At 51.9% G+C, this 68,678-nt stretch overlaps 4 protein-coding genes and 1 long non-coding RNA gene across 11 annotated transcripts; 4 read left to right on the top strand and 1 right to left on the bottom strand.

Annotated features, from left to right (window-relative positions):
- Window positions 1–10,165: 10,165 nt before the first annotated feature.
- ASIC1 (acid sensing ion channel subunit 1) lies at window positions 10,166–31,667 on the top strand (the record flags this gene model as incomplete). 4 transcript variants are annotated; one of them, XM_081248805.1, is made up of 11 exons in its annotated part: window positions 10,166–10,527; window positions 11,107–11,302; window positions 28,030–28,180; window positions 28,816–28,943; window positions 29,239–29,389; window positions 29,767–29,823; window positions 30,290–30,443; window positions 30,845–30,936; window positions 31,134–31,213; window positions 31,302–31,406; window positions 31,563–31,667. In XM_081248805.1, the coding sequence occupies 11 exons, from the start codon at window positions 10,166–10,168 to the stop codon at window positions 31,665–31,667; spliced, it is 1,581 nt and encodes a 526-aa protein (XP_081104931.1). The 4 variants fall into 4 exon arrangements, with proteins under 4 accessions (XP_081104931.1, XP_081104930.1, XP_081104929.1 ...); XM_081248804.1 differs by having other exon boundaries at window positions 29,236–29,389; XM_081248803.1 differs by lacking the exons at window positions 10,166–10,527; window positions 11,107–11,302 and adding an exon at window positions 24,885–25,541.
- Window positions 31,668–34,763: 3,096 nt separating this feature from the next.
- SMARCD1 (SWI/SNF related BAF chromatin remodeling complex subunit D1) lies at window positions 34,764–48,659 on the top strand (the record flags this gene model as incomplete). 2 transcript variants are annotated; one of them, XM_081248341.1, is made up of 14 exons in its annotated part: window positions 34,788–35,013; window positions 35,670–35,857; window positions 36,122–36,164; window positions 36,261–36,383; window positions 36,867–36,989; window positions 38,052–38,168; window positions 39,672–39,773; window positions 40,066–40,227; window positions 40,308–40,405; window positions 41,640–41,775; window positions 43,403–43,525; window positions 44,650–44,751; window positions 45,425–45,478; window positions 48,543–48,659. In XM_081248341.1, exons 1-14 carry the CDS (start codon window positions 34,837–34,839, stop codon window positions 48,657–48,659), a joined length of 1,665 nt encoding a protein of 554 aa, XP_081104467.1. In that variant the 5' UTR covers window positions 34,788–34,836. The 2 variants fall into 2 exon arrangements, with proteins under 2 accessions (XP_081104466.1, XP_081104467.1); XM_081248340.1 differs by lacking the exon at window positions 48,543–48,659 and having other exon boundaries at window positions 34,764–35,013; window positions 44,883–46,599.
- A 700-nt stretch (window positions 48,660–49,359) lies between these two features.
- GPD1 (glycerol-3-phosphate dehydrogenase 1) lies at window positions 49,360–56,489 on the top strand. Its single transcript, XM_081248350.1, has 8 exons — window positions 49,360–49,579; window positions 50,052–50,229; window positions 51,056–51,196; window positions 51,792–51,930; window positions 52,170–52,282; window positions 52,969–53,202; window positions 53,427–53,533; window positions 54,707–56,489. The coding sequence occupies exons 1-8, from the start codon at window positions 49,539–49,541 to the stop codon at window positions 54,801–54,803; spliced, it is 1,050 nt and encodes a 349-aa protein (XP_081104476.1). The 5' UTR covers window positions 49,360–49,538; the 3' UTR covers window positions 54,804–56,489.
- LOC308624743 lies at window positions 51,075–52,979 on the bottom strand. Of its 3 annotated transcripts, XR_014016998.1 has the most exons (4): window positions 52,846–52,979; window positions 52,461–52,646; window positions 51,575–51,681; window positions 51,075–51,160 (listed from the first exon to the last, which is right to left on the bottom strand). It is a non-coding gene; the product is annotated as an uncharacterized lncRNA (long non-coding RNA). The 3 variants fall into 3 exon arrangements; XR_014016996.1 differs by having other exon boundaries at window positions 52,461–52,979; XR_014016997.1 differs by having other exon boundaries at window positions 51,575–51,657; window positions 52,461–52,979.
- A 742-nt stretch (window positions 56,490–57,231) lies between the features above and the next one.
- On the top strand, window positions 57,232–62,543 carry COX14 (cytochrome c oxidase assembly factor COX14). The gene is made up of 2 exons (XM_081248937.1): window positions 57,232–57,502; window positions 62,134–62,543. Exon 2 carries the CDS (start codon window positions 62,142–62,144, stop codon window positions 62,313–62,315), a length of 174 nt encoding a protein of 57 aa, XP_081105063.1. The 5' UTR covers window positions 57,232–57,502; window positions 62,134–62,141; the 3' UTR covers window positions 62,316–62,543.
- Window positions 62,544–68,678: the final 6,135 nt, after the last annotated feature.

Raw genomic sequence — 68,678 nt, 5'->3', positions numbered from 1 at the left:
GGGATCTTAGTTCCCCGACCAGGGATCAAACCCGGGGCCCTGGCAGTGAGAGCACAGAGTGCTAACCATTGGACCGCCAGGTAATTCCCAAAGCTCACCTTTTCTGATGCTTCATACCTTCAACGACCATCACCAAGCTCCCTAATGCAATGCCAATGCCAGGGTTTTTAGGTCTGGCAAGGCAAAATAAAGTTTACTTCTCTGGAAAAGTCTCTTTAGGCAGCCAGGTGATATTGGGTGTCATGGGGCCAAGTTCTCCTCCAGTAGGATCACCAGGTTGAGTGACAGGAATAAAATGTATTAGCTTGGGAGTCAGGAGACCAGGACTCTAATCCCAGCTTTGTCACTCACTAATCATGCCACTTGGCCTTTCTTGGCCTCAGTGTCCCCGTCTGTTTCATGGTGGTAGTTGAAGGTGAGGGGTTGATTAGGTGACCTCCAAAGACCTTGTCGGTTCTAAACTTTGACTCTGATTCCCATGAGAAGGGCGGAGGGTGAATGGAGGGTGACAGCTATGCTGGAAAGCCTAGGGCCACATGGCTGAAAAATAGTTTCAGTTTGCAGAGGCTCATCAAACCTGGTCCCAGTGGAGAACCTTCATCCTGTGCATTGAAGGAACCCAAGGCAACCCCAACCTTCCTTTTCTGCATCTTCCCAGACTCCCCACCCTGAAGTGCACACCCTCTGCATCGCCAGCTTCCCCTCTGGTCCCTCTTCAGTACATCCAGGTAGTAGCCATCTGTCAATCCTTTCTATAACTCACCTCTTTTGTTTCCTTTCCCCCTCCAGACACACCTGTACTCTCCCCACCTTTATTCAGTCCTTTGCCTCTTCTCTCCTGGACCTCCGTAAAACACCTCCCACCCCCTTGGTCTATGTGACATCTCTCTCTCCTGGTTCTTCCCTTTGACCAATCTTTCTCAGTTCCCTTTGTCTTTCAGCCTCCCTTCCTGCCTCCCCTCCTCCTGTTCACCCCTTAAACTTGTGTGAATTCCCTAAGGCTTTGTCCTTAGCCATCTCATAAGGGTACCACAATAACAAATGCAAAAACAACTAGGATTTAATGGTGCTTATACTGTTCAAAAGGGCCTTCACATGTATTTTCATTTGATTCTCTGAGGTAAGCCATTCTCTCCCATTTAATAGAAGTCAGTTTTGCCTTCACGGAGTGTCTGAAAACTGTCCTTTCTTTTTTATCCTCTTTGCCACTGCCCTAATTCAAGCTCTTAATGCCTCTTCTTAGACCCTCGCTTCAGCACCTAGCTGACAATAGTGTAGGTCTTAGCAGCCGTTGAGAAGGAAATGATGTAGTTCCAGTTAACCAACTGACCAAGGGCTTTAGACTTAACTGAACCAGATCAGGCCCCACTCAGAACACAGTGGGCTGTACTGTAAAGATAAGGCAGTCAGAACCAGAATCATTTTGGGGAAGAGATTAGGGTCACACACGAAAATTCAAAATCTATGTTTGGCCCAAGCATAAAGAGGAAAGTTGCTGATGAAACAAGCAAAGGGCTGCATAATGAAGTCTGGGAGAATCTCCCTGGAAGCCCCACTTCGCCAGGACCTTTGTGCCCGGTCCCAAATCATCTCTAATCAACCCAATCTGTGGCCTCAGCCTGCTGGAGCAGGTAAACCTTGACTCTCTAGTTTAAATCAGGAAAATCCTACCCCAGGAAGGAAAAAGAATAAGAATAAAGAAAATAATCTCAGAAATATCGAACAAAGAAATTTAAATGCATGATATTGTTTTTGTAATGGCTTTTTGGGGCAATTGTTGTAATCTCTTTTTTTTGTCTGCTTTTAAAGATGTTTAAAGCTTTTAGGAAAACCTGATTTATGAAGAGTTTGATTTCATTTGCAATCAAGGTTTAAATATTTGGGGAAAGATAATTTGCCAAATTTATAAGTTTTTGATATATTGGTTGTATAAGTAGTAGGAGAATATTTAGGGGAATGTTAATAATTGAATAAAGATGAACAAATTGGACATCAAGGTAGAAAAAATAATGAGTATTCCTCTCCACGTCCCAAAGTGCCTAAGATATTAAAGAATTTATCGGGCTTCCCTGGTGGCGCAGTGGTTGAGAGTTCACCTGCCGATGCAGGGGACACAGGTTCATGCCCCGGTCCAGGAGGATCCCACATGCCACGGAGCAGCTGGGCCCGTGAACCATGGCCGCTGAGCCTGCGTGTCCGGAGCCTGTGCTCCGCAACGGGAAAGGCCACAACAGTGAGAGGCCCGCGTACCGCAAAAAAAAAAAAAGAGATTTATCATCTTAAACTTCCCATCTGTGATTTCTGCTGTCTTCAATTAATTCCCATTCTATAGCAAACACCTCTGTGACCACATTTCCTCATCTATAAAACGGGATGGTATTATTACCTACTAAGAGAGTGGTTGTGAGGATTTAATGAGAGAATTCCTTCCATAGCACTTAGAACAGCACCCAGTACACAAACTCAATAATGTTGGCTGTCTTTATCTTTCCCGAATACCACTTTGATCATGCCACCTCCTGCTCAAAACACTTTAGTTGCTCCCCAGTCACCCCGGACAAATGCAGGCTCCTCCACATGATGTCAGGAACCTCTATGTCCTTGCCTCTCCCTGCTTTGCTATCCCCCCTCACCTAACAGACAGACAAAGCTATCATCTCTTTGCTTCACCCTGGTCCCTGTCATCATTTCTTCCATACTGTTCCTATTCCTGAAATGCCATGCCTCCCTCCCATGCCATTACAGCCAATTCAGACTCCTACCTATCCTTCAAAACCCATCTCAAATGCTACATCTCTCAAGACACTTTCCTGGTCATCATCAACTCTCTCCCTGCTTGGAGCACTTTATTTATTGTTTCCTGGCAAACATCACATTCAGTGTCATGCATCAGAGTCTATTACCTATGTGTCGGGTCATCCCAGTTGGGCCAGAAGCTCCTTGAAGGCAAGATCCACTTCTAGTTGATCTTGGGGAACACATGGCTGCCCTGCCCAGGTCCTGGTGTGTCATAGGTGCTCAACTAACAGGTGGTGGATTCCTCTAGTTCTGGGTAGTTGTGTCAGTTAAGCAGAAGCGGCAGGGACTGGCAGGCTCCCTAGGCCAGTGTCCCCGCCCTCACTGGCCTACGTGGACCTCGGGGGACAGGAAACGGAGGCAGCCAGCAGTCTTCGTGGGCCAGGGCCCACGGGGCAGATGGAAAGATGGCAGAGTCAGATTCCAGGAGCATGTGGAGCTGTGTCTGCTTAGTTCATCAGCACTTCCCCAGACATTCGGCCCCTCAGTCAACATTTTTTTTAGACTCCTCTGTGCCAGGCCCTGTGTGAGGTTTGGCAGAGCCAAGATTGTTGCCACTTCCTGAAGCGGTACGCCCATGTGCCCGAGCTCCTGTGTGTACACACACATGTGCCCACTTGTGCACCGCACACGGCCTGAGTCCTTCCTTGCTCCTGACCAACCCAGCGTCTGTGAGCCCAGGCTGAGGGCCGCTTTCCCCCTGTTTCCAAACAACCTCCCTTTCAGTGCCAGCGCCTACCTCCTCCCGCTGTTGGGGCTGCCGCTGATGATGAAATCTGGCTTGCAGCACCCTCTTCCCCCCCTTCCTGCAGGCCTGGGAGAGGATTAAGCCGCTGGAGTCTGAAATCGTAAAGATCCCAGCTTCTGCTCCCCAGCACCTCACACACCCGCTCCCCTCCCCGCCCATGCAAAACCAGAAAATTAATCTCCCCCTCTGCCTGTGATATGGCGGGCTGCATTACAAGCTGGGCGTCGAGATAAAGCGAGGAGCTGCGGGACGGCAGACCAGTGCTGGGGCCCCGGGTGGGGCCGGCCTGGGAGATAAGGGCCTCCCAGCTCCATGAATTATTCACTGGCACTGCCTCCTCCGGCTCGCAGGCTGCCCTGGGCGCTGAGATTGTGCCTTCCAGAGATGCCTGGTTAAGGTGGGAGGAGGGTGGGGGGCAAGAGGGGAGAGAGGAAGACTGTTGTCATCTGGGGACAGCTCAGAGACACAAGTGCCCTGCAGGACCAACTGATGCAGAGAGAGGAAGGTGTCTCCAGCCTAGGGAACCCCCAGACCCAGCCATGACCCCCAGGAGGGCTCCTCATTTAGGCAACTCACTAAACACTATTGAGCAGCTGCAACGGCCAGGCTCGGGCCAGGTCCTGGCATCCCAGAGCTGGAGATGCAGTGCCTGCCCTCAAGCTGCCCAGGATCCAAAGCACCTACTGAGTGTGGGCAGAGCACAGTCCATGGCCGATTGCCTGGTCCACAATCCTTCCCCTTCCCCTCTTCTGGAGGTCAAAATAGCCGCTGCCCACTATGGGGGAGCACCCTGCCTTGGGAAGATGGTGTCAGGGGAAGACAGAGGACAGACCTGCTCCCAGAGCAGCCAGAGCCCACAAAACAGAGAGTAGGCAGCTGGTGCAGGAGGGGACTGGAGCTCAGGGTTGGGTAAAGGACTAACCGGGGAAGTTTCCTGGAAGAAGAAAACCCCAGGTCCTCTGTGGTTCTTTTGTTTCTCCTTTGTTCACTCTTCTCAAAGGCCCAGAATTTTAAAGCAGTGAGGGATCTTAGCAGTCTCCTCCTTATCTCCAATTCTCTATTTCTCCGTCTCGTCACCTTTACTCTCTGTCTTAATCTCTCTCATCCTCCCTCCCCACATCTGCCCTTTTCATCTCTGCCTTGGCCCCAGTTTCTCTCCCTCTTTCTTGCTCTCTGCCTTTCTCTGTCTCCTAATCTATGTTTTCTCTTTAATCATCCCTTCCTGCTGAAGCCATGACTCCCCACATGACATGATGACACACAATATGGGACGTGTGATGGGAGAAATGTGGCCATCTGCCGGACCCCCAGGGAGGAAGGGAGGAAAAAGAAGTGTCCATCGTGGTCCCGGATGTGCAGATGAACTGCCAAGACCCTGAGAGAGAGGCAACAGTAGCAGTATGGGGAGAGAGCCCCCAAAGGTGTACTTGTACAGGAAAGAGACTAGGCTACCCAGAGAACTGGGAGTGAGAGGTGCTGGGAGTGGGTGAGGATCAGAGGAGACCCCTTCCGGAATGCAGTGGTGGGACCCAGCGTAGCAGGCAACCTTGAACACACTGATTCCTGTAGCAGATATGGTGCCCAGTGAACAAAGCACTACGTTCTGAGACCCATATTCTGTTGGAGAGAGAGGGGTGATGTGGGGAGAGGGGGAAGGCGTGGAGAGTGACGAGGGGCCAGAATGAGAGGAGAACATGGAGAGGAGAAAAGGGTGAGCCCCCAAAAGATGGAGAAAGCAATGATTTGGGGGGACGGGAAGGGAGGAAAAGATAAGTGGGTCAGGGGAGAGATTAGCGAGAGGAATGGGGAAGAAGAGAGGACAGGATAGGATAGGTCGGCGGTGGGGGGTAGGGTAAAGGCAAGGGTAGCAGAGAAATGAGGGAGGAGGTGAGATGACCATCTGGACCAGGGTGAGAAGATGAGGGTCAAGGGGCAAAGTGGAGTCCGGAGGGGTGGGGGAGAGGTGTGTTGATGGATCTTACCAGCCTCAGGTCCACAGCCCCTTCCCACTGTCTGCTAATTAACTCCTTAACTGTCTCTGCGTTTGCTGAGCTCACAGATGAAGTGGTTGCAGACAGATGGGGGTACGTGTGATTTCAAGCACGGGAGCAGACAAGAGCTGCCTAGGAGTCCCAGGGGGCCTTGCCCCCCCCTTTGCCCTCCCCCTTCTCCCCCTGTCTCTGAGAGGCTGGAGGGTGCTTCTGCACCTAGAGCAGATGGGGCCATCTGCAAGGGAAGTGCCCATGGGGAATTTACCCCATCAGCCTCTCAGGGATGAAAATAATACTTGCCACTATTGATGAAACACCTACTGTTTACCAGGCAGACATTTTTCATCACTGTGGGCATTAACCAGATTTTATGGTTTGTGGAGAAAGGGAGGCTCAGACAGGTTAAGGAACTTGCCCAGGATCACACAGTGCTGGTGTGACAGAGGTGGGATTTGAATCCAGGTCAGCATGATGCCAAAGCCCTGGGTGGGTCCTAGCCAGATGCCTCATGCAGTGGAGGGTGGGATATCTCCAGGCCTATTTCTCTCTCATTCCCAGGAGAGAAAGGGTACTGAGGTCTAGGGACTGCAGTGACCAGAGAAGAGGGAAGTGTGGACAAGAAGCTGGGAGGAGGCTGAAGGAGCTAGGATCTGTCAAGGCCTGAATAAGAGGTAGGTGGGCCCAGAGAAGCAGAAAGGAGCAGTGTGACACTAATCACAGCCCTTGGATCCCTCAAGTGTCATCTTACCAAAGCCAACTTCCCCTTTTCCTCACCCCTGTGCCGCAAACCCCTGTCAGTACGACTTGCCCCTCTGCCGCTCCACGCTGTCCCATCCCTCAATTTCACTCGGTTTTTGCTAGACTAGATTCAGGTGGGTGTCAGCATGTTCATCTCTCCTCTGACACTGAGAGACTTTGGCCCATGTCTCCAGGGCCAATCCTGGGGCTGGACACAGGAAAAGCCTCAGTGGAGGTTTGCCGAAATGTACAGGGCAGGGGTGGGGGGATGTGCACAGGGATCCATCTCACCTCAAAGGAAGAGGAAACAATAGCAAAAGGGACTCAGGTTGTACATAAGAAAGAACTTCTAAAGCTGGGGCCTGACACACAAGGATCATAACTGAAGCCTTGATTGAGACCCGTGGATTCTGAAGATCAAGGTTTCTCAAGGCTGACTGCTCTATATTACAGGTCTTGAAAAGTTGGGAAATCTGGGCTCCACCTCCGGAGATTCTGATTTAATTGGTCTAAAGCAGGGCCACAGCAGCAGCAGTAGTTGAAAAAGCTCCACAGGTGATTCAAGTGTGCAGCCTGGGCTGAGAACCACTGTCAGATTCTGCCCTGATTTGGCTCCACTGGTGGTTTTACCACAGGATTCAAACACTAATGCTAATAATGATAGTTATTACTTATTGAGGATTCACTAAGTACAAGCTAATGTACGAAGCAGTTTCTATGCATTAGCTCATGTAATTCTCAGAAACTCCTGTGAAATAAATATTATCCCCATCTTACAGATGAGGAAACTGAGCTCAGAGAGGTCAAGGGACCTGCCCATGCTAATGAATGGCAGGACCAGGTCTGGAATCTGAGATTGCCTGATTCACTCTTATCTTCCCCCAGACTCCTCCTGAGGCTGCTCCTTGGCCTCAATCAGTCCTTGCCTGCCTCCACCTCATCTCATCGCCTTCCTTCCTCCCCCGCTGCTCCCTCAGTAACATCCCAGGTGACTGAAGCAATTTGCAGCCATTTGAAGAAACTCCATGTGTCATTCAGCCTGCAAGGGTGGGGAGTTAGGGGAATTACAGATGCTCCAAAATGGTCCACCCCTCCTCCCGAGGACACTTGGAATTCAGGAATCAGACTCTGCCCAGTGCTTCCTCAGGTCCCTGCTTGGGGCCCCCCCAGGCTGAAATCCCACTCCCAAATGCCCCTTTTGGTTGATTCTATGTACCTGGGAGGGTGCTGCCACCCAGTGGCTACCCAGGGACATAGCAGCCCTCCGGAAAGGCCTGGTGCTGCTGGACAGCTCCCCAATTCAAGAGGAGAACCTAAGATCCTCCCTTCCTTTTTTGGCAGCGCCTTGCCCAGGTACCTAGTTAATGGATCCTACTCTCCCTCCTCTGCAGCCCTAAGCCAACCCTCCCTCAAGGGGTCTCCAGCTCCCTTCCCTGGCTTCCCATGTGCCCCGTGGCCCCAACCCCTCACAACTTCTCTTCCAACTTCCTTCTAGTGTGCCAGCCCCTTCTCATTACAGGTTCTCATTCTAACTTAAAACCCTGGGAACACACCTCTCACCTTCCTCTCCCTGATCTGCACCAGCCTGCAAGTGGAGTGAAGGAGTGGTTAGAGATAGAATTCTCGTCCCCCCCCCCTTCGTCATCTGACACCATCAGACCTCAACAGTCTTCGTGCCAAGAGCCCCTAATGAGCATCAGCAAATTAACAACTTCCCTTTGATTGCTCCTTCTCTGTTAATTGGATAGGGAGGGCCCCCCAAGACCTCTTAGAGAGGAGGAGGAGGAGGAGAGAGGTGCGAGCTAGAGGAGAAACACCCCTACCCCCCCAGGCCTGGTCTCGGTGCCTCAGAATTCAGCTCCATCCCTGAGTACAGCTCCCCCTTCCATCCCTTCCTCATCCTGTCCACCTCCCCGCAACCCTACACCCTCCCACCACCCCGCATTCCCTTCCCTTTCCCTGTTTCTTGACTTCAGTCCAATTTCCCTTGACCTCTGGCTGTTTCTCCCTCCTTCTCTCTGCTCCTTCTTTAGAGCTTTGGCAGTGAGGAGCTGCCAACCTGCCCTCCCTAAGGCAAGGCCACAAGGATGGGGTTTGGGTGGCCAAGGCTGCGTGTTTGTTTATATATGTACATGTGTGTACAGTGTCACATGTAGGTGGGGAGCAGGGATAAGAGCAGGTGAATACTTGTAAGCTCTTGAGCTCCTGCCCTGTGGGCCAGGCTTCTGGGGTGTGTGGGTGTCTGTGGGGGGTGCGTGTGGCTGTGAGTGGCGTGGTGTGACTCTGGTCTGTATATGTGTGTGTGTCTCCACACGGGCAAGTGCTTGAATCAGTCAAGTGTGACTCGGAGCTTGCCTCTGTGTGTGTGTGTGTGTGTGTGTGCGCGCGCGTGCGCGCGCGCGTGCCACCAGAGGAAGCAGCAGCAAGAGGCAGGAGCATCGATCCGAAGGAGACAGCGCAGGGAGGGGGACGCTGGGGGCAGACACCTTCCCCCCCGCGCGCGCGCGCACACACACACACACACACACACACCACACAGTCACACACAAGCCATTGGGCCTCGCAGGCAGGGGGACGGCTCCGGGACCGAGGGAGGCAGCGCCGCCGAGAGCGGCCGGGAGGAGGGGGCGAGGCAGCGGGGGGAGCCCTCGATCCCGTTCCCCGGTCCGGGGGCCCCGCGCGCACACCGACCCAGACACAGCCTCGCAGACACTCGTAGGCGCGCACGCGCACCCTCTCCCCTCCCCCTCTGCCTCCCCTCCCGCCGCCTCCCGGCCGGACGATGGATCCCTGCAGATCCCGGGGCTGAGAGCACCGCACACCGCGCACCACCGCGGACCAAGCCGAGGCGAGCGAGGGAGCGCGCGCGGCGGGCGTACGGAGCCAAGCCGAGCCGGGCCGGGCGGGCCGCTCCCTGCAGGGCTCTGCGCGGCGTGCCGCGGCGGCCGCCGGCTCCCGCTCCGGGCCATGAGCCCCTCCGAGGCTAGCCGCTGAGCCCGCGTCCGGCCCCGCGCCCCAGGACCCGCCGCCGGTTGCCGGGTTCCCGAATCCCCCTCAGGTGGGTCTCCGATCCCCTCTCCTTTGGCTGCGGGACTCCCCAGCGCCCCGAAGCCGGGACTTTCCTCCCCTCTAGCTTTCCCCAGCTTCTGGGGCGGCTCAGTGGCTGGGGAGGGGGGCGGGGGCCGAATAGGGGATCTGGCTGCGTCGAGAAGCTAGAACGGGGTGGGGGGGGGCGTCCGGGGCGGGGACAGCTCGCTGTCAGAGGGAACCGCGCCCCCATCTCTGTGCAGCCACCTCGGGTTGCCCTCTGCCCCCACCCCACCCCCACCCCAAACATGCACACATACAGCCTGCGCTGTTCAGAGAACCGGAGACGCCCGCAGGTGAGGATTCAGGTGGGCCCCTCCCCACCCCCCTCTGGGGTTTCTGGCCCAGGTCTAGCTCATGGGGGCGAAAGTCCAGGCCTGGGGACACCCTTGACCGGGAACTCTTGACCCCGGGTTCGCCCATTTGGGGGAGTTTTCGTCTCCAGGATGGGTGGACATTCCCGTCCCAGAGTGACCCCACATCTGGAGGAAACTCCTGTGCCTGCCTGTGGGAGCACTGGGACTTCCCTCTCACCCTCGGGTGACTGCATCTGGGGTCTCCCCTGGCCTGGGAGTCTTCCCTGGGAGAGCATTCTCTTGGCCTACGCTGACGCCCAAAGCCCTGCATTTGGAGGGACCCTCTTCTGAGAGTGTGTCCCCCAGCCAGCCACCTCTGGTCTTGCACACCAGAGACAGTGACCTCTGGAGATGGGGATGGACACATCTGGAGGGATGCTGTGTGTACTCTCATCCCAGGACCATGACAGACTCCCCCACCCCCTTCCCCCAGGATCCCCTCGGCCAGGATGGAACTGAAGGCTGAAGAGGAGGAGGTGGGTGGCGTCCAGCCGGTGAGCATCCAGGCCTTCGCCAGCAGCTCCACGTTGCACGGCCTGGCCCACATCTTCTCCTACGAGCGGCTGTCTCTGAAGCGGGCGCTCTGGGCCCTCTGCTTCCTGGGCTCACTGGCTGTGCTGCTGTGTGTGTGCACCGAGCGCGTGCAGTACTACTTCCACTATCACCACGTCACCAAGCTCGACGAGGTGGCTGCCTCCCAGCTCACCTTCCCTGCTGTCACGCTGTGCAACCTCAACGAGTTCCGCTTTAGCCAAGTCTCCAAGAACGACCTGTACCACGCTGGGGAGCTGCTGGCTCTGCTCAACAACAGGTGGGAGGTTCCCACCCATCCCGGCCGCCAGACCCCCTGTCAGGGTACTTCCTCTCTAAGCCACCATACAGCCCATACCACCCTGCCCTCCAGACCCCCAAACCTGCCACTCACAGCAAAGAGATCGGGGTACTGCCAAGCACTCAATTAGGGGCACCCAATCTCTGATCCCAGCTGTGAGACATGGCCACATTCCCTGGAGTGATCTTTGCCCACCCTCCCGCCACTATGTCTCGATATTCTCCTCCCTTGTGGGATCTGGGCATACCATCTTTAAAGGGTAGAAACTATGGTATAAAAGCCATAGTTCCTGCCCTGATCTCTCTGCCCATCCATGCTTACCCATGTGCTCAGATGCCCAGCCCCTGGGCAGCCACTGCCATCCTCTGCCTTCTCAGACCCCACGGGGCAGATCCTCTAGACACGCCCAGCTCTCCTTTCATGCCTCTGTCCAGGGCTGGATGCTGCCCTCCCCCCAAGGTTGGACATGGGACACCGGAGGCCAGATGGAGGCAGGAACCGAAGGTCCTGCCGATCCATGCACTGCTCACACCCCACCCCCACCCCACCCTGCTCCAGGTATGAGATACCAGACACACAGATGGCAGATGAAAAGCAGCTGGAGATACTGCAGGACAAGGCCAACTTCCGCAGCTTCAAGCCCAAGCCCTTCAACATGCGCGAGTTCTACGACCGTGCGGGGCACGACATTCGAGACATGCTGCTCTCCTGCCACTTCCGGGGGGAGGTCTGCAGCGCTGAGGACTTCAAGGTGGTGAGTGAGCCCCCTGGCTGGTGTGGGGCATGAGTCAGCCAGCCCCTAGAGGAGGAGGAGACTAGGAGCGGGCGGGCCTCTGGGGAGGAAGTTGTGTGTCCCTAGGGTTTGCTTCTGGCAGGGGGGGTACTTTGTTCAGCTCAGGGACGAATTTGCTCTTTGTGAGGGCCTCGGCTTCAGCCTTGTGTCCATGATGGCAGGAAAGAGAGCCTATAGTGTGCTCGCACGCACACACACACACACACACACAGCCTGGCAGGTCCCCTGACCCCATCAAGCTTACCTTCTGGGCCACAGGTGTCAGAGCTGGGGGTGGTGATGGGTAAGCTGCAGCCTTGTTACTCAAAATGAGGTCCGAGGACCATCATCTGGGACCATGAAAGAAATGTAGGACTTTGCCACCCCACTTCCCAGACCTACTGAATCAGAACCTGCAGTTTAACAAAATCCTCAAGTAGTTTGAATTAAAGTCTGAGAAGCACCATGAAACATGGGAAGTAAGGGAAGTTTTTTCTTAAAAAACTGGACAGGTAATTCTCTCTGTGCCACCCGTCCCCTACCCCAGCCATTTTACACACACACACACACACACACACACACACACTCTGTCTGATTGGGTTCCCCCCTTGCCAACCCACAGAGTCAGGGTCTGAGGATGAAGAGATGACTTGGGGTACACAGTCATGGCTGAATTGGAGACTGCTTCTTAAAATGGAGGTGCCCCACAGATACTCATACCCTCCACACACAGATGGGGCTGCCTCAAAGCCAGCACCCCAGGGAGGGTTAAGGGAACTGACTGGCATCTCATGTGCCAGGTGATCATGGGCAAGTCATACAGGTTCCTGGGGAGTTAGAAACAGGCAGGGACTGTGGAAAGGGGCCAGAGGACCTGGAGCCATGTATGCAAAAGTATACCAAATGTGAGGGTGATGCTTGGAACTCTTCCAAATGCTTTCTAGACTGTCCTTCAATCCCCTGGATGAAGAGTCATATTATCTCTATTTAACAAGCTGAGACACAGAGGTAGAATGAGTTGCCCGAGCTCACAGAGCTGGTTAGTGACAGACTCAGCATTAGAACTCATGTCTCATTCAGTCCCAACGCAGTGTGCTCTTTGTGTTAATATTGCTGACCCTGGAGTCGTCGTGTCCACTTCCAGTTCTGGCAATTGCTCTTGAAAACCCCGGCTCCCCTAGGACCCTTTTTCTGTCCATGCCTGCCCCCAGTTCTCCACTCTCAGATCCTCCCCTTTTCTCCCACACTTGCTTACTGCCTCCCTAGCATTATGGGAGCATGAACTGCATTTGTTTGTGTAGAAAGGTTGGAACCACAGTTATGCTTGTTTCCTCCTGCTGAAGTTACACACGACTTCCCAATCTCTTTAAGCCTTTATCTGAGACGAGTGTCATGGGCCTCTGTCAATACTGCTGGACAAAGTTTACATGACCACAGTCCTTGCTGAGCCAAGCTCATAGGGAGCTTAGCATGATGCAAGAACCATTTCCTTCCCACTTTTCCTTCCTCAAAACAGGAGAGTGCTGGATTCCCCAGGGCCCAAGACCAAAGGGCTCCCAGGCTCACCAACTATATTCCCAAGGGTAGTAGAACTGTAATTGACGGTGGAAGTGAAAGCCAGAGCCCTCCTCCTCTGCAACATACCCCACACACAAGCAGAAGGAACCATCAAGAAAGACAGAGAAAACGCATTAGATTGAATGGTTTGTAGTGTTTGGATGAGGAAGGGAATTGCTTGGCTCGACCTGGGAAGGTGCTAAGGAACAAAGTGGAGTTCGTAGAAAGTATACAGTATACAGTATACAGTATACAGTATAAAGTATACATCTGTCCCTCACGTCCAGAAAGATTCCAAGTGGTGATGCTAAGATATGTTTAGTTCATGGAAATGGAGACCCTGAAATGTGATTGGTCCGTGTTGTCTGAGGGGACAACCCTCCACAGTCAGATGGAGATATGATTGGTTCACAAAGTTCTGGAGCAGTGTGAGTTCTTTCTCTTGCTGGGGGAGAAATACATGGCTAGGATCCCACAGGCCCAACACTGGCACTTCTTGGTTCTGGGTTGTCAGGGACCAGGTTTTTGCTGTCTCTGAGCCCATGTCAAAGGCCTGACCCTGAATGTAGCTGGACCCAAACCTCTCAGACCTTCCTTCTGCCCTCTCAGGTTGACCTCAACAGCCCCTTTCTACTCTGCCCATAAGAGATGTCCCTACACAGATGGGAGTCTCACTGTGAGTCCATGTCTGACATCTCCCTGGTGGAGAAGAAGAACGCTGGCACTCTCCTCCAGCTCCCTGGTCCTAAGGGGCACAGATACCCCTTGCCTGGTGCTCCACCTTCTCCCTCCTCTCCCTGGTCCCATAGCTAACATCTGCCTCTCCATCCTTGCTGGTCTCTGCTAGGACACGAGGCGTGTGTCTAGCCCCTGGACAGATGAGGCACTGACAGAAAACATCTCTCTCTCAGGTCAGAGCTTAGGGGAGACCATCTTGGCATCTTCTGCTGCCTTGAGAGCAGAGGTTCTCAACTGGGGGTCCGAGTCCAGCTCAAAGTGTTTGCAAAATAGAGCGTGCACAGGCACATGTGGACTCTTTTGTGGGTGATGCGATGATGGTCGCATCATCCAACGATAGGAACCTTGCTCCTGGAGGACAGTGCAGGTAGCATAGGAAGGGCATCCTCTGGTCCCTTAGACACCTCAGCTCCCATGGTGGGGGTCAGCAGCGACACGCATTTCCCCCAGATGTGCTTCTGAATCCAGCTGAACCTCAGGGGATGAACGTGGTCCAAGAGGTGTTTGGCCAGGTCCATCCGCCAGCTGTGGCTGAGTCAGCTTGGGAGAGTGGGGGGAACCTGGGCTAAATCTGGGAGAAACTGGTTTGAAAACCCTTTGGGACTGAAGAGGCAGAGGGCAATGGGTAGGGTGTCCCCCTAGTAGCCCAACTGGGTAGGCCTCAGTAGCTCTCTCCTGAGCTACCAAAAGAGCTACCAAAGACCCACCCACAGGCCCCCTCTTTCCTCCTCTTTTCCTTCTCGGTGGGGTGCTTGGTTGCCAGGGCAACAGGGTCTGAGGCTCCACTCTCCCACCCCGCTTTGAGGCCAGCCAGGCCAAGGCAGGAGAGGGGTTCCATGGAGGGGGCCCGGGGGTGCAGCTGTCTGCCGAAGCCTGGGTAGGGGTGGGGTGCTGGGGGGGTGAGCACAGTCGCAGCTGGTGCCAGCCTCCAGCTGCACCTTATGTGTCCCTGGCAGTGGGAGCTCCGATGTGGCTAGAATGCTGAACAGCACCAAGGGGAGGGGGCTGGCAGATGGTGGCCTAGTCTGCCCTATGCCACCCCCCCTCTTCCAGCTGAGTCCCAGAGCCTTTGCCTGGGGGAGAGAAGTGGGAATTCATTTCTGAACCCTGGAAGGGATGGAAGGGGAGGGCAGAGAATGGAAATCCTGGGGGTGGGTATGCAGTGGGGATAGAATTCTCTTGGGAGAGGGTGGAATTGGGGGACGAGGGATAGGAGGACAAGAGTCCAGGGGACCCTGGAGTGGGGGCAATCTCCCAGAGGAGAGGTGGGCAAAGAAATCCCCCCAAGGTTCTGGAGGTAGACAGGAATCTTCTGGAGCACCTAAGGAGGTGAGATGCTGATATAAAAGAAGGGTGATCCTGAGACCCAGAAGTTGGAGGGAGAGGTCATCTTAAACAAGAAGAGCCAGGGATGGCAGGTCCCAGGGAGAGCCAGGACTAGCCGTGGGAGCTTCCTTATCCCCAGGGCCGGCTCTGCCGCTTCACGGACACCCCTCATCACACCACCCCACAGCAGCTCAGACCTGGAGTCCCTGGGGAGGGCCCGACCTCACTACCTGGGTCTGTTCCCTCCAGCTAGGCAGGGAGTGGAGGGGCTGCTGAAGGGAAGGGCTGCCCACACTGCTACACACAGAGAAGAAAGGAGGGTTGGGGGCTACCCCACCCAGAAGCCCGGTGGTCTTTGTGTGGGGTTGTGGTGGGGTGTGGACGGGGGAGCATGCAGGGAGTGCAGAGGGACAGCAGAGGCTGGAGTGGAGAGGTTAGCTTGGGAGGAGGGGTACCCTGCCCTAGCCGCTCTTGGGTACCTCCTCGAGCCTTACCCTTCCCTTCTCTCCCTCCCTCCCTCCCTCCGAAGTGCCTGAGGTTGGAAGGAGGAGACTGGAGTAGAGCCAGTTGCCAGAATCCAGGGGACCCTGCGTTGGGGTCTCTCTCTCACACACACACACACACACCCCTCCCTCAGGTGACTCAGTTTCCTCTCTCACCTCCTCCCGCTCCTCCCCAATCCCTTGCCATTTCTGACTCTGCCCCTCTCCCAGACTGCTGTCAGCTAAGAGGCTACTCTCAGTTAACTGACCTCCGGCTGTTGGCTAAAGTAATAGGGAGTTGCTGTAAGTAAGCGGCTCTGGGGGCGGAGCCGGAAGTGGAGGGTGGGGAGGAGCAGTTCTTCGAAGCCTCGGGCTTTCTCCTGTCGCAGCCTGCGGAGAACTCCGTGGTAGGGCCGCCACTGCACCTGGTGTGCATCCAGGAAGCAGACGGGGTTCCTGCACAGAGGTCTGAACGTTTCTGCTGTGGGTGGAGCTGGATTGGGAGCATGCTTCAACTTTGTGGAAGGCAGTTTCAATTCCTGGGGGATGGTGAGGGAGACTGGAATAGTAGGCACGAGGGGCTGGGGGTGGGAGTGTCGAGCTCCGCTTGATTCCTTCCCGTCACCGACGGAGCCCCTTGGAAGTGCCAAGCCTCGCGCTGGGCACCAGGGGGCGGCGGTGAACAGGCGGAGCCTGTCCCTGCCCTCAGGGAGCTTCGAGCCACGTGCAGTTCTCCCGGGAGGCTCAGAGTGCAGGGTGGTACTAAGGGAAGCCGAAGGGCTTCGGAGCAGAGAATCACGTGCCAGGGATGAGAGGACCCTCCACATCTAGGTGGGGTCCTTCTAATCTCCCCAGCCCAGCTCAGCTATTCAGAAACGCCAGTTCTGGGAATTCCCTGGCCGTCCAGTGGTTAGGACGCCACGCTCTCACTGCCGAGGACCCGGGTTCAATCCCTGGATGGGGAACTAAGATCCCACAAGCCTTGCGGCGCAGCCTAAAAGAAAGAAAGAGAGAAACTTCAGTTCTACAGAATGTGTGGTGTCTCCCCCAGCCCAGCCTCTCCCAGCTGATGACCAGTCTAGTTCTCTCCAGCAAGGGTCATGGTCTTTGGTCAGGTTCCCGAGGCACAAGCCTTCCCTTACTGTATGTCTGTACCCTCTGGCTGAGAACCTTCTGGTCAAAACTCTGGCGTGGGGATTCTGGGAGGCAAAGCAGGGAAGGAGACAGCTCGAAAGAGAATGGAGCCTGGTTTGGGTGGAGGATGCGTCTGGGACTCCTGGGTTCTATTTTGGGCAGAGTTTCATCTGGCTCCATTTCTCAGCTTCTAGGCTCAATTTCCTGTGAGCAAAGGGGGTTGTAAATGGATTTTTAAATTATTCTTTGCCGAGGGGCAGCCTCTCCTTCAGCCTCTGGGCCACTCTGGCTAAGCCCCCCCGCTGGCCCATGTGTAGAATGGGTGTGCAGTACCGTTTCCTGGACACATGCATCAGACATCTTCCTCGTGGAAAATTTTAAAACAAACATGAAACGGCTGTGTAGTCACCTTGAGGGAAAGTTCCCTTACGAAGCTCTAAGGACAGAGACTCTCACTCCAGGCTCTCTAAGGCCACTCCTGAGGGAGAGGGAGGGCAAGTTGTGATTTTTCTGAGCTCCTATGAATTCTTGGAAAGAAAACCCTTTCCCACTCCTCTCGTCTGCACCCCCTCCATGTGGTTGACAGTCCTGGAGGCCTGGGAGGTTGGGCTGTGTAGCTGAGTATCGAGTGTCTCTGATTGGTGGGTCGGCTCTTCGTGCCTGGCTGGGAACGTCCCTCGGGGAGAGACTGCTGCAGTGGCCTTGACCATGGAGAGCAGCCAACTCAGGCTTCCTCACCACACACTGCACGTGTGCCCCAGGTGTGCAAGCACACGTGCACCTCCCCGTGCATGTCTGAGGGTGGGAGAATGCGGACGTGGACTAGGGTGTGACGTGGACAGGGATGGGTGTGCACAGGGGCACACACAGCTCTCTTCATGTGTCTGCAGGAGAGAGCTCATGTGCCCACGAACCTCTGGCCCCATGCAGAGCACATACCCGCCAAATTAATCTTCTCTTTCTGTCACGCTTTGCAGTTTACAAATTCCCTTTACTTTAGCTCCTGTGATCCTCATAATTCTGGGAGGCAGGAAGATATTAATATCTTCATTTGAAAGATGAGGAAACTGAGGCTCAGAGGTGTTACATGACTTGCCTGAGGCCACACAACCAGTAAATGACAGAGTGGGTGCCTTGACCTCAGATCTTCTAAGCCTGGGTTCTTCGTGCGTGACTGTAGGAGCAGGGATGTGTGGTGGAGGAGGGTGCCCGGCTCCCCAGCTGCCCATGCTCTGTAAAGAGGTGGTATGATGAGGCAGGAAGTGGGGAAAAAAGGATGCAAAAGAGAAGAACCCCAGCCTCAGTTTGAGTACACCATCTTGTAACTTCTCTGCCTCTTCAGTGCACCATTTAGCCAAGTCCCCACCTTAGATGGACCCACCACTGGCTTCCTCAGCCACACTCTACCAAAGGAAGTCACACGGCTTGGAATCACATTGTGTTTATGATCAACATGCCAGTGCTGCCCTGGCAACCCCACTGTGTTTTCCCGTCAACTTGCTCTCCCCACTGATTACTGTAAATTTTTCTACGCCTCTCAAACCACCACCCTTCCTAGCCCTCCTCTCACCCTCAGCAGATGACCTCACCTCCCACTTTACAGAGAAGATAGAAGTCTCAGACAAGACCTCCCCGCTCCTCTGGGTACCTGCCCCCAGAGGGGAACATCCATCTTCTCTAGGCTGAAATCTCAACCTATTCTTACCATCGGATCTCCTTCTATCTTTATGGGAATTTTACCTTAAAGATTCTGCCTCTCCCTCCTTTGTAGTAGGTCTCTCCCTCTCCAGTGGAACCTTCTGACTGACACTGAAACATGCTTAAGATTCTCCCATCTTAAAATGTATAGCTATAGGGACTTCCCTGGTGGCGCAGCAGTTAAGAACCCATCCGCCCTGCCGGCCTGGACCAACTGCGCGGAGGCACTTGGCCATGTGGAAATGCCTGATTTTGTTCCCTGCACGCAGAGGAGACACAGCTATTGAAATCTTACTGGGTAAATTCCCAGGTCCTGTGAAGTTCATAGATAAGAATCAGCCCAAGTCCACTTTAAGGGATTTACCATGACATTGAGAAGAAAAGACCGGGCTTCTAAAAAAAAGAACCCGCCTGCCAATGCAGGAGACACAGGTTCGAGCCCTGCTTCAGGAAGATCCCACATGCCATGGAGCAACTAAGCCCGCGCACCACAACTACTGAGCCTGTGCTCTAGAGCCTGCGAGCCACAACTACTGAGCACCACAAATACTGAAGCCCATGAGCCTAGAGCCCGTGCTCCGCAACAAGAGAAGCCACCACGATGAGAAGCCCGTGCACCACAATGAAGAGTAGCTCCCGCTCGCCGCAACTAGAGAAAGCCCGCGCACAGCAATGAAGACCCAACGCAGCCAAAGATAAATAAAAAATTTTTTAAATGTATAGCTATAATGACAGCTAATATTTATTTACTTACTATGTACCAGGCTTTAGGTTAAGATAAAACCCAATAAACAAACGTCTCTCAACTCCACAGCCCCCTCCAGCTCCCACAGTACCTGTTTCTTTTCACAGACAAAATTCTTAAAATTGATGTATAGATTCCACTGTCTCCATTTTTTTCTCATCTCCATCTCACTCTCTAATCCACTCGGGCTGCCTTCCTCCCCCGGCCCCAGCACTCCACCAAAATGGTTCTCGCTAAGGCCGCTAGTGACCTCCATATTTCCAAAACCCACAACCATTTTTTATCCTTGATGTCTCAGAATCATTCAAAATGGTTGACCACCACCTCTGTTTTGCACTATTCTCTTTCCTAACAACGGTACTCTCCTGATTTTCCTCCTTTGTGTAGCCACTCCTGCCTCTGTACCAGTTCATGCTCTTCCACTTGGCCATTAAATGTTGGCACTGCTCAAGTCTCAATCCCAAGCTTTCCTCTTCTCTTAAATTGTGTGGCTATGATTTAATGGAACAGCTTGATGAATTTTTCATTAGTATATTTTTACATTGGTGTATCTTACAATGTAATATTTTACATATTACATCAGTATGTATTTATACTGGTATAAAATTGTAAAACATTTCTAGTGTCCTGGAAAGTTCCTTCAGGCCCTTTCCTAGTCAACACTACCCCACAAGAATTAATCACATTCAGGCTTCTGTCAGTAGAGATAAGTTTCACCGGTTCTTGAACTTCCTAGACTATATGTATCCTCCATGCAGTGTATACATGTCTGTGTCTGTCTTTTTTTGCTCATGACTATGTCTGTGAGATTCAGTCTTGTTTTATATAGCAGTAGTTAATGCTTTTTCAATGCTGTGTAGTATTGCCTTATGTAAGTAGAGCACAATTTGTTTATCCATTCTACTCTTTTTTTTTTTTTTTTTTTTTGCGGTTTGCGGGCCTCTCACTCTTGTGGCCTCTCCCGTTGTGGAGCACAGGCTCCGGATGCACAGGCTCAGCGGCCATGGCTCACGGGCCCAGCCGCTCCGCAGCATGTGGGATCTTCCCGGACCGGGGCATGAACCTGTGTCCCCTGCATCGGCACGCGGACTCTCAACCACTGCGCCACCAGGGAAGCCCCATTCTACTCTTGCTAGACATTTGGGTTGTTACTAGTTTGGGGCTATTATAAATAAATCTACTGTGAACATCCCTGTTCATGTCTTTGGGTTGCCATATGCACTCATTTCTCTTGGGTATATAACTAGGAGCTGTGGTTAAGTCATAGGTTAGGATTCCGTTTAGCTTGGGTGGATTCTGCCATATCAGGCCATTTTTCTTTCTATCGTTTCTAAAAAAACTTTATATTCTATTCCTGAGCAGTCTCATCTTCACTCGTGATTTCAATTACCATCTACACACCGACAACTGCCAAATGTCTGTCTCAGCCCGGCTCTCTCCTCTTAGCATCAGTTCAGTGGCCAATTTCCCACTTAACATCTCCACTTGGATCTCCCCAAGTCTCTAAGAAACCAGCATGTGCCAAACCGAATTCATCATCTTAGCTCCCAAACTAGTCCTGTACTTGTGTTCCTGATCTAGTGAGCCATTCACCCACTTATGCAAACTAGAAGCCATTCCTGACACTCCATCTCCCTCGCCGCCCTTACCAGGTCTGCCAGTGTTGACTCCCAAACATCTCCACTCCATCCCCCTGTTCCAGGCCACCCCACTGCTCCATGTCTCACCTAGACTGCTGCAGTGGCTTCCTAACAGGACTTCTAGAATCCCTTGGGCTCCTCCAGAGTGGTCTCTTCAAAACACTGCTCTGATCACTTGAAATCCTTCCATGGGGAATGGGACCAGAATCTTTACCCAGCCTTCAAGGCCCTAAGGGCCTGCTCTCCGGCTATATCCTCCTCTTCTCAGCTCTCTCCTCTCGGAGCCTTTGCACTGACTCTGTTCTCTGGAATACCGCCCGCCCCCCAACACATACACACACAGACCTTTACCTAATCACTGCTCCTTATTCTTTAGATTGCAATTCAAACATCACTTTCTCAGAGAAACCTTCCTCAGTTTCCAGTCTGGTTCAGATACCCCTGTCATTCACCTCCATGGAACCATATTATTTTTTTCATAGTACTTATCATAGTTTGCAATTAAATATTTATTTTTGTGATTTTAAAAACTCTCCCCCATTAGATAATAAGCTCCACAAGGACCCAGTCCCTTATCTGTTCTCCACGTGTCCTCAGCACATGGATACTCAGGAAATATTTGATGGGTAAATGAAAGAATGGAGAAGAAGGAAGGGATGGATTTAGAGAGGGATGACCTACTTCCAGTCTCAAGCCTACTACTTGCTCTCCACGAGACTTGAACAGGTCATTGTGCCTCAGTTTCCTCATTTGTCAAATGGGGTGAAATTACTCAAACCTGCTTATTTTGCTGGGTTGTATACGAATCCCCTGAGGCATCAGTTGAAAAGCAGGAGACATTCCACAGATGTGAGGGGTGACCGGAGTTCAGAAAGAGATGTGGAGAAAGTCAGAAAGCACTGGGTGGCCACACACAGCTTAAGAGACGTACTGGTAGGGGTCGCATCTTTGGATAGAGGGTTCAAAATTGTGTTGTTCTGCGGGCGTGTCTGCTTGGGTACTTCTCCTCTGTGTATGCTCTGGGGTCTGTGTGTGCTGCTTGATCCTTTCCTCACCTCCCCACTACTGTGAAAAATGTGGATTTGTCTACTAGATCGAGATGAGGAGGAGAGAATGTTAGAGGATGGAGGAGGGAGGAAGTGCAGTTGGTGTGTGTGTGTGTGTGTGTGTGTGTCTTCATTGCCCACAAGAGGGCTGTGTGTCTGTGTGTAGTGCTGTGTAGGTGTGCAGTGTAGGTCTTTGTGTCCGTGCGGGGAAGAAGTGTCCAGCCACACCAGATTTGCTGTCCTCTGAAGTTGCTCCGTGTGTGCACACCCTACTCTCTGCTGAAGCACCCGGAGCTTCCCAGCCTTAGTTTCTTCCCTCTGGAAGTCCAATCTACTTCCTCTTCCAGAAAGGCTGCAAGAGGGGAACGATGCCCTCTAGTGGGTATGGGGATGCATGCTGCAGCTTTCTCAGCCCAAGCCTCAACCTAGGCTGGCCCACCTCCAACCCAAGTCTGGAACTCACCTCTGAAACGCATCCTGGGGATGCACAAAGCCCTCCAAAAGCTGAGGTCCCGCAGGCAGGAAGAAAATGCACATGGGACAGGAAACAAAAGAAGAACCCACGAATTCATACAGGAGAAGCCTGAGGACAACAGCTGAAGGTGGGAGGTCTCTCCTCATCTCTGCAGTGATTTATCTCTGTTTCCTATTTCTCCACGTGGCCCCAGGGTCCTGCTCTTTTTTTTTTTTTTTTGCTGCGCGGGCTTTCTCTAGTAGCAGGGGCTACTCTTCATTGAGGTGCGCGGGCTTCACATTGCAGTGGCTTCTCTTGTTGCAGAGCACGGGCTCTAGGTGCACAGGCTTCAGTAGTTGTGGTTCACGGGCTTAGTTGCTCCGCAGCATGTGGGATCTTCCCTGACCAGGGCTTGAACCTGTGTCCCCTGCATTGGCAGGCAGATTCTTAACCACTGTGCCACCAGGGAAGCCCCAGGTCCTGCTCTTTCATTCTCACAGTCCCTGTCCTTAAGGAGCTACTGATCACTACTCATGCTTGAAGGGACTTGAGCAGAACTGGACCCTTCAGTCTGTTCCCTGAGTGGGCACTAACTATGCCCTGTGGAGTCAGGGAAGGCTTCTCGGAGGAGGCAACCTGTGAGTAGGGTCTTGAAAAATGAGTAGAAATTCTCCAGGTGGAGTCCAGGGAAGGCATGGAACTGTGGATGAGCCTCGTGTGTCTGTGGAATAGGAGAAGGACATAGTGGCTGGATGCTGGACCCTGGACTAGGTAAGGTGGAGGGGTGGAGGGGTGGAGAGGTGAGGCTGGAGGGTGACTTGCCAAGGCCGTGTAGGTCCGGGGTGGCGGGGGTTGAATTTTACCAAGAGGCACTGGGGAGTGAGAGAAGGTCTTTATGCGGAAGGGTGGTCGGAATTACATAGCATGGACTAAAGGTGGGGAGAAACTGCAGGGAGGCAGGGAGTTAGGGAGACCAGCTGGGAGGCGGTTGTTTAGGTAAAAGGGTGGGAGACCAGTCTGAGGGCAATGGCATAAGGATGGAGAGGGACCAGATCTCAAAGGCTGCTCTTCTTCCGGGGCCTCTGTGTCCCTGTCAGCAAAGCTGAGGCCAGAGGTGGTCCCACATCAGCCAGTTCTGCTAGAACCTGGCACCCTGCCTGCCATCCCCAACACACTCCAGGCTCTCTGCGTGCAAACAGAGGAGGGAAGACATGTGGGAGCAGAGAGGGGGGAGGGAAAGGGGGGCAGGAGCCTGGGGCTGTGGGATGGTTAAGGAATGGAAAGGCCCAAGTAGACTTGTCCGACCCCCACTGGTCCTCTGGCTCTGTGGAGGAAGGGTTAATAGTTTCCCCTCCTTCCCTCCCCTCCTCTCCTCCCCTCAGGTCACCTTCTAGGCCCTGGAGACTTGGCTGGTGGCTCAAGTTCCTCAACCAGTGGCCCTGAGTAATCAGAGCACACAGAGGGGCCAGGGGCCTGGGGGCAGGGACTGATCAACTGGGAGCAAGAGGGGCCTCAGAGACTGAGGGGCTGGGGGTATCTGTGAGGCTGAGGGTTTGGGGGTACCCCAGGTTATTCCCAGCACTTTCCACTTGACCCAGGACCCTGTCCCAGTTCTGAGCTCAGTTTCTTCCACCCACCAGAAAAGAATTCCTCCACCTGCTCTCCTGGACTGTTAGGGGATGGGCAAGCTGGGAGGGGGAGCGGTGATCTGCCAGGAAGCTTTTCAGCTGCAAGAGACAGGGTCCCTCCCCCCGGTGCCAGGAACTGGCCGTAAGTGAGTCTGTGGTCAGTGAGAGACCTCTGCTAATGGAACCTGGGCTGGCCCCCAAGCCACAGAAGGGAGTGCAGCTCAGCGTGGTGGTGGTGGGGTGCTGACTGAAGTAGAGTGGGGGGGGTCAGGGGAGGGAGGGGAGGATCAATGCCGTCAGGGATGGCTGGAGGGAAACCAGATGTCAAGGGAGAGAGTAGGGGTTCGGGACAACCAGGGGTTCAGGAAGTAACTGAAAGTAAATTGTGGTCAGCCCAGTGATCAGAAGGGAACTGAGGACCAGAGGAATAATTAGAGGGGAACTGCAGTGTAAGGGTGTATGGGGAGAACTGGGGGGCTCCATAAAATAATTGGGGAGATTCCAAGTCAGGGGGAATTAGAGAAGAATGAGAGGTTAATTAGAGGTGCCGAGAGAGTGTGGGGCTCAGGTAACTCAGAAGAATGACTGGACCAGGTGGGAATGAGGGCAGAGGGCTCAGAATTGGGGTGGGAAGGCGAGGGGCAGGTGGACTGGAGGGTGAGAGGGAGCCTGAGTGTGTGTGTCTGGGGGGATGGGCAGAGACCTTGCTGGCCCACGTCACAGCAGTGAGAGCAGAGGACTCTGCTAGGTCCCACCTCCCCTGGAGCCCCCGGGCTTTTCCAGCGTTCCCACTCTGTCCTCGACCCTGTCTGTCCTGCTGGAGTTGGTGAGGCGGAAAGGGGCTCGGGCCCCGCTCCTCTCCATTGGCCTCCCTTTCCCACAGCCATCAATTATTCATCGGCTCAGACAGCCGCCTCCCCGACAGGGCAGGCTGGTCCTCCTCTCCTCTCTAAGCCCCTCCCCACCTCAGCCACACTGCCACAGAGGCCCTGGCAAGGGAGGACGGCCAGCCAGGCAGCAGAGACCTGGGAAGCGGACTGCCGGACCCTGCCTAGGATCACATCTCCTCCCCTGTTCTCCTGCCCATCTCCTGGTGCCAGGAAGCCCCTGGAGAAGATGCCCATCCAGATCTTCTGCTCTGTGTCATTCTCCTCTGGAGAGGAGACCCCAGGGCCCTTGGGAGATGTTTGGGGTCCCCACCAGCGGCAACAGCGGGACAACTCAGAATCAGAAGAGGAGGGAGAAGAGAAGGAAAAGGAGGCAGAGAGGAAGGGGGCCAGAGAGGGGGACTTACCGATGGACTTGATGGCCTTTGCCAACAGCTGCACCCTTCATGGAGCCAGCCACATCTTTGTGGAAGGGGGTCCAGGACCACGGCAGGCCCTGTGGGCAACGGCCTTTATCCTGGCACTGGGTGCCTTCTTGTGCCAGGTCGGGGATCGAGTTGCCTATTACCTCAGCTACCCACATGTGACTCTGCTAGATGAAGTGGCCACGACGGAGCTGGCTTTCCCGGCGGTCACCCTCTGCAACACCAATGCCGTGCGGCTGTCCCAGCTCAGCTACCCCGACTTGCTCTACCTGGCCCCCATGCTGGGGCTGGATGAAAGCGATGACCCCGGGGTGCCCCTTGCCCCACCAGGGCCCGAGGCCTTCTCTGGGGAGCCCTTTAACCTGCACCGCTTCTACAATCGCTCCTGCCACCGGCTGGAGGACATGCTGCTCTATTGCTCCTACTGCGGGGGGCCCTGTGGCCCTCACAACTTCTCAGTGGTGAGTGGGTGCCCAACAGTGTCTGCCATGGCTCACCCTGACCGTCACCTCCTGGGGCTGGTAACCATCCTGCCTCCCCCCCACCTCACCTGGACCACCCACCCTCTGTGAGAGAGGCCTGGCCAGAGCTTGCCTGGGAGCCCCAGGGTCTGCAGCTGGGCTCTATTTCCAGGGCTGTGCCAGTACTGCCCTCCCTGTTAGACTCTTGAAACACATAGTTGGTAATTAGTTGCTGCCCTGAGGCCCCTGGTGTCTCCCTGAATATCCTCCAGCATGTCCAGCCCTTTCCCAGACCTCTCTGCAATCCAGCAGGGTCAGCACCTTAATCTATCACTGAGGTCAGCCTTTGATCTGGTGGTGGGTGCCTATGCTTGGCCTTAACAATGTTGACTATCACCCCTGGACTGGAGCTGGGGCAGGTGCCCCCTGGTCTCTGGAGGTGCAAGAGAAGGGTGCGGAAGGGAGGCAGAGGGCTGGGGATATCCCCCCTCCACCCCAGCATGCCTGTCAGCAGCATCCTCATGTGGTCTTCCTGTGCTCCTCCTACAGTGTGTGTGTGTGTGTGTGTGTGTGTGTGTGTGTGTGTGTGTGTGGTGAGGGAGAATAACAGGCCTCCTCTAAATCCTCCCTACTCCCCCTCCAGCTCTAAGTGGCCAGGGACCCTCTTCCCAGGGGAAGCCCTCACTAGGAGAGTCTAAGGCCTTCCCTGCTGAGGGACCAAGCGGCACCCCATCCTTTCCCCAGTTCAGCTTCCAGTTCCGCCTGGCCCAACAGGTCCCCTTCTGTCCCCTACAAGTGCCAGATGCCAGGCCTTCCCTTCCCATACACCCATCTCTCAGTCCCCCACCTTTTCCCTAGTGCAGGGGCAGGTGGGTGTCATCATATCAGTGCATCTTGGACTGACTACAGACTGACAGGAACCTGGAGGTTTTGGCCACTGGGCCTCGGACAGGCCAGGAGGTAGAGGAACATGGACCAAGGAAGGGGTCAACCTGGCTTTCTCGGGATCTAAGGCTAGAGCAGGCACTTCTCAGGCAGCACCACCAGGTGGCAGCACAGCCCACCGGCCAGCAGCGCAGCCCTCTGAGCCAGCTCAAGGTTGCAGCTCCCAGCTGGCCTCAGCCACCAGGAGTCCCTCACATCCCCAGGCTATGGGGTGGGGGGAGGGTAGGCAGGGATGCGTGTCCAGCCTGGACCCTGTGGCTGAAAGCCACAAAGACTGGTAGTGAAGCTGGGGGATTAGGAGTTCTCTCTCTACCTCCTCTCTGGACTTCACCCACAAAACGGGGGATAGCACTAGTTTTCTTTCCCAGAGGGGGAAGGAGGAGGTTGTCCTCGGAAGGGGGAAGGGGGCAAAGACTCCACTGACTAGTAACCCCTACTGCCTCCCTGTTCCAGTCTAGCCTGACACTCCGCCTCTTTCTTTGGGCTGTGTCTGTATTCACCTCATGACTTGCTTGGGGGACTCTGTCACCATCTCTCAGTAGTTGAAGCACACTCACCCCATTTGTGGGAACCTGGAGGCATTCTGGGAAACTGTGGGGAAAGGGCCATAAAGAATAGGTTCACTTTTCTCTCTATGGCTATGTACTCAGGGCTGCAATAAGGGCTGCTCTGTGGCATGGAGTCAGGGGACTGCCCCCCCCAGAGCTGAGATCCCTTCTGCAGCCCTCATAGTTCTGCGCCAGCTTTGACGAACATGCCAGGTCCTGGATGTTCAGGTTCTGGTGATAAGGGAACAGTGATGGACATAAGGGGCTAATGGCAGAGGAAACTATAAAGCATAGCTTGGTCTTGGGGAGAGCAGGATTTCAGATGCCCGGGGTGAAATCCAGGAGAAGAGAAGAGAAGTCTTAGAAGGCCCTGGGCCTGAGGAGAGGGTCCCAAGGAGGGACCAGGCAGTGAGGGGCTCCAGATGATGGAGGTGTGTATGTTAGGGTCCCAGCGGGAAAAAGGTTAACACTTGGACAGTTTAGTCGAAAAGACTAACGGACTGTTTATAGAGTTGTGGGCAGAGTTAAGGAAACCAATGGGGGGGCCTGAGGCACCTAGAAATAGTGGGAAATTGTCATATTCAAGCTAAAGGAACACCAAGGGGCAGCAGTGCTATGCAGGGAGCCCCCTTGGCAGAATCTGTGGTCACGAAGGGTCTAAGCCACCTGAGAACACTTGCAGATAAATTCCCTGGTCTCTCCCTCCTTCTGTCCTCTGATACCTTACTGATACCTCCCATTGGTCAAACCCAACCCGAAGCCCATCCAGGTGGCAAAGGAGCACAGGCAGTGCACCCCACAGGGATCAGCCTTCCAGGGCACACAGCAGGGAAAAGGACAGAATGGGTGAGAAGGAGGACAAATGGAGAGTGGGCTGCTCAGGAGGGGTCATTCCTGAAGGGTGGAAACTCCACCAGTTGGAGGGTCTGGAGACAGTCCCTGGTGGGCAGAGGGTACTGGCAGGACCTTCAGGCTCTCCGCTCTTCTCCCACCAGGTCTTCACACGGTATGGAAAGTGCTACACATTCAACTCTGGCCGAGATGGGCGTCCCAGGCTGAAGACCATGAAGGGTGGGACGGGCAATGGGCTGGAGATCATGCTGGACATTCAGCAGGACGAGTACCTGCCCGTGTGGGGGGAGACTGGTATGTTGCCTCTCTCAGGGGGCCCCCCTCCCTGTGGCTCTGGGCCTCAGCCTCCGCTGGGGGGGCTCCTGGGCTCTACTGTGGGCCTGAGGCAGGGCGTGGGCTCTCCTTGCTTCCTCCCAGCATCTCGCCATCTCCACCTCCACTCTACCTGACTGCCACACTCACATTCCGCTGGCTCCCCCTTCCTGGCTCAGTTACTCTCCAAGGTAACCAGCCATCCCTTTCCATCCGTGGCCACCACTCACTCTATAAATAACTCCATCTCTTCTTGGGCTGCCTGCCGTCTGTCTGGTCTCAGGGGCCTTGGGACAGAGAGACGTGGGGGAGAAGGGAGAAAAGGAGGGGGAGAGATGGAGAGCCTCTGAGACAGTGAGAAATAATTTGAAACAGCGAGATGCGTAACTGAAGCCAGGTAAGAAAAGAAGTATGTAGGATTCAGGGGTCATCCGGGTAGCATGGGACTGGTGAACCCAGAAGGAGGCTGGGGATGGGCCAGGGGCCCTTGGACTAACTACCCTCCCCCAGTCTCAGTGTATGTTGCGGTTATCTCAGGAGAGGTAGGATTCCCCCAGCTCTGAAGGAGGTTAGGGAGTAAGAAGCCCTCCCAACACACACCCCTCTCATTCCCCTAGATGAGACGTCCTTCGAAGCGGGCATCAAAGTGCAGATCCACAGTCAGGATGAACCTCCCTTCATCGACCAGCTGGGCTTTGGTGTAGCCCCAGGGTTCCAGACCTTTGTGGCCTGTCAAGAGCAGCGGGTGAGAGGGCCACAGGAGGCCGGTCCCAGGGTGGGTGGTTGGAGGCTCATGATGGAGGTGGAGTGGTGGGCAACCAAAAATGGGAGGAACGGGGAAGTTGGGGCCTGGGTAGCCATCTGACTAGTCAGAGCATGAATGATCTAATGAATGGGATGCTCCGTAAACTCGGAGACCCTCAGAGGCTGCACAGGGAGAGGGGGCAGGACTCCTGAGTTCTGCATCATGTCAGACAAGTCCATCAAGGTGACTTGGGGAGAAGTCCCCACACCCCCCAGCTCCCCGGCTCTCCCAGCAGCTCATCTACCTGCCCCCGCCCTGGGGCACCTGCAAAGCTGTTACCATGGACTTGGATTTCTTCGACTCCTACAGCATTACCGCCTGCCGCATCGACTGTGAGACCCGCTACCTGGTGGAGAACTGTAACTGCCGCATGGTGCACATGCCAGGTCAGGCCCCAGAGTTCCAAACACGGTACTGGGCCCCTCAGCCTGCACTGCCTCTCACCAACACCCCATGCATGTTAACCTCCTGTCAACATGCAAGCCAGACCAGCTGGCTTCTCTCCACCCCAGTTCCAGCCCCAGTCCATACCCATATGGCTCTTGCCTCTCTGACCTCAATTCCTGCCTGGACCCATGGGGATGGGTCAGAAGGGTCCAGGGGGTATGGACTTTGGGGTAGGTCACTTCCAGGACAGACTGGGGGCTGACTATTCCTACCCTCCCACCCTCTCCCAGCTTCCAGCTTTTAGGCCTCTGGTACCACTAGTGTCACAAGACCCCTTTAATCTCCATCCTGTACCACTGTCTTTTCTCCTCTCTAGGGGATGCCCCATACTGCACTCCAGAGCAGTACAAGGAGTGTGCAGATCCTGCCCTGGGTGAGCGCCCCTGTCCCAGGGAAGTCTGCGGGAGGGAAGGAGGAGCTGCCAGCCATATGCATAGGGGTTTCAGAGCAAGCTCCCAGAAGCTTCAAATCACTCCTGGATCAGGCTTCACCTGAACTCTCCTGTGTCTGACTTTAGCAAGGCTGGGAATAGCATCTCTAGAGGCCCCTGTGGAAAATGAACAGGGGTCACCTGGGAGGGGTGGCCTTCACCTGCTCTCATCAGCACCTCAGCTGGTTGACCCTGGAGGGCCCTGAGAAAATGAGATATAGGATTAAGAAATATCCATGGAGAGGCTGGGTGAGGATCAGCGCAGGTGGGCACAGGGCCGAAGTGAAGGACAAGTCAGAAAAAGAGAAGGGGGCTCGGGCCTCCTTTGGGCAGGGCCAGGATGTGCGTGTCGGGAAGGTGCTGGCAGAAGGGCATCACTCAACTGGCACCTCTCACCTGGCTGGCACAGACTTCCTGGTGGAGAAGGACCAGGAGTACTGTCTGTGTGAAATGCCCTGCAACTTGACTCGCTATGGCAAGGAGCTGTCCATGGTCAAGATCCCCAGCAAAGCATCAGCCAAGTACCTGGCCAAGAAGTTCAACAAGTCTGAGCAGTACATAGGGTAAGGGCTCTGACTGTGAAGGGTAATGGGCGGGCGGGCTCTGATGGGGGTTGGCAGACAGGAGGAAACTGAGATAACATGGGTAAGGCAACCAAAGAGTCTGAGGTGGGCGTGGAGGGAAGATCAAGCCAGAACAAGCAGGAGAAGCAGCCCTTTCTCTTTCCTCCTCTCTTCATCCTCATTGCTGTAACGGATCACCTCACAATTGCTGGTGCGTGGAGCGTCTTTTCAATTACACCATCGCATTTAATCCTCACTCTAAAAGGCAGGTATCCACATCAGCATCTTGTTTTATAGATATTGGAGACTGAGATTCAGAGAGGATAACTTGCGAAGGTCACCCAGCTAGTAAGGGACAGAGATGTGACTTGATCTGAGGTCCTCTCCCAACCCCTTTGCAGGGAGAACATCCTGGTGCTGGACATTTTCTTTGAAGTCCTCAACTATGAGACCATTGAGCAGAAGAAGGCCTATGAGATTGCAGGACTCCTGGGTGAGCTGCTGATGGCACCTGTCCCCTTCCCGTGCCATGGGCGTGGTGTGACACGCTACCACCCGAAGCAGGCTGCTCACCTCCGTCCTACAGGGCCTCCTCCCCTGCCAGCCCCAGGGGCCTTCCCCTGTCCCAGTGAGCTCTGCCGCTCCCGCTGTGTCCTGACCCCACTGATCTCCCTGTGGGCCCCCCTGCAGGTGACATTGGAGGCCAGATGGGTCTGTTCATCGGGGCCAGCATCCTCACTGTGCTGGAGCTCTTCGACTACGCCTACGAGGTAAGTGGGGGCGGGGCGCCTGCACGGGGCCACGGGAGGGGCGGGGTTCAAGCCCGCCCATCCGCCCACCTCCCCTCTTCCCTCCCAGGTGATAAAACACAAGCTGTGCAGACGTGGGAAGTGCCAGAAGGAGGCCAAACGGAGCAGCGCGGACAAGGGCGTGGCCCTCAGCCTGGATGACGTCAAAAGACACGTGAGGGAGCGAGAGAGGGGCGCCCTCCTGCCCCATCCCTTCCCCGACCACCCCAGGACCACCCCCTTGCCACCTTTTCTCCTTTGCCTCCCCCATGCCCCAGCGGCACCTGTGGCCCTTACGATAACCAGTGCCTGTCCTGTGCCGTTCCCCCAGAACCCGTGTGAGAGCCTCCGGGGCCATCCTGCCGGGATGACGTATGCTGCCAACATCCTACCTCACCATCCGGCCCGAGGCACTTTTGAGGACTTTACCTGCTGAGCCCCGCAGGCTGCTGTACCAAAGGCTAGATGGGGAGGGCTAGGAGAGCAAGGGGGCCCCCAGCTGCCCCGCCCTGGGGACTCACTCCCCCCTCCAAGGCAGCCCCCCACTCCTGGGCAGTCCTTTCCTCTTGTCTGTGGTGAGGAAGGAGTCTTGACCGTAGAGTCCTCTCCCTGCCTCTATCCCATTCTTTTTTTTTTTTTTTTTTTTAACAAAACTAATCTAATACAGAAACTAAAAAGAGAGAACTGGGCGAGTGACCTCAGGCTGCCCCTCTCTGCTCCATGCTGCCTCCCACAGCTCCCAGCCTGAATTCTGTCTGTCTGGCTGTCTGTCATCTGAGTGTCCACCTACATTTTGCTGCCACCAGTCACCAAAGCCCCCTCCCAGTGGGGGGTGGAGGGGATCCTCGGGGTCTGGAACTTGGCCCCAAACCAGAGAATGTACCTTGAAGGGGAGGGCTAGTAGGGGGGGCTTCCCCAGCCTTAAGAGACCCTCTCAGCCCAGTGACCGCCCCCAACCCCAAGTCTCCAGGCAGGAACCCGAGTCGTGTCTGTTCCCTCCCCACCACCTCACACAGTGTGAAGTCTCTAGGGAGGTAGGGGTGGGGAATCCCCTGAAGAAGTGGCACTGGGGACAAGATGTGGCCCTGGTGCTGTAGGCCACATCCTGACACCTACAAGTTCACCGCCACCCCAGAGCTGCTGGAGAGAAATCCCAAGAGGCGGCCCTCCTCTGCCATCCCATAAAAGATTCAGCTGGTTGGCTTCCAGCTCAGGGAGAGGGGCACTGGTGCCTAACCTCACTGGTCCCTCTCCCAGGGGCCCCTGCAGAGGGCCACATCCATAAATTTTCTTATGGAACTCTCCCAACTCCTCTCCCGAAACGTCATTTGCTTCTCTCAACAACTTCACCTGCATTTTCTATTTCTATATGATACAGACTCTATATTGCTATATCTCTGTATATACTTTCCCCTGACTCTGTCTCTACTTCATCCCCTCTTGTCTCTAAGAACCACCCTCCCACCCCAAGTTCCCCTTCTGTGTTTCCACCCACTCCCTGGTCTCTGAATGCCTTCGCCTGTATAAAGAGTTGGATTCTCCCCTGGTGTCTGTACTGTGTACACACATCCCTCTAAGAAGCACAAGGAGACGACACGCGCATTGTAACCTTCGCACTGTCTCGGTGGCGACATAAAGGAAGCTGTGAATTACAAGCTCTGCCTCTTTCTGGCCTCACCTTCTCTCCCCAACCTGGGTACCCTTTGCCCTCCCTGCAGCCGTAACTTTCCCACCCCTGCTTCACCCGCCCCAATGTCCTTTGCCTAGCTGACTGTGGCCTCCCCATGGAAGGGGGTTGCTACAGAGAGAGCCCCTACCCATGGGATTGAGATCTGCAGAGACAGAGGGAGCTATGGGTTGATGACTTCTGCAGCTGAAGCAGCGGGGTGCTGACAGGCAGAGGCCGAGGTCTTCAGTCAGTGGCCTTTGCCTCCTTCTGGATGCCCAGGCCTCTTTGCTCACCTAATACCCAAGCCCCCCACTTACATTTTCTGGTAAGGTACAGTTTGGTAGTGGGAAGAAAGAGACAGGCCTAGAGGGGAAGCTGAAAGCTCTGCCGTTCTGTCCCTCCCTTCCTACCTTAAAGAGAAACCAGTGAGGTAGAGTACCTGCCGTGCCCCCTCCACCAGGCATTCCTCCCAGGCCAGAGCCCTGCCCTTTCACAGGCCTTCTCTGCCCAGCTGTCTCAGTCTCCAGCCCCAGAACAAGACCTGTGGCAGGTCACCTGTGCATTGGCCTGCAGTTGGAGAGTGAGGATATGGGATCTTTGGGAACTCTTGGCTCCTAGGAGTTCCTTAGAGATCAGACTTCTCCAGAGGGAAGCAGGAGCAAGGCCAAAGGGTGTGCTCCGGATGGAGAACAGCAGGCAGGGCTATGGGTGACGCATGCCTCTGGTCTAATAAACTGGGTTTTAACTATCTCCTCTTCAGTGTCATTCTTCTCTTATTTGAATAGTATTTAGGCCTTCCCACTAAGTGCTTAGAGCTGAGCTTGGCTTGGGGCCAAACAATCAGGGCAGGAGTAAGGCGGCGGGAGCAGGGTTACTCTGGTCTTCCTGGGATGGGACAGGCTGACCATCACACCAGGAATGGTTTGAACCACTGCGCAGGGAAAGAGGAAGAGGTCAAAGGCAACAAAGATCCCAAAGAGAAGTCCTAGCACAAAGGATTCTTTGGAGAGGGGTCAGGGTCAAACTTCAAAATAAATTTAGGGCTTCCCTGGTGGCGCAGTGGTTGAGAGTCTGACTGCTGATGCAGGGGACGCGGGTTCGTGCCCCGGTCCGGGAAGATCCCACATGCCGCGAAGCGGCTGGGCCCGTGAGCCATGGCCGCTGAGCCTGCGCGTCCGGAGCCTGCGCGTCCGGAGCCTGCGCGTCCGGAGCCTGTGCTCCGCAACGGGAAAGGCCACAACAGTGAGAGGCCCGCATACCGCCAAAAAAATAATAATAATAAATTTAAAATCTAGAAGCAGGTTAGGTTAAAGGTCACGGGGAAAGTTGGGTTTAAGTTCGAACGTGAGGTAGTTATTGAGGCATTTTTTCTATGGAATGAGCCCCGGACTATCAACCAGAAGATCTGGATTCTATGTTTCGACTTCTACTGCTAACTTGTTGGTTGACTTTGCCAAGTTATTTACTCTCTGAGTTCACCTCTCCTGTTTGTAAAATGGAGTAAACAGTGCGCACTCCTCTTCAGCGCGCTGGGCTGAGAGCAGGAAGAGAAAGAAAGGAAAAACAGCGCTTTGTAAAGTTAAACGCATTGCGCCAAGATGAAGCAGTTACTCCATCACCCTGAGCTGTGGTCCCCCTTTCCAGTTCCTTGTCTTCCTCCGTCGGCCTGGGGGCGCCCGCTCGCAAGGCCTCTCTATCCCAGAGCTCCTCTCCATGGTTTTCCCTCCCGGACCGTGAAGGCTGGAGGGAGTGGTCACACGCCTTTTCCGCTTGTCTCCCCCCGCTCTAGCCCACAGTCTCGCTGCCCCGAGCCTCCCGTGCCGGCGGGCCGGCCGGGCGGACGGGCGGGCGCGCGGGGGGCGCGGGGGGCGCGCGGGGGGCGGGGGGAGTTCCGGTTCCGGTTCTTTGTGCAGCTGCAGCAGCGGCTCCGGGAAAGATGGCGGCCCGGGCGGGTTTCCAGTCTGTGGCTCCGAGCGGCGGCGCCGGAGCCTCAGGAGGGGCGGGCGCGGCGGCTGCCCTGGGTCCGGGCGGGACTCCGGGGCCTCCGGTGCGAATGGGCCCGGCGCCGGGTCAAGGGCTGTACCGCTCCCCGATGCCCGGAGCGGCCTATCCGGTGAGTGCGGCAGGAGGAGGGGCGCGCTGGCCGGGGGCGGGGCCGTGCGGGGGCCTGGGAGTGACAGGGGTGCGGGGAGGAGTAGGAGGGACTCGCCAGGGAGGGATTCGGGCCGTGAGTCGGGGTGCAGGGAGGCAGTGCGGGGAAGGGAGGGGAGGCAGTTAGCATCCTCATCTGCTCCTAGGGGCATTGTTTTCTTGGGGAGTCAGGGTGTACAGCCAGGGTGGACGAAGAAGTGGGGCAAAGCATGGGCCTGTGAGAGCTTGTGTGCTAAAGGGCCTAGGCAGCTCCAGCGCCCAGAGGAACACAGAAGGTGTAGCTGGCAAATTGAGGTCAGCTTCTGAGGAGACAGTAGCTGGCAGTACTCTGTGAGCAAAAGTGGAATTAGAGAAGATGTCCAATGCGCCAGATACAAAATAGACTGGGGAGAATTTGAGTGTAATCTAGCTGTCTTAGCTTTGGGGCTATATTTGAGGAAGCTCCAGTTATCTAGATTTCACAGAGATAGAGGGCTCTCCTCCCAGCCCACCATTGTGCTCCACCCCACCCCCTCAGCCTTGTTTCATTCAAAGAACTCAGGCCTCCCCCACTTTTGCCTTTCTTGGTGGGGTTTGCAGGGGAAGCGATGACATCTCTGGGTCCTCTTCCCTGTGTAGAGACCAGGTATGCTACCAGGCAGCCGAATGACACCTCAGGGACCTTCCATGGGACCCCCTGGCTATGGGGGGAACCCTTCAGTCCGACCTGGCCTGGCCCAGTCAGGGATGGACCAGTCCCGCAAGAGACCTGCGCCTCAGCAGATCCAGCAGGTCCAGCAGCAGGCGGTCCAAAATCGGAACCACAAGTAAGATGACCCTGGGGCGGAGGGAGGGAGGGAGGATGCCTGGGAGGATGCAGGTGGTGGGAGTCCCTCAACCAAGAAGTGGTGGTGCTGTGTCAGCAGACGGTGCTCATTCTTGAAAATGCTTTGCGTTTTTTGGGGGTGGGGGTGTCTGACTTGAGACAGGCTTTGCAGTTCCTTCACTTCACTATAAACGGAGGTGCGGACAGCCTGTCTTCATGTTCTGGCTAGTTCCATCCCATCCTGATAAGTGTTTATTCCAAACAGTGCAAAGAAAAAGAAGATGGCTGACAAAATTCTACCTCAAAGGGTGAGTCCAGGCTATATAGGTCTTCTTGAAGGTGTGGTGAGCTTGAGAATAGAGATGGTCAGCTCAAGATCCCAATGATATCTTTCTGCTCCTAAGATTCGTGAACTGGTACCAGAATCCCAGGCCTATATGGATCTCTTGGCTTTTGAAAGGAAACTGGACCAGACTATCATGAGGAAACGGCTAGATATCCAGGAGGCCTTGAAACGTCCCATCAAGGTAACGCAGGAGAGTGCTAGGCAGAGAGCCAAAGGAGAGGACGCGGGAACCTTCAGCAGGCTTGGGATGAGAAATCAAAGGCATAGCACAGCTCTCCTTGGCATTTAAATTAAATCTCTCCCCTTCGCCTACCAACTGAGAATTACATTAGAAGCACAAGAACAGAACAGCGAAGGGGGAGGGGCTTTTGATATTCCTTGCACCAGAAATATACCCTGTGGGTGTTTTTGCTACAACTGCTCTGCCACCTTGGGAACCTGGCACCTTGCATGACTCTGTCCATCTGACATCCTGGTGAATGCACTTGCACTCAGGCCAGTGGCCTGTACTCTTCTTCTAGGTGGAATCTCCATCCGCCCACCCCAAGGACTGGGTAGACAGTAAGCCAGTCTGTTAGGAGTCATTTTCAGGTTTGGGGAGACCCTTGTCTTCAGCATCAAACCACTGAAGCCCCACTATCAATCCTGTTTCTGCCTTCCTCAGCAAAAACGGAAGCTGCGAATTTTCATTTCTAACACTTTCAATCCGGCTAAGTCAGATGCCGAGGATGGGGAAGGGACGGTGGCTTCCTGGGAGCTTCGGGTAGAAGGACGGCTCCTGGAGGATGTGAGTTCAAGGTCCACTGTGGTCGGCATTTAGGGTGGGAGCTGCTGGGAACAAGCAGTATTGTCTGGTTGGCAGGAAGCCCGACTGGTGCTTACAGCTCCTGTTGGGAACAGCAGGGAGAGGGTCACTGTGTTCCCTGTACTAAAAGACAATGGTTCTTTGTTTCTGGCTCCCACAGCTTGACCCCCTCTGTGGTATCATATCGAGAACCTTATTGTCGTGGGATTTGATTTGTTGTTTACCTCCTTCCTGATGCTGCTAGCCATTGGACTTGGCAGTATCTGCAGATTTTTCAGTTAGGTTTTTTTTTAAACCAAGTGAGTTTGCACTTAGCATTTGGGCCATGCTTTCCTCTCTGAGTCCTTGAGGTTCTCGATCTCCACTGTGGCATCTCCATCTTCCCAGCTTCCATTGGAGACATTTCACAATTTACGTGGGATAGATTTCTCTGACGGGCTCTTTGTTGCTTCATGGGAACATCAGCTGACAGGTGATAACCCCCAAACTTCCCACCCCAGAAGCTCCTTGGAGAAGCTCACCTGCCATTCCCTTATACTCTCTGGCTCTCTATTTTTAGCTGTTCACAGGCAAGCCAGTATGAATGCATTTTTCAGGAGAACCAGGGCTCAGTGTCAGAGCCTCCTTTTTCTCTATATAGGTCCGGTCCATCTACTGGTGGTGTCATGTCATCCAAATAAAGCTGTTTTTGTTCTGGCTTTTTATTACCTGTGATTCATTTCCCCTCTAGAGTCAGACTTTTCTCTGTTTAGACTCGCTTTATTATGGGCAGAGGTTTGGCTTAACTTGCCCCATTTCCCTTGGGGAAATGAGGTGGGTACGTCAATCACCCTATATGTGTTATAGGCTGCTGCTTCAGGGTTCATTGCTACTGTGACTTGTTCAGTATCCACAGACACCTGCCTTGCCATCTCCTAAGAGGTTCTCAGAAGACATTTTTGAGTTTTTTTCCCATTGCTTTTGTGGGTTCCTTTTTTATAGGACTTTGTTTTGGGGAATTTCTTCTGGCCTTTTCTAACATGACCTCTCCTCTCTCTCCTCTAGTCAGCCTTGTCCAAATACGATGCCACCAAACAAAAGAGGAAGTTCTCTTCTTTTTTTAAGTCCTTGGTGATCGAACTGGACAAAGACCTGTATGGGCCAGATAACCATCTGGTGGAAGTGAGTAGTTCTGTCCTCTAGGCTTTGCTTTGACTTTATGACTGGAGGATGATGGACTTGGGAGCCAAACATTAATGTCTAGGGAAAGGGGAAGGTATGAATAAAGGGTTACCCCAGGTGTACAATTCCTCCAACGCAGTTTGCACGTTGGCCTCCAGGTGGCACTAGCTGTTCAGTTCTGGTACTGTTTGGACCCAAGAGCTTTTGCAGTCTGACTTGTCCCACCTTTTAAATTTTACTATCTTTGTTGCTGCCCCCACTTTCAAGGAAAATTCTGATGGAGGCCTCTTACACATGCCAAGCCATCTCTGCATCTTGCTTATTAAAAATGGTGAGATGGGGCTTCCCTGGTGGCGCAGTGGTTGCGAGTCCACCTGCCAATGCAGGGGACACGGGTTCGTGCCCCGGTCTGGGAAGATCCCACATGCCGCAGAGTGGCTGGGCCCGTGAGCCATGGCCGCTGAGCCTGCGCGTCTGGAGCCTGTGCTCTGCAACGGGAGAGGCCACAACAGTGAGAGGCCTGCGTACTGGAAAATAAAATAAAAATTAAAAAAGTAAAATAAAAATAAAAATGGTGAGATGTAGTTATCCACACACCATTCTACCTTTTTCCTGGTAACAAGTGCTGTGATTAAGGGGGTTAACTAATAGGGTTCTAGTCCTTGCCAAGGCTACTTTTGCAGATCTGGGACTTGCTTTTGGTTCCTGCTCTGTTTAGATTCACATTCCAAATCATCAAAAATTCTTTATTGTAATGCCTGATTACATAGTGTTGTTCTGAAGACTATGTTAGCAACAGTGTTCTCTGGGATATAGTCAAAACCAGAATGAGACAGTCCAGCACTCCAGGTGAACTTAACCTGCTCCTTTCTTTGCCAGTGTAGCTGCAGGTTTTTACCATCTAATAAGGGAAGTAAGTCATAGAATCAATAGAAATTTGTAAATATATTTAACTTAACTTTATAGCAGTAGAGCATAGTGGCTAAGAATGTGGACTGTAGAATCTGACACACCAGAGCTCAGATAGCAGCTCCACCACTTATTGGCTGTTGACCTTAGGCAGCTTACTTCACTCTTCTAAGCATTAGTTTTCTCATCTGTAGAATAGGTTTAATGGTGCCTATCTCGTATGGATGTTGTGGGGATTAAATGTGATAATCCAAGTAAATGCTTTAGAATATTCTTGCACATAGTAAGTACCCAATAGATGATAGCTACGTTATTTTACTATACACATGTATATTATCCATTTTTGTGGATAAAATTATCACTGAAAGTTCAGGCTAATTTAAATGTGACCCTGAGCAGTCATAATGAAAAGGTCAATCGACTTGTAGACAGGAATCCCAAAGTCATATGCAGTTTTTTAAAATGTCTCATGCTGTTGCTCTTCTCCAGTAGCTTCAGTAATCAAAGTTGAATATTCAGTCATTACAGAAGCTCTTCCCTCCCACCCCAGCTCTTCCTCTGGGAGAGCACCCCCTGACATCTTCCTCTCTGTAGTGGCACAGGACCGCCACTACCCAGGAGACAGATGGCTTCCAGGTGAAGCGGCCAGGAGACGTGAATGTACGGTGTACTGTCCTGCTGATGCTGGATTACCAGGTATTTTGTGCTGATGTGAGGGGGTCCAGCTTTCACAGCCACATCCCATCAGCAGTCTCACATTTAAAGGTTTAAGTCTAGTTGTGGGTAATTTGCCGCCAGACTGTTACCTCCCTAAATATAGGGATAGGGTCTTAGTCATTTCTGAGTTCCTGTTAGTGTATTTCTGCCCCAGGGAAAGCACCTCATTAATGCCTGTTGAATGGCTTGAATGTATGGCCATGCCAAGCACCTCATAATGCACATAGACTCAGCTCATTAGCTTCATCCCAAACTCTTTGGTTCTCTATAGCCTCCTCAGTTTAAATTAGACCCTCGTCTGGCTCGGCTGCTGGGCATCCACACCCAGACCCGTCCAGTGATCATTCAAGCACTGTGGCAATATATTAAGACGCATAAGCTCCAGGACCCACATGAGCGGGAGTTTGTCATCTGTGACAAGTACCTCCAGCAGGTAAGAAAAGGACCCATTCTTTTGCTCAAGTCCACTGGAGCACTAATTGTGCTCTTAGCTGCTTCTCCTCTTTCCCGCAGATCTTTGAGTCTCAACGTATGAAGTTTTCAGAGATCCCCCAACGGCTCCACGCCTTGCTTATGCCACCAGAGCCCATCATCATTAATCATGTCATCAGGTAAGCATGTGTGTACAGGGCAGTGGTGTGCTGGAGCTGGCTTGCACCAGCTGCACAAGTCAGTTCTCAAAATTTTCAGGGATTTTGCAAGCAGGTTGTTAAACACAGTCGTTATTTAAGGTTAAATTATACAAACTTGCAATTAAATACGTTATATTAAAAATAAGGGTAATATATACTCAAAAATTCATCATCTCTGAATTATTATATTAGCTTACTGGTGTTTGTGTTTTCAGGGTTACTTCTGTCTATTGTGTCTGTATGGTGGAAATACGATCTAATGATATGTTACTGCACTTCCCTTCCCAGCTCCTTGATCAGTGATATAATGTTGGCATCTTGAAATCAATCATGTCGAGAATATTTAAAACACAGAAATCAGCAAATGCTACAAGTCAGGGCTTTTTGTTCTTCTTCTTCTTCTTCTTCTCCTCTTTTGGAGAATCAGTTATTGGATATTTACCACCTCATCACTTATGAGCTACTATCTTTTCTCTGGGTGGTAGGACATTCTAAGCTGAGACTCCAACTCCATTACCTCCATCTACTTTTCTGTTCAGAAGGTGGACGAGCAAGGCTTCTCTAGGGAGATATGGAGTGAAGGAGGGCATCTTCTCCTCAAAGCAGCATGTCTTCTGGCTGGATGTAGTTTTTGCCTTCTTTCCCTCATTCCATATTAATTAGCCTTCCTTTCATTAGACCCTGAACCATCATCACTCAGCCAATAGTAACTCCTACAGCCTATGCACTGGGTCAGTAGAAGCTAGTTTGTCCCGTATTCATGGGCTTAAAGTTACGCCACTTTTTATTTTGCATGGTATGTGTTTTATTTGAATTAATTTTCAGGGTCAATTTTAGCTTAATGGGGGAAAGATATAGAAGATACTGTAGTGATGGTCTCCTTGTGGGGAGGGAGAAACTTACTTTTCATTGGATACCTTCTGTAACATTTGAATTTTTACCATTGAGTTTTTTTTTTTAATTAACTCTGTTGAGGTTTATATGCAATATATTGCACCCACTTAAAATAAAATTTGATGATTTTTGGCAAACGTATACATCCTGTAGCTATCACCACAAGGAACGTACAGAACATTTCCGTCACACCGAAGAGGTCTCTTGTGCCCTTTTGCAGTCAACTCCTTGCCCTTCAGTCTAGACCATCTTTTTGACCCTGTGTAATTAGGTCTTAGGGGACAAGCCCTTTACCAGGCCCCTTTGGTTTCCTCCCCAGTGTTGACCCGAATGATCAGAAAAAGACAGCTTGTTATGACATTGATGTGGAAGTGGATGATACCTTGAAGACCCAGATGAATTCTTTTCTGCTGTCTACTGCCAGCCAGCAGGAGATTGCTACTCTAGACAACAAGGTAGGGACCATGCCCTGTATAGTTGGGTGCCACCAGCCCTCTATCGCAGCTTCTTGGCTTCTTTTGATTCTTGATATTCATTCAAAATGTACTGCCACCCAGTAAATGCTAGGCACTCTGTTTGGTGCTGGTTGGAGCCAGACACACATGAGTTCTGATTCTTGGCAATACCTCTTAATAGCTTTGAGCCTCAGTTTCTGATCTGCGAAATAGAGACCATAATACGTATTTTTATAAGTTTGTTATGAGGGTTAAATGAGACAGTGTATGTAAAGACATGACATTGTATCTGGCACATAAAAACAAATGGCAAAAAAAACCACACAAAAAAACAAATGGCCGCTGCTGCTCCTGTTGTTATTATCGATACCATTATCAGACATAGTCCATGCAGGTAAAGCCAGAAAGGCTCTGGGAACACAAAGGAGAACAGGGAGGCCTTCCTGGAGGAGCTGATGCCCCAACTAAATCTTGAAGGACGACATGGGGGTCAACGAAAGGGGAGAAAGGAGGATGTTGCTTAGGGGCTTGGGGGGCAGAGGCCATTCCAGAAAGAGGGAGCAGGGTGTATGAAGGCCCAAAGATGAGCAGAGAGCCTGGCATGTTCAAGAAGTACAAGCTGCTTACTGTGTTAGATAGAGCTCAGGGTGCTGGGGAAAAGAAACTGGATAGGGAAGCAGGATCCTAGTCATGAAGCAGCTTTGCGGGGAAAACTGGCTTATACTTTGTCCTGAAAACTGGAGGGCCTGGTGCTCTTTGCATTTAGAATGATCACTGGCAGGATGGTGGGGAGTGAATTGTAATGGGGGCAGATGTGCAGGAAGGAAGCCCAGTTAAGTGGCTGGTGCAGTGATGCACGTGAGATGTGTTGAGGGCCTAAACTTACGGTGCTGACAGTGAGAATGGAAATGAGTAGATAGATTTGGAAGGTGTTAAGGTGAAATTGCAGAGATTTGGACACTGGGTGGAGACGGTGGGGGGAGGTGTGAGGGAGAAGAGGCGTTATGACGGCCCTCAGGTTTTCAGCTGGAGTGTACAGTTGTAGTTACTCAGATTGGGAACAGGAGGAGAAGCAGGTATTGGGGAAAGGTCGTGAATTTAGTTTCGGAGAGTTTAAGGTGCCTTGAGATGTCAAGCAGGCGGATGGGTTGGAGTTTGGAAAATGGATTCTGGTCTGCAGACTGGGGACTCATCACCTTGTCAGTGGTACTGGAAGACATACAAGTAGATGAAATCGCCAGGAGGAGTAGAGAGAATGAGAAGAGGACAAAGAACAAAACCCACGGACCACAGCTTTTGAGACAGCTCTCTGTACCACTTCTTTTCTACCTGAGAGTGTTTCAGGACCCATTTGTGCTGTGGATTAAATATTCACCATGTAGCGTCGTCCACAGTGGACATTGTGGAGACTAAAAGGAAAACTTCCCTCACGTGGGGTGTATAGAGACACGGTGCACATCACCTGCTAAGCGAATGCCGAGCGCCGGAGCAGGCGGGGCAGCAGTGCCATTTCTGGGCCACGCTCTGTTCTTAGGTTGGGAGCGGCACAGGAAGTCACACACTGCCTGCCATGTAACTTTGCATTTCCCCAGTGTGAAAATGTTATGAGCTTCCTTCTTCCTTTCAGATCCATGAGACCATAGAAACTATCAATCAGCTGAAGACCCAGCGAGAGTTCATGCTGAGCTTTGCCAGAGACCCTCAGGGTTTCATCAATGACTGGCTTCAGTCCCAGTGCCGGGACCTCAAGGTAAAGAACCTGGGACAGGTGCAAAGACACTTAGATCCGTGAGGCATACATTTGCTCCGTTTCCGTAGCATGAGATAGAGAGCCAGGGGAAGGTGAGGGACCAGACTTCCTTTAGTGTGTTCCAGGGCCCATTTTACAATTAAGTAGGGAAATGGAGGTGGAACCGTCAAGTGTTTATCTAGTACTTACTATGTGCTGTCACTGTGCACCCACCGTATTGTAGGCGATACAGAGTGGAAAACTTGATCTTTTTCAAAGTAGCACACATTCTGTTCGGAGAAACCATGTTACTGTGATTTAAAAAGTAGTAATCATGTAAGACGTTATTGGAACTCACCAGTACCAAAAAGGTCATACAAAGGAGAAGGGAGATTGATGAGGCTAGAATAGCTAGGGAAGGCTTCATGGAGAATTTGGGATTTGAGTTATATCCCAGAGAGGGGAGCATCATAAGCTCAGGCAGGAAGGTAGGAATGAGCATAGAATGTGCGAGATGTGTCCTCGGTGCGCGCCTATTCTGTGGTGATTGACTGCAGTTAGCCCGAGAAGAGGAGCAAGGGACGGGGTGCCTGAAAGGATCCCTGAAGAAGGCAATGACTTGTTGACAGCACAGGCGACTTGGGGTGTTGTTTCAGTGGTTTGCTAGGGCCACCGTAGTAAAGTACCACAAACTGAGTCGCTTAAACAAGGGAAACTGTATTGTCTCGTGGTTCTGGAGGCTAGAGTCTGAAATCAGGGTGTCAGCAGGGTTTGGTTCCTTCTGAGGGCTGGGAGGGAGAGTCTGTTCCAGGCCTCTCTCCTAGCTTGTGGTAGCCTCGGGCATTCCTTGGTTTGCAGATGGTGTTCTCCATGTGTCTTCATATCATCTTTCCTCTCTGCATGTCTGTCTCTGTGTCTAAGTTTCCCCTTTTATAAAGACACCAGTCATACTGGATTAGGCCCATCCTAATGACCTTATCTTAGCTTGATCATCCGCAGAGACCCTATTCCTAGATAAGGTCACATTCACAGGTACTGGGAGGGTTAGGATTTCAACATCTTTTAGGGGATACAATTCAATCCATAACAGATGACAAGGAAGGAAACAAGTCTTTTCTGTGTCTTCCCCCTCCCGTCTCCCTCAGACCATGACTGATGTGGTGGGTAACCCAGAGGAAGAGCGCCGAGCTGAGTTCTACTTCCAGCCTTGGGCACAGGAGGCCGTGTGCCGATACTTCTACTCCAAGGTAGGCACCTGGGGTGCACAGGAGAAACTGACAAAAGGCAAGGGGTCTGCACCCTTGATGGGGGTCAGTGGTGTTAGGTACCAACTTCTGGTTTGTCTCATCTTCCACTCCCTCCACTATTTTCTCCTTAGGTGCAGCAGAGACGACAAGAATTAGAGCAAGCCCTGGGAATCCGAAATACATAGGGCTTCTCCCACAGCCCTGATTTGGCTGCACCGATTTCTTTATTTGGGCCCTGTGCTGCCTGCCTCATAGCACCTGCCTTGGTCTTGCTTGGGGCCTTCCAGGGGATGCTGTTGGTTCTAGGACAACACCAGAATGAAGAGGGTCTCACATGATACCTGTTGCCCTCTTCTCCCACCCCATCCCTTCCTACCCCCAGCTTCCCTTTGCCCCACAAAGTTCCCATGTGCCTGTACCCTCCCCTGGTCTGCATAGGACCTCTAGATAGTATTAGAGAGAGAACCCATAGTGGTAATCAGTGCATTGAATGGATTGGGCCTAAGGCCACGTGGTCTTCAAGGGGACCGGCTACACTGATCCTGCCCTTCAGAGACCCGGGAGTTGGGAGCTTTGGCCCCTTCTCCGAGACTCAGGCCTGGGGGCCCTCTATAAGCTAGTTGATCTTGGCTTTCCTGATGACAGAATCCAGTTTCCTCCCTTCCCTCCACAGGTTTGGCGCACACTCTCCCTTCACTTGTCGCCCTCTAGCACTGAAGGACTCCTGGTTCTTGGGCTCCACTGACCTGAGCCCCAGGTCAGTCCGCGGCCCTCTAGAGTGGCCTGCTGTCTCAGTGCTTCTCTTACTCCCTCGTAGGGGGTCCACATCAGTACTGGAGTTTGTTCTCTTAGTATTGCTCCCTCTCACCACACTCCCTGTAGCTGCTTTTTAGGATCCCCTCCTATCTGTCCTAACCCAGGGCATTCGAGTGGGGGAATCTTGCCTTTCCCTGTCAGAGCCCCAAGGGCCCTCACCGGGGGTACTGTCATTGCCAGCGGAGGTTGTTCCTTCCTGCTGTTGCTTGGAGGTGTGACTCATTCATTCATTCCACCCTGCCTCCCCCATCCTTTCATGGAGAAACAGGCCTAAAATCAAACGGGTAAAAGCCCTGGGCCATCCCTGTCTTCCTGTCCCTTGTCTGCCCAGTTGACACCCACTGGTGACTTCCAGGGCACTGAGGAGTGAAAGCGCCTAGGGCTGGAGAATAGCTCTGAGTTGGGTCTGTGACTCTTCCCTCTCCCTGCCTCACAGGACTGTGACTCCCAAGCCCCTGCCCTCAAAGCTTCAGACCCCTCAGGTAGCAGCAGGACCTTGTGATCTTGGCCCCTTGCAACTTAGATGGTTTTGCATCTTTCCAGGAGAGCCTCAAATTCTTCTTCCAGGTTGTATCACCCCCGAGTTAGCATAGCCCAGGCTCGCAGACTCAACACAGCAGGGTGGGAGACGGCTGGGCACAGAGGGGGAATCCCGTTCAGCATGGGCTCTAAACCCGCAGAACTGACAAAGCCCCTGCTTCCCCACCCCCTCCTCAGGCTTCTGCGAGCACACCCCCCAGCCCGTATCCCTGACTGTCCCACACTGGGGACAGCAGAACTTTCTCCCCGTCTTCCCCTTGCTGTCATTATCCCACTCTTCCCTTGAAAGGTTCTCCCCAGAGTGACACTGGACAGACAACCTCTGTCCCTGGGGCTGGAACCGTGAGAAGGAAGCTCAGCACTCCTACACAGTGTCCCTGAAGATAACTGTTTTTATTAACTGAATTATTATGTTTTTTTCATGGACCAAAATTTTTTTTGTACTGTCCCCTTACCGATGTCACCCAGTTTTAATAAAAGAATCTTCTGAAGGATGGGTCCCCCTACCTACTGATGGAGAGCTCTTCCCTGAGCTTTCTTCTTCGATACCATTAGCCATGCTCATGGTGTTTGTTCATTCTATTTGACAAATATTTATTGAGCACCTGCTGTGTGCCAGCTATGGTTCTAGGCACTGGGGATATGGTGAAAAGATTTCTACCCTGGGGACCTCAAGTTCTCACCTTAGAGCTTGTTCTATCAGCCCCAATGGTCCAACCAAGCAGGCCAGGTGCTGGTTGGGATTAGTGGGCTTCATCACTGGATCTGAGAGTCCTGTCCTCCGTTCCCGTTAAGGAAGATTCTAACAAGACAGTGGCACTGCCCTTCTCTCCCTTGTCCTTCTAAACTCCCCAGGCTGGCTCGAGTGTGCCATCCTTGGGTACCTGTGGCCCTTACACTTGAACTCGAGCCTCCTCTAGAATTCTCAGGGCTCCTGTCTTCATACGGGCCAGCGCTGTATGTATGAGGACTGAAGACGTTTGTGGTTTGTGTGCCTGCCATTCTTTCAGGTTCCGCTTTCTCAACCCTGAGTGAGATTTTAGTTCCTAAGACTGGCATGGAAGTGCTGCACTGTCATCCTCATGCTATGGACAACCAAGCCTTCACTGGTAGGGTTGAGAAGACTTTGCTCAGGATTGGGTCCCATTAGCAAGAAGCATGAAATTCTGCTGCAGTTTCCATCATATGCCTGCTTTCCATCGTATGCCTGGTGGTTCTTTACTTTCCTCCTTTGTGCCATTATCTAGCTTGGTTCTACTCAAGAAGGGGGTTTAGAACACAGGGTGAAGGCAACTACATTCCAAAGTTGTAGTTAAAAAATTAACTTTAGCCTCCATGCATGTGAACACTCAAGTATTGCGTATATGCAGTCAAACCCAAGGATACAGCCACTATTCCCAATCTGGAATGTGGGAGTTTATCAGACTTGAGTAGGGAAAGCAGAAGAGAGTGTGTGGGTGATGATAACTTGGGAGTGGAAAAAATTGATGTCAAGGACATTGAAATGGCATCTGTTTTCACCCAGGCTAATTACATGTGTAATGAATGGCTGATGAACCATTATTAATTTCAAGCAAATCTGCAGTTTGCTCTTGGGAAAAGAGCTCTAGTGGTACAGATTATTGGCCTGTGACAGGCTAATTCTGAATCTCTGCACACTCTTTATTCCTATATAAATGAACAAATTCTTTGTCTCCATACTACTTAAAATGATCGTAGGGACAAAAAGATGGAAGCATTTAGGCAAAAACAAGAGGTTATTTTATGCATAAACATCCATTCTTTGGGGTTCTCATCCTGTGTGCTAGGGACAGAAGCATTCTTTCTCTTCCATCACCCATAATCAGTGCTCCCAGCTGGCAGCCTGGCACTGGTGCCTTTGTCACAGTGCCAGTGCAATAACAGTGGTCTGTGGGAGGCTGGCTCTGTAGTAGCCATAATTTTGTTCCTAAGAGAGACAATCAACTGCTGATTTCACGTATGTCCCCCTACGGGAACTCCCTGGCCATGGGAGTAGAGTATGGTGGGCTTTTTCCCGGGCAGTCCCTAGAACTTAGGAAACCATTTCTCCCCAGTCTTGACCTCAGGGCCACTGACCCTTACCCAGTGATTGCCCACAGACTCCCCTCTGGCCCAGTGCTTATCACTTTGCAGCCAGCAGCAGCCCAGGGGGATGGAAACACCCACTCAGCAGTCAGCCAGGTCAGGAGGTCAGCACATGAGCACACAGTGCTGTCTGCCTTCCAGGCCAAGGTGCACAGACAGCTGGAGTGTAGGGGGCCTTTGCCCCACTCTCCACGTCAGCCTAGAAACTAGAGTTCCCCCTTGTAGTTAAACAGGTTGCTGTGGGTGATGTAGAGCCCTGAACTGCACTGTGTGTCCCTTCCATCCTCCCTCCCCCGAGAAGCACACACCCCACTTGCTCTTGATTACAGCATCTGAGACCACAAAGCTCTACAGAGGTCACAACTGCCCCAGGTCCTGCCTCCCTTCCCCTCTCTGGCTTCTGCAAACTAGCCACTAACCTGAAGGAGCCCCTAGTGTGGGGTTAGCCTGGAAACCCAAGAAAGAAGTGAAGGAAGCTCAATACCTCTCAAGGACAGTGAACACTTGGGCTGCCTTCTTTTCTCTCCTATCCTCCTCCTCCTCAAGCCCAGAGTCTGCAAAAGACTTGTGGGCCACTTGGCATCAGAGCCTCCAACTTTGGCCTTTCCTACCCCACTTCCTGGGAAACATTCAGGTGAGGAGAGGCCCACTGGTGTGCTTTGTTTCTTGGGCCCATGGGGTCTTCTTAGCCTTGGGCTGGGTTGCCCCCAAAGCAGGCCCTTACCTCTTACGTGCTCTTATTTAAAGGGGCCACACCCACCCACCCACCTCACTCACCCACAGCCCTGCAGTGGGGCTAGCGTGGGGCAGCACGTGACCTGTCACCGCCAGAGGATGAACCCGTAGAGCAGCTTTCTGGGTCCTAGAGGGACAAGTGGGTGGTTCCTACCTTGGAAAGGCATGCCTGTATCTGCTGCTGGGACTGAATACAATTTATTCCAGTGCTAGGGGATGGGAGTGGGGGGACCAGGCACTCCTTATTTGGGCCTGGTCTTGGCAGACCTTAAAATGAAACCATTGCGGGGAGGGAGGGGGTGAGGACCTGGGCTGGGGCCGAGGGAAGTAGCGTGCCAGCACGGTCAGCGGGCAAACCTAAGAGGAAAAGCAGGCCTGGTCTCGGCCCCGTTCCTGTTCCCCACCTGTCTCTACCCTTTTCTTCCCTTTCCCTGGTCCTGCCAGACTTTGTCTCCCTGGGTGCCCGCCTCCCCTCCCCTGGAGGGCGGGGCTTGGCTGCACCCACGTGTGTTGGAGTTATATGCTCCCAGCCAGCAGAGGAGCTGGGGAGAGTGGCACCCAGCTGGTGGCTCAGGCAGCGAAGTGGCACCATGGCCGGCAAGAAAGTCTGCATTGTAGGCTCTGGTAACTGGTAAGCGGCTCTGTCAAGGAGTATTTGGGGTGGGGGGCGGAAGGGGAGGTTCCCTCAAGTATACAGGAGGTTAGGGAGGGAGGTTTGGTGGGCAGGAGGCAGCCGGTGGGTAGGAAATGCCTCCAGCTCCTGGCCCTTGCGTCTCAGGCAGCAGCACCTGTTCACCACGGGAAGGGAGCCTCCAGAGTGCTCCCTGCCTGAAAGGCTGCCTGGGTTAGGGGGTGGGGGTGGGAGATCAGAAGGCTGGCCCTCTTCTCCAGCAGCAAAGTATGAGGGAAGGGAAACTGAGTCTCCTTTCTACTGCTAGGTCAGGAGAGATGCAGCGTCACGGGGAGGGGGTGACAAGGAAGGTGGCAAGTAAATAATCCAGTGGCTTCTGTGACATCCTGAGGTGGAGCACTGTCCCCTCCCCTACCACCGTTCCTCTCTCACGCCCCCGCTCCTCCACTTTCTGTGCTCCCCCTCCTGCCAGGGGCTCAGCCATCGCCAAGATTGTGGGTAGCAATGCAGCCCAGCTGGCACGCTTTGACCCACGGGTGAACATGTGGGTGTTTGAGGAAGACGTCGGGGGCAGAAAACTGACAGAGGTCATCAACACACAGCATGAGAATGTCAAATACCTGCCAGGGCACAAGTTGCCCCCCAATGTGGTGAGCCCCAACACCCTGTAGGAGGGGAGAGGGAAGTGGAGGGGGTGCTTCCTGCTGGGAGGGGGCCACTTCACGTGCCACCTGTACTTGGGAAGCATCTCAGGAGGGCTACTCCAGGCACAGGGTGTCCCTGGGCACAGCCCCCAAACTGCTGCCCTGAGCGCTTCCTGGGACTGAGGAGAACCTGAATGCATCCCCCTGCATCTCCACCCCACCCGGTGGGCTCCCAGGCAGGAAAGGGACGGGGAGAGGATGAAGAAGTTGGTCTCTGTGGCAACCAAAGACAGGTTCTCTGGCCCCCAGACTTGGGGTCTGGGTAGTGCCTGCCTCGGGCTCTAACCCTGTTACTCATTCACTGGGTTATTAGTAAATGTGGAGACTGCTCCTTGGACTTAAGGTCTTTGGTCAGATCCATGTGGCTTACTCCCCACCTGGAAAGGGGGAGCAGGAAGACTGGGGCTCTCCCTTCCCAGTTGGGAGCCCTAAGGAGCAGGGTGATGAAATCTTACTTGGCCTCTTCCTCCTGCCAAGCCCAGACCTCCTTTGGCCTCCCTCACTGTCCCACAGCCAAGGGCTAGGAGAGTGCTGAGAAGAGTTTCCAGGAGTCCTCAAGAGCCCAGGACAGCTGCAACCTAGAGGGAATGATGGCTAGGCGGAAGGAATAGAAGTGTCTCGTTCCTCCAGGTTCAGCCCTTCCAGATTCAACCCCCAAACTGCCCTTCCTTCTTCCCCACCAGCCTCACCCTGTCTCCTAGATCTCCTGCATGGGGCTCCACAGGGGCTAGTAGCAGTCTGTCAGGCCCATGAACACTGGTCACCCCCACAGGTGGCTGTCCCAGATTTGGTCCAGGCTGCAGTGGATGCTGACATCCTGATCTTCGTGGTACCCCATCAGTTCATCGGCAAGATCTGTGATCAGCTCAAGGGTCACCTGAAGGCAGACACCATTGGCATATCTCTTATTAAGGTGCCAGGGACACCCTCCTGTGGATGGGGGTGCAGCTAACTGCTGCGGGGCTCAGGGTGGGTGAAGTTCGACAAACAGAAAACAGCAGAAGTAGGCCAGGAGTTCTCTGAAGAGAGGAGCTGGCTTTGGGGAGGCTTGAGAAACAGAAGCGGGGGGCCACTGGGAAGGGGAGGTTGGTTGGGGAGTAGGTAAGAGATCGGTTTGGAGGCAGATGTCTTGGGGAGTTTAGGAGGTGTACAAGGGATGCCTAGGGGATACAAGAAGTGGGCTGGTTTGAGGAGTTGAGAAGGGAAGCTGGTTTGGAGCAGTGGCTGGGATGGAAGTTGGTTGGGGGTACTCAGGAGTGGGCTGTTTAGGGATGTGGCGGGGATACATTACCTTGGAGAAGTAGGTTGTGGAAGGAGAGTTTTCAGATGGATTCGTTTTCACATGTTATCTGCTCTCCTCACAGCTAGCTTTGGCTGCATTGGAATAGGGGAGGACCTCTGGGGAGGGACATTGATGAACAGTGAATTTGCAATGGGCAGGATTTCTAGGCGGGAAGCCCTCAGTTGGGGATAAAAGGCACCTGGCCTGAGCTCCATCCTGTGCCCAGGGGGTAGACGAGGGCCCCAACGGGCTGAAGCTCATCTCTGAAGTGATTGGGGAGCGCCTTGGCATCCCCATGAGCGTGCTGATGGGCGCCAACATTGCCAGCGAGGTGGCTGATGAGAAGTTCTGTGAGACAACCATTGGTGAGACCCCACCACCCACATAGATAATGCAACTCCAGTTACATCGCCTCCCCAGGCTATATCCCCCACCCACTTAGCCATCTTCTCCCCATAAGGCAGGTGAAGGAAGAAGATCCCAGCATCAAAGGTGAGGGGAGTTGGGGCACCCCTATGGAAAGAGCTATAGGTCCTGCTTAGGGCAGTTGTGGGGAGAAGAGTCAAGAGTCCCTTCTTAAAGCCTTATCCCCTCCCTACTTTAGGCTGCAAGGACCTGGCCCAGGGACAGCTTCTGAAAGAGCTGATGCAGACACCCAATTTCCGCATCACGGTGGTGCAAGAGGTGGACACAGTAGAGATCTGTGGGGCCTTAAAGGTGAGAGGGCTGCAGAGGCAGCTATGGGGTGGGGAGAAGGCCCTGAAAGAGGGCCTGGCTTAGCTGTACAAGGTTGCTGGGACTCCAGGCACTCACTCCCCTTCCCCACCAAGTCTCATACACACGGGAAGAATTGCAGAAGCAAGGCCAGGATCGCTCAGGTCTGCCGATTACTTACCATCAGACATTGGGCTTCCTTCTTCCTTTCCCCTATAGCCCCTTGTGGGACATCCCTGTCCCTGGCTCCAAAGGTTGGTCCAGGGGGAAGAGGAGATGCCCTGGGGGAGCACTCAGGCTAATGGGAGATAAGATGTCCAGGACACCCAGACGGATTGATGGCCAGGACTCTGGATCCTGGACAGACCTATGGATGGATATCGGGGGCATAGAACAAAATAGCCGTGGTTGGGAGGGCCAGGTAGAAGACTGGTTTTCAGGAAAAGTCCTCAAGGATGGAGTATAGGGCAGGGTTGGGGAGCCAGAAAGCACAAGCCCAGGCTAAAAGAAGGGAGTGCAGCAAGTGGGAAAACCAAGAGGTGAAAATAGTTGAGGAGCCCACCCACCTTCCTTCACTTATTCAGTGGGCGTGTCATGGCTGATGGAAGAAGCATGAGGCAGGTGCTGAAGGCCCCAGGTGGGGCCTGCTGGAGGGGATCCTTCCTCACCCGTGACTTCACTCTTCAAAGAATATAGTGGCCGTGGGGGCTGGCTTCTGTGATGGGCTGGGCTTTGGCGACAACACCAAGGCGGCCGTGATCCGACTGGGGCTCATGGAGATGATCGCCTTCACCAAGCTCTTCTGCAGTGGCCCTGTGTCCTCTGCCACCTTCTTGGAGAGCTGCGGTGTTGCTGATCTCATCACTACCTGCTATGGAGGGCGGAACCGCAAGGTGGCCGAGGCCTTCGCCCGCACAGGAAAGGTGGGCCCTGGGGAGAATGAAGAATGGAGGGTGGGACCTGTAGGTGTTAAGGGAGAGGAATGTGGCTTGAGGCATCTCTTGAACACAAACGTTAAGATTGTTGGGAACATTCCCAGCCTTTCTTTCCTCTTAAGACCCACCTCCTCCCAGAGTCCCAGACTCTCTGTCTCGCACTGACAACCCTCCTCTCCCATTTCCATCTGCCTGTCCTGTTTTCTTCACAGTCCATTGAGCAGCTGGAGAAAGAGATGCTGAATGGGCAGAAGCTGCAGGGGCCCCAGACAGCCCGGGAGCTACACAGCGTCCTCCAACACAAGGGCATGCTGGACAAGTAAGCGTCTGCCCCAGCCCCACTGATGGAGGGAACCACCGACAGAAGTGCTCTCCACATTCATCATCTTCCTGAACCCTCCTCAATCTGTGAAGTGGGCAGAGAGGGAAATGTTATCTTATGTTTACAGACAGAGCCTACTAGAGCTTGGCGAGGGTCTGGTATGCCCGCTGTCCCCCAGCTCGCTCATTGTCTTTGAGTTCTTTCCAGTCTAGTGCTCTTTATACCACATTGCTTGGACCCCTCTGTGTGGCCTCTCTCTGTCCTTTCCTCCTTGTCCTCTGCTATGCAGGTGGACAGGAATAAGCTCCTCTGACTGTTGTGCCTCTTTGTCCATCACCCTCAGTCTAAGCTACTCCCCCAAGACCAATGCTTTTGTTCCGTGAATCCTGTCCTGGGTGCTGAAGTGTGAAGAAAAGGAAAGTCTCTGCTTCAAGGTGCTCCTTTTCAGGGAGCACAAGACAGCAGGGGTGATGGGCTGATCAGAGCAGAACTCTGTTGATCTGAGAAAGAATCCTAGAGCAAGAGAGTATGAAACAGGCTCAGAAGATCAGCTCACGGCTGGTCAGGGTAAAGCCTCCTGGTAAAGGGAGCGGCCTGGGCAACAGGTTGGGAAGGAAACTGGCATTTATTGAGCACCTTCACATAATTCATAATCACTTCTTCACTACTTTGTTATATTGACCCCGTTTTACAGCTGATGATACTGAGGCTTGCCTAATTGGAACAAAAAGTTCATGCCAGGGAATCACGGAGGCAAGTTCAATATGAGAGGGAGCAGGGCAATAAAAACCTGACCCTGGGGCTTCCCTGGTGGCGCAGTGGTTGAGAGTCCGCCTGCCGATGAAGGGGACGTGGGTTTCGTGCCCCGGTCCGGGAGGATCCCACATGCTGCGAAGCGGCTGGGCCCGTGAGCCATGGCCGCTGAGCCTGCGCGTCCGGAGCCTGTGCTCCGCAACGGGAGAGGCCACAACAGTGAGAGGCCCGCGTACTGCAAAAGGAAAAAAAAAAAAAAAAAGCCTGACCCTAAACCCCAGGGCTAGGAAATACAAATTCTCAGCGATGGGAAATTGAGAGCCAGAGTCTGCCTGAGCTCGAAGGCGGGAGAGTAGGGTGTGGAGGGTTAGGGGGTTTGCCTGGAGGCCAAGCTGGTTCTGTCCTTCCCCATTCTAGGTTCCCTCTGTTCATGGCTGTGTACAAGATATGCTACGAGAACCAGCCAGTAGGTGAATTCATCCGCTGCCTGCAGAATCATCCAGAACATATGTGAGCAGGGCTGGGGCCCAGGCCAGGCAGCCTCTTTACCCCAGCGGAGACAGGCAGAAGCTTGGGGTGCCTGGCCACCACGATCTCTGGGGCTCCCCACACAGCAGCATCTTCTCAGCTTTTCACTGGAGGACAGGTGCCTGTGGGCCCGGCCACCTGCCTGGAGATCCTGAAGCACAAGCAGCCTGCAGCCTCCTGCCACCTCATCGCACCACAAATGGAGTTGCCGGGTCCCTCTCCATATGTGGGGCTTTCTCCCTCTCCTCTGGGAGGGGTAGAATCAGCCCCAGTGCTGCCTGCTCTGGGTGTGTGGGGGGAGGAGGGGAGGGGAGGGAGGCAAGGCAAGGGCTGCTTACTGCTGCTTCACACAGACCAGGACTCCTGTCCCCAAGCCCAGCTGATGGCTAAAGAAGTACCTCAGCCGCAAGAGGGATGAGGCAAGGGCTGCAGGGAGGGGTCTGGGCTTTTGGGCTGACATAGACCTCTGCCAGGCCCCACATGGCATCAATGGATCTCTGTTTGTTCGCAAAATACAACCCCCTTCTAGCTTCTCCTAGCAACATCTGCATCCTCAGAAACCTCTGGTCATCTCCTTTGCCCCTCCCCCAGGCTGCCTGGCACCAGAGTTGTCACTCTCTCTTGGGACTTCCCAGTTCCTGGTTCTTTGCCAGCTCCTCCCCACCATGTGTGACCTTTCCAAGCCTCTCTCACCCTCCCTGCCAGCACCCTCTCTGGGGAGCAGAACTTAACCTGCTGACAGAGCTACACCTCTTTGCAGCAGGCTCGGATCACTCTACCCCCTGTGACCTTTGTAACTGCCCTGCCTCCCTCCTCAGGAGCTCTAGTGGGGGGAGGTGTCAGCTGGGTCCCTCCTGCTGCTGTCTCCCCAGGACATCTTGGATCCACCCCTCACCTCCTAAACCCTGTCCCTAATTCTCAGCTACCCCCAGAGCAGCCAGGGCAGCTAACCAGTTCCTGTATCTGGAGGCCAGGGGGCCAGAGAGTGGGTAAGGGAGAATGAGCAGGTCCCCATCTCTGTGGTCTGAATTCCAAGGCTGGCTCTCCTTTGTCACCTGAAGGCCTTCTCATGAGGTATTGACAACTTCAGCACCTCAGGAGCTGGGAAACTCGTGGAGGAGGAAAAAAATGCAAGCCTCCCTACCCGCTGGGGTGAGGAAAGAACAGGAAGGGGAGGAGGGAGAGGAGTGTCCTTTGCAGTGGCCTTGCTCCAGGATGGAATGGCAGCCAGAGAATGTCACCAGTCAGCAGCTTGGACCCCTGGCTATAAATAGAGGCCGAAGGCTCCTGTCACATCCAGCAGGGGGTCTCAGCTTCCTGTGTGGCAGCATCTGGCACGCTGTGGCTCTGGCCAGCATTATGTTAACCCTCCCTTAGTCCTGGACAAACCAGGGGGCAGGCTCCTCTCAGCCCCTAGCCCTTGAGAAGTCAGTCTTACCAGTGAAGGGCAGAGCTGCCTGGATCAAGCAGCGAGAGTGAGGGGCACAGTCACCCTAGATCTGGCTGGGCCCAGGTTTGGGCGCTGACTGGATCCAGAGCTGCTTCCCCAGGAGGTCAAAGTCAGCTCCGTTCCCTAGGCTGCAGCTGCGACCCTCTTAGATAGTCAAAAACCTTTGCCTACTTTTGCTCACTCCACAATTAACTGAATCAGGCTTTCGAACCAGGCCTATTTGTCTACCCAATAAAGCGTGGTTTTTGCAGAAACAAATTAGGGAAGGGCGCTTAAGTGCATGTGGTAGGGCGTATGCAGTGGGGTGTATCATTGCATGTGTATGTTTTCACTCATGCCGGAGGAAAAACGAAAAAAGGAAAAGAAATCCTTCCTCTATCATCCCAGTCACTCCCGGCCCCTTGCAGGGGTGCCCACGCAGTCCCCCTTCCCCCAAATGGCACCCCCTCCCAACCCCTTCCCGGCGCTTCTTTGGGGCTTTATCAAGCCGCCTGCAAGCGGGGAGGTCACATACGGGGCCGAAACATTACGGAGATTCGACCCTCGCGCCTACTCCGTGGCCAATGGCCAAACCTGCCGCAATCCTCGGCGGTCCAGGCCTCGCAGTGCGGGTCGGGTTCCTGAGCTCGGCTGAAGGCCGGCCCAAGGTAAGAGGGCAGCTTCAGGCTGTAGGGGCCGCGCAGCCCCCTCCAGAGGGCGGACTCCGAGAGAACCTACCCAGCTACCGGAGACATCACCGCGCCGCAGGCTGGGGATTGGCCGGCTCTCTTCTGCGGTGACTGAATATCCTAAAAGTTCCCGTTCCAGAGTTTGGGTCGCCAAAGACCCTTTCTCAACGTAGAATGACTACAACCCCCAGAAACCAACGGGCCTCTCCGAGAGGAAGGCTCGTCTGAGGATGCGTACGTAGTAAGGGCGGCTGACCCGGAAGCCGGATGTTCAAAGGCAGCAACCAGTCGGAGCTGCAGCCGGCGCGGGCTCTCGTCTCGGTGGGCGGGGTTATGTTTCGTCTGGCGCGCGGGGCTGTATCTGGCGTCGGGAGCGGAATCCTAGAGCTTTAGCGGAGTGTGGGGCTGGGAGAAAGGGTGGCGTTCCGCACCAATAGTGCCTCAGCTTTCAGGGTTGTCCCTGGGCGGTACCCTCACTCGTCTGGACCCGGGTGCTGCTTCCGGCTGCGCTAGGAGGTCGCGCAGGCAGGAGGCCTCGGTCGGAAGGGAGGGAGCGGCAGCATCCAGGTACGCCGTCTACTAGGCCCGAGCGAGGGCCGCCTGTCCGCAGAGGCGCCCCCGCTCGGGCCGGCCTTTGCTCTCCGCATCCTCCCACGCCCAGTCTTCGGGCTTCGGCGCCCTTGAGGTTACCGCGTACCCTGTGCCGCCATCTGCGCCGCTTCCAGCCCAGCAAGCTCCTTGCGGCCGTAGGTTCCTGTCACACCGTGACTGCCATCGCGCGTCTTGGCCCTCCACGCTCTGACTCCAGTAGCTCTGACCCTTCCTTGTCTTGCAGTCCGCTGCGCCCTGAAATGCAGCTTTCCCGCTTAGCTTTCCCGATAAGCACCCTTCCTGCTTATCGATTAACTGGATCCGCTCCTTTGCTGCTTTCAATTCCTGGAATGCTCTCCCCCTCCCTCTTCTATACCGGTGTATGTCCTGCCCACCCTTCTGAAACGACAGCTGCCGCCCCCCCGTCCCCACTTTTCTGCTAACTTTCCTTGAGCCTCCACCTTGTCTCTGAACTCTCAAAACGCCTCTTCTCTTCTGGTCACCGGCTTCCACTACGTCTAACAGAATTTGGGGTGCATAGCTTATCCCCCATCAGACCATAAGCTCCTTTGAGACAGAAGCCATATTCTCTGCAGCCTTTATAGCACGAGTAAAAGGTAGATAAGTGAGTAAATCTAAGCTGAGGTGGATGGATCCATTTGAGGAAATGAGTTTTCCAGAGGAGAGACCTGAGCCTTGAGGTCCTCCCGTGTTTAGGGGGCAGAAAAAGAGAAAAGAGCCACAATCTGAAAAGGTTTTTGCAGATTGCACCCCTATGTCATTTCCATTATGGTTCTTGTTTTCTTTTACCTGTTTTTCTGATAACTTCAGTCTAACCCCATAAAAGACCCAGCCTTGAGCTTTATTGAGAAAATGGATGTCCCTCAGGTGAGAATGTTCTCCTGCTAACCTCAAAAGCTTTCTTCATTTCCAAGGTTAATCCTTCTACCTGGGCTTCTAATTTCATCTTTTCCTGGGCCATCCTAGATTTTGTTCCATCCCATCCACCTTTTATCCTCAGTTTAGCCACCAGTTTCTTCTCCTCTAAAACATATTCAAATCTCCTTATCAATAAGCAAAACAAAACTAGAATTTACTTGACCTTGTTACCTTTTCAGGCTGCTGCCGTATCACTCCCATTCCCTTAACCAGCAAATCACAAGAATATCAATTCTTTTTTTTTTTTTTTTTAAGGGTTCTTTTTTTTTATTTTATTTTTATTTTTTTTCCTTTTTGCAGTACGCGGGCTTCTCATTGTTGTGGCCTCTCCCGTTGCGGAGCACAGGCTCCGGACGCGCAGGCTCAGCGGCCATGGCTCACGGGCCTAGCCGCTCCGCGGCATGTGGGATCTTCCTGGTCCGGGGCACGAACCCGTGTGCCCTGCATCAGCAGGCGGACTCTCAACCACTGCGCCACCAGGGAAGCCCAAGAATATCAATTCTTATCTTTGGGGTGAGAGGGAGTTATGACCCTTCTAATAATCTGTTTTTCTGCGTCCTAGAAAAAATGCATAGACACGTGAACCTCGCGGGACGGGGTTCATGGGGCCTGCTGGGGCTCTGGCTAAGAATCCATGCTTTTTACTTAATGCCTGTTCCAATTTAGTGCATTAAATTGACTTCTGTCCTAGGTTTACCTATGACCTGGTCACCTGTTCCCATCCAGTGATCCCATCTGACCAGTTTCCATGGCACTTAACTTTACAGTAGTGTTTCCCAATTTTTATTCTGGCCCAATACACCCAAAGATACAGCATACCTCTGTCAGTGGTAGTGACTTGATACAGCAGTGATTTTCAACCCCTGTTGTAGTTAAATGAAAATGCATCCCAGATGTTTCTGGAATTTCCTACCTGTTTTCTTTCCGTAATTGTTTTCTTTCTTCAAACTGGCGTTCCCTTGGCCTCTTTCTCTTGGGTTTTTTTTTTTTTTTTTTTTTTTTTGCGGTAGGCGGGCCTCTCACTGTTGTGGCCTCTCCGCCTGCAGAGCACAGGCTCCGGACGCGCAGGCTCAGCAGCCATGGCTCACGGGCCCAGCCGCTCCGCGGCATGTGGGATCTTCCCAGACCGGGGCACGAACCCGCGTCCCCTGCATCGGCAGGCGGACTCTCAACCACTGCGCCACCAGGGAAGCCCTTTCTCTTGGGTTTTATCGTCTGTTTCGGTGACACTTGTTATTTCCATATGTATCCGTAGCCTAGCCTCTCTCCTAGGATTTGTTCCACATTTGCATATCCATGTGCCTGACAGACATCATCACATGAATATTGTATTGAGCATCTTTTCTTTCTTGTTTTTTTTTTGTGGGGGGGAGCTGCGTTCGGTCTTCGTTGCTGCGTGTGGGCTTTCTCTAGTTGCGGAGAGCGGGGGCTACTCTTCGTTGCAGTATGCAGGCTTCTCATTGTGGTGGCTTCTCTTGTGGATCATGGGCTCTAGGCGCGTGGGGCTCAGTGGTTGTGGCTCGCGGGCTCTAGAGTGCAGGCTCAGTAGTTGTGGCACACGGGCTTAGTTGCTCCGTGGCATGTGGGATCTCCCTGGACCAGGGATGGAACCCGTGTTCCCTGCGTTGGCAGGCGGATTCTTAACCACTGCGCCACCAGGGAAGTCCCTTTATTGAGCATCTTAACTTTAACATGTCTAGTTCATGATCTTCTTGACTGATGCTTACTGACACCACCATTCCCAATCACACATAGTGACACACACCTGTTTCTTTCTTCTTTCTATTAGCAGTATCTCACTCCATAAAGTTTCCTCAGTTGTTAACTTGGAGATATTTTCAGCTTTGCCCTAGCCCATTCAGTTAATAAGCCTTGTTCTACTTCTAGAATAACTTCTTCATCTGTCTTCTCTTTTTCCACTGCCCTGCCTTAGCTCAGGATCTGTGAAAAGTTTTTGTTAATTTGAAATCTCAGGTTGGATTAGACAAGTGAGGAAAATGAGGTTCTAGAAAAATTTCATCTGTCAGTAGATCTTCTGTCACTCTTCTAGGCAAGATGTACTATCCTGTTTCCAGCCTTCTTCCTCCAGCCCTGAGAAGAGGTGGTCCTATAACTAACTGGTTAGCATCTGGCCAGGGTAATGGGGGTTAGGAGGAGAAAGAATAAGTGAGGGGGAGGTTGAAGGCTGCAGGTCTCTTTGCTGGGAGCTTGTTTATTACCTTAGTGTCCTGCTCTGTGTGTATGTTCTTTTTGTTTGTTTTGTTTTTTAATAAATTTATTTATTTATTTATTTATGGCTGCGTTGGGGTTCTTCGTTGCTGCACGCGGCCTTTCTCTAGTTGCCGTGAGCAGGGGCTACTCTTTGTTGCGGAGCACGGGCTCTAGGCACGTGGGCTCTAGAGTGCAGGCTCAGTAGTTGTGGCGCACGGGCTTAGTTGCTTCGCGGCACGTGTGTGTTTTCTTACTGTCTCACAGCTTGGGGTCCTTTCAAACCCCAGATAACCTGAATACAACCCTTTCTCACCTTGTCCTTGTGCCATTTGGTTTTCTTCCTCTGACCTTATTTAATGTCACTTTCAATAGTCACTTGGAATTATGATTCAGGGAAGCTGTGCCTCAGTTCAGTGTGGGATCTACCCTCAGGGACTGGCTCAAAGCCAGTGTTCAGCCCATGGGACTTACTCTGAGAAGCACTTAGATGTCACACCCTACCCCTGACCCCCTCAATCAGCTAACCTGAACTTTTCTCCTTTCATATTCTTGACTTTTAAGAAAATTATTCTCACTAACTTCAGTCAGTCTTTTAATTTTAATTCCCTCAACAGAGAGGAGGCTGAGAATATACATTCATAGTCCCAAATTGAGGAACGTTTTGTTCAAGATGAGAGATTCCCATTCTAAACTTTCTCTTGTTCCCTGGCTCAGAATGTCCAGGGAAATGTCCAGGGAACAGTTAAATTGGAAGTAATTTATCTCATGCAAATGTGAGTTAATTTGCTGGGGACACAGTAAGTTTCGTTTTAGCCCTTGGGATAGGTTCTTGGTTTTATGTTTGGAATTCAAGATTAATGCTGTAGAAGGTTATGTCTAATTGAAATAACATAAACATACTGTTGGCACTATTTCAAGTATATTACGGCTTAAACAGATGCTTGAAGACTAACCCGGGAACCTGAGCACCATAAATAAGATGGTTTTATGGGAAAACAAATTGGATATTGCCCAGAAGGCTCCCATTCGATCCTCCTAGAGAGAATAATTCACTGCTAATGTTTAATCTCTGGCTACTTCAATAAATTCCCTACTAGCCAGAAAAACTGATGTATGCCTAAAGTAATATACCAATTAAGAACATTCCTGGGTGGTCCATACCAGTCATGTCTTTCCATAAACATGGAGGGTCAGGTGTTAGCTGTAATGTCATTCAGATCATTCAGATGCACCTGGTTCCGGCTGTGTTTCTGTATCTTGTATGCAGACTTTATTTGCCCTTTTGAATCTTAAGAGTTCCCAAACAATATCTTCCAGTATAAGACCCTGCATATGTCTAGGGGCCATTCAGAATAGAGTGCAGACAAACTAAGAAGTTATAGAATGGCCCTAAACAGGTAAGTGGGCTGGGCAGATGAGGCCTTATCCTTGGGTCTAAGTCTAGTCTGTCTTTGTAGGGGACAGCATGCCAACTGCCAAGCAACTAGCCGACATTGGCTACAAGACCTTCTCCACCTCCATGATGCTCCTCACTGTTTACGGGGGCTACCTCTGCAGTGTCCGAGTCTACCACTACTTCCAGCGGCGCAGCTCCCAGCGCCAGGCTGCAGAAGAACAGAAGACCTCGGGAGTCCCGTAGAACTGGGGGGCTTTTTTCCTTGAGCAGAGAGACCTGAGGCATGTTGTGGAAAGACCTCACCTGCAATCATTTCTGAGTCAAGAGGATCAGGGCCTTAGTGGTTTTCGAACTCTGCTGGGGAAAAGTGCCCATGTTTTCTCTGGTACAGTCAGTTGGGAGAGGCTATTGAATCATAACAGGAATGGGAGGGTGAGGCACACCTACAGACATTAAATATTTTGCCATGTCTGTGTCTTGGTGTTTTTGTTTACTTGAACAGGGTATGGACTACAGAGGTGGGGTCTTGACTACCAGTTTTCTAGTCACAGACTGGATTTCCATATCTTGAGCTCTTAGCACCCATGAAGTAGGGGATATACAGTTCTAGGAGTAGTAATCTCAGCTCTCCTGATCTCAGAGAAAAGACTGTCCCAGCATCTGTATAAATCCCCTGAGAAGACTCTGTAAAGACCAAAGCTCTTTTGTGGTCAGTGACCATTCCTGGACCAATTAAACTGTGTCCAGGTAATGGAGTTCTCTGGCCAGTTTGGCCACATGTGCACTTCTGAGTCAAGAAGGCAGAGGCCCTTGTTTAACAGCTGTTAAAATTGCACAAAGTGGAGGCGGATAGTTCTTAAAATGTGAAGGGCTTTTGGGTAGCCTACAGTAATGCAGTCCATCTCCTTAAGCCTAGTGGGTATAGTATTAGCATCAGGGTTGATTTCTCACTGTGCCACTGCACAAGAATCTACCTGCAGGTCTGATTGCAGAGTTGTGAAGAGGATTTGAAAGAAGACGATGCATTCAAGGTAAAATCCAACTATGAAGAGAGATTCTTGCCATCATTTTTTTTTTTGGCCACGCGGCATGTGGGATCTTAGTTTGAACCCGTGCCCCCTTCAGCGGAAGCCCAGAGTCTTAACCACTAGATCGCCAGGGAAGTCCCACCACCATTTCATTTTGAGCTTTGAGGCTTGCTTGTTCACGTCATTCTTGGTGATCGCCCAAAATATCAACCCCTTTGGACACCTGTCCTCTCTCATGTACATACTGCTCTGACCTTTGTCCCCCATTCCTAAACCTTTCACCTGAAGGCTCTCTTCCATGATTTAAAAACTCAGCATTCCTATATCCTCAACCCATTTACTCCCATCCTCTCTTGATGTGTTAACCAAGGACTCCACTGCCTTCTCTGCTTTCTTACTTGCCTGTACAGACAGTAAAGTGACCATTCTCTCAGCTCCCCAGTGCCACTTCCAAACAGTGTAAAATCAGTCCTTTTTGAGGAGCTTTCTTATATTCTCATTTTCACTCTATTCGAGAACTTGAATACTTCAAATCTTTGGATTCCTTTTTTTCCTTCCAATCTTTCACCCCCTTTTTGGTCTAAACTGCTTCCCTGTCCAGCCTGTGCCCACAGCTGAGCCCCCGAACAGCTGCCCTGCCTCCAGCCTTACCCTTCTCAACCCCAGACCTAGCTCCATTAGTTATCTAACTCACCCTCTTCCTTCTTCTCAGTATATAAAGTTGCTTAAGTGGTAGTTTCTAATTTAGAAGATTGGTTTGAGATTAAATGAGACAATTCATATTAATACTCCGGTACCTGACAAGCAATAAATGTCAGCTATTAACACCTGCTGCCGACCTCCACATCTGTATCTTCCAGGTTGACCTTTTGAGCTTCAGATATATCCAGTTGCTTGCTATATCCACTCAAATCCTATAGTCCTCTCTAACTTGTCCACGACTAACAGCATTCCTTCATATCTCCAGGACCTACTTGTTTTTTTTCCCCTTATTTTCACTATCATATGGGAGTCTTATTACACTATTCTCTGTACCCTACTCCCAACCAAGTAACTGTCTTATTAATCTTTACCATTTAAACATCGATTCAGTCAGTTCTACCCTTGTCATTTCTTTTTTTTTTTTTTTTTTTTGCGGTACGTGGGCCTCTCACTATTGTGGCCTCTCCCGTTGCAGAGCACAGGCTCCGGATGTGCAGGCTCAGCGGCCATACCTCACGGGCCCAGCTGCTCCGCAGCATGTGGGATCTTCCCGGACCAGGGCACGAACCCGTGTCCCCTGCATCGGCAGGCGGACTCTCAACCACTGTGCCACCAGGGAAGCCCCCTTGTCATTTCTTGCTTATACTTTTGCAGGAGCCTTTTAGGGGTCTTAGTTCCAATCTTGACCTCATATTTGCCACATTGCTTTCAGAGACATCTATTTGGAACAGATTCGATTATGGCATTCTGCTTCAGATCCCCTCTGAAGCTCAACCATAGACAATAGGTTAAGAATCCCTGACCTATAAGGTCCAGTCCAGACTCCTTGATATGGTGTATGAGGTCCTTAAGACTTGACCCACCTTATGTTCCTACCTCACCCTTTGTGTTCTAGTAAAATCAGATGACCTGTGTGGTTGCACGTTGTTTCTTGTCTCCATGCCTGTTCTTGCTTTCTCTCTAAATGGAACATCCTTTCTATCCTCTTTTTCGTAAAAGGTTTCTCTGACCCTTCACCCTCCCATGCTGGGCCAAGTATCTATAGAAGACACCACTTTTTCTCTAAAAAAATCTTTTAAAGCACAGGTATCTAAGACAGTTTTGAAAAGAAACAAGGTGGGTTGGGGTTACCAGATATCAAGACATAGTAGAAAACTAATAGTAATCTAAATGTTGTGATACTAGTGCAGGAGCAGACAAATAGATCAATGGCACAGAATAATAAACTCAGACACACATCAGTATATCTGTGAGAAACTGAATATGATAGAGGATACGTCACAAACCCATGGGGAAATTCATATTCTATGTTGTTATGGATACATATGTGATTATAGAAGTATAAAAAATAGATTGAAAGGACAATAGTAGTTGTTACACTGGGGATGAGGCGAGGTGGAAGAGGGCAGAGGTTAAAGGGGGTCTTAAATGGAAACTGTTTCCTCTACTCACAGCACTTCTACCACCAAATATGTTTTTCCCACACCAAACAATTCTCCAACTCTCCAGACACCAACTATGTCCTGCAGTTCAATTCTGCCACTAAGCTACGTGGAGTTAGTGCAGACACCACAGGTTAAGGGCTCAGTCATTCACAAGTAGTGGGGTCCCCAGGTTACCCACACTTTGCCTGACAGCTACAGATCCGTTCCCACGACCTCCTCCTCAGGTTTGCTGTGATGGCTCACATGACTGAACTCAGAGAAACTATTATTACTAGTTTATTATAAAGGATACCACTCAGGAACAGCCAAATGGAAGAGATACATAGGGCCCATCCCTGTATCAGCATCTCTTATGTGTTCCACCCAGAAGCTCTCTGAACCTCATTGTTTAGAGTTTTAATGGAGGTTCCATTATATAAGCATGATTAAATCATCAGCCATTCAATGATTAACCCAATCCCCAGCACCTCTCCCCTCCCAGGAGATCGGGAATGTGGGGCTAAAAGTTCCAGCCTTCTAATCAATCTGCCTTCGTCTTGTTCCTCTGGCAACCAGCTCCCAACCTGAAACTATCTAGGGGCCCACCAAGAATAACCTCATTAGCAAATAAAAAGATATATCACTCTGGAGATTCCCAAGGGTCTTAGAAGCTCTGTGCCAAGAACCTGGGACGAAGACCAATTATATATTTATTATATCACAATGTCACAGGTCTCTAATTTTTTATTTCTTTTAAAAATAAGATTTGAAGTAAGACGAAATGTTAGAGGTATTAATGTGGGTATTGGAAATGTGGCAGCATATAGCATTCTTAATGTTTTTCTCCTTTTTTTTCCCAATTTCTCAAAAAGTTGAGGGGAGAAAAAATAGTTTTGATAGCTTCCTATTATTTACTACAGTAGTTCTCAGCAGAAGTGGCACCCCCCACACACAACAGAGGTGAAAGTGTTTTGATTGTCACAATGATTGGGAAGCATCTCTGGCATCTGGTAGGTGGAGGCCAAGGATGCCAGAATTCTCACAATGTCTGGGATAGTCTTAAACAACATACTGTCCCAAGTCCTGCACAACTATCAAATGTCCCCATAAATATTCAAGTGAAAAAATTTATAATTAGCTGAGCCTATAACCTCACTCTTTTACCTATAAATATGAAGTATTTTTTGTACAGTTTTTACTGCACTCTGAATCCTCTAGGCATGCAATTACTGTATAAATGGAGGGGAGATTGTAGTGTAGTTTATTTAGAACTTTTGTTGACCATTTCAAAAAACCATGCCATTGATGGCAGAGTCTGTTCCTGGCATTTGAATCTCTGACAACACGATAGTATCAGTCCGCATTAGTAGCCACTGTATTCATGGTGAATGTACAGAAGTGCAAGCATCTGAGTGCTAGTATAACTATGCCCAATATTTATATGTGGAAATAATTTTATTATAAATTCTTCTTAAAACATATCCTTTATATTACTATTAGAACATTATGGTGATTTTTTAAAATTATGTGTACAGTAGATAAGTTAAATGTTAATTGCATTTAAGGATAGTAAAGGGAGTGTTACAAATATTTGTAACCACCTGGTTTAGAAATAGTCCATTCATATTTGGTCAACTTTTGCTATGGTGTTGAGGTGATGGTTAATTTTGTTTAAACTTGGCTAGGCTATGGTGCCCAGTTGTTTTGTCAAACATCAGTCTGCATGTTGCTTTGAAGGTATTTTTTAGGTGTAATTAACATATCAGCCAACTTGGAGTAAAGCACATTGTCCACCATAATATGGATGGGCCTCACCCCATCAGTTGAGGCCTTAAAAGCAAAGACAGAGTTCCCAAAGAAGGAATTCGGCATTAAGACTGTAACATAGAACCCCTACCTGAGTTTCCAGCCTGTGGATCTTGGACTGCAACAACTCTTACTTCCATTTTCAGCCTGCCGGCCTGCTCTAAATTTCAGACCTTCCAGTCCCTACAACCGTGTTAGCCAATTCCTTGAAATAAATCAGTCTCTCTTGCCCTCACTCTTATTCTCTAATGTATTGGTTCTGATTCTCTGGAGAACTCTAATAGAGTAGGTAATACGTAATATGCCAATATATATCCATCCAGTCTTACTCCCTGCCTAGGTTCAGTCCTTTCCTACCTCATTTACACTTGGAGCACCTACTGTCATTTCAAATAAGCTTGTTAAAACCTAAACTCAAGCAATTGTTCAGTATTTACTGAGCATGAACTATATTTAATAAAGAAGAATAGACTTATTTGCTGTCAAATTAAGGTGAAGGAATATAATAAGTTCATCAGTTATTACACTAAATAACAATAGACTGAATTCTCCCATTAAAAGACAAAATCTAATAGAGTGGGCTAAAAAAGCAAATCCAAATTATATATAGTTTCTAATAAACATACTCACTAATAAAGAGAAGTTGAAAATAGATGGGTAAGACATACCAGAAATGCAAACGAATGTAAAGCAAGAATGGTAATATTAAGAAAGGTTAACAAACACTAAATGGAATAAAGAGATCATCTGGTAATATAAAAAGACATAAATTATGAAGAAAGGGTGGTTATCATAAATTTGCAACAAACAAAGCAACAAAAAAAACTAAAGCAAAAATTCTTAGGAATACAGGAAAACAGGTTAAAAATACAATTATGGTGAGAGTCTATCATACTTTGTTCAGACTGAACAGCACTAGAAGAATAAAGGACTGAGAAGAAATGAATAATACAAACAACAACAACAATACAAACGTGTGTATATATAAGTATAGAATAGATCATCTGTGAGTATCTATAGTTCACTTATAAACACTGATTGACTATTTAAAACAATTTTTTAACAAATTTAAAAGTAGGAATTTTACAGATGGCAGGAATTTTACAGACTGTATTCTCTGATCACATCCAATAAAATTATAAATAATGATAATCTCAACTATGTGGAAATGAAATATTCCTGGGCAACCCTCAAATCAAAGAGAAAGACCAAAACTGAAATTTCTTACCTTCTTTAAAGCAATAAAACAAAGTATTTCATATAAAACTGCAGGACAGAGCCCAAGGTCATGTCAGGAAATGTATGCCCTTAAATGCCTTTGCAAGAGAAAAAAAAATGGTATTGGGCTTTTTATAGAGATGAGAACAACTGGCTACTGGGTCAAGGTCAAATTCCCTATCATGATATTTAATACCTCTTGTACTCCATAACAACCACCCCTTTCACAGCACTTTTAATACTTAAATAATACAGGGCAATCTCTCGTTAACGGCAATACAAGTTTGTATAGTCTTTTTCTATCAAAAATTTAAAGCGTCTATACCCTATTACCTAGTTATTTCACTGCTAGGACTCTTGCCCTTAGAAACAGTCACACAACTATACAATATATTCGTACAAGGTTATTATTTGCAGTATTATGTTAA

The sequence above is a fragment of the Mesoplodon bidens genome (assembly GCF_964165515.1).
Source record: "Mesoplodon bidens genome assembly, chromosome: 11".
In the NCBI taxonomy this organism is placed as follows: domain Eukaryota; kingdom Metazoa; phylum Chordata; class Mammalia; order Artiodactyla; family Ziphiidae; genus Mesoplodon; species Mesoplodon bidens.
The sequence above is the reverse complement of the archived record's forward strand: the minus strand, read 5'-3'. Positions and strand labels throughout refer to the sequence as shown.

Excerpts from the sequence above, each read along its gene's own strand:
- GPD1 (XM_081248350.1), top strand. The coding sequence starts at position 49,539 with ATGGCCGGCAAGAAAGTCTGCATTGTAGGCTCTGGTAACTG. Across the intron at positions 52,283-52,968 it reads AGATCTGTGGGGCCTTAAAG|AATATAGTGGCCGTGGGGGC; the intron begins GTGAGAGGGCTG and ends CACTCTTCAAAG. Across the intron at positions 53,534-54,706 it reads CACAAGGGCATGCTGGACAA|GTTCCCTCTGTTCATGGCTG; the intron begins GTAAGCGTCTGC and ends TCCCCATTCTAG.
- COX14 (XM_081248937.1), top strand. The coding sequence starts at position 62,142 with ATGCCAACTGCCAAGCAACTAGCCGACATTGGCTACAAGACCTTCTCC.